At 43.1% G+C, this 72089-nt stretch overlaps 2 protein-coding genes across 2 annotated transcripts; one reads left to right on the top strand and one right to left on the bottom strand.

Moving 5' to 3' along the window:
* Positions 1 to 9957: 9957 nt before the first annotated feature.
* ACSM5 (acyl-CoA synthetase medium chain family member 5) lies at positions 9958 to 17198 on the bottom strand. Its single transcript, XM_061153975.1, has 3 exons — positions 16995 to 17198; positions 13089 to 13299; positions 9958 to 10169 (listed from the first exon to the last, which is right to left on the bottom strand). The coding sequence occupies exons 1-3, from the start codon at positions 17196 to 17198 to the stop codon at positions 9958 to 9960; spliced, it is 627 nt and encodes a 208-aa protein (XP_061009958.1).
* A 13156-nt stretch (positions 17199 to 30354) lies between these two features.
* PDILT (protein disulfide isomerase like, testis expressed) lies at positions 30355 to 71474 on the top strand. The gene is made up of 11 exons (XM_061153974.1): positions 30355 to 30556; positions 41470 to 41676; positions 50219 to 50352; positions 51804 to 51941; positions 56005 to 56115; positions 56197 to 56322; positions 61324 to 61521; positions 64911 to 65031; positions 67106 to 67284; positions 70351 to 70440; positions 71247 to 71474. Exons 1-11 carry the CDS (start codon positions 30355 to 30357, stop codon positions 71472 to 71474), a joined length of 1734 nt encoding a protein of 577 aa, XP_061009957.1.
* Positions 71475 to 72089: the final 615 nt, after the last annotated feature.

Below are 72089 nucleotides of genomic sequence, written 5' to 3'. Positions count from 1 at the left end.
GGGTATAAGGGGGAATTAATTACTGGATTATCACAGAAACTTGGACTGGAAACCCAGGACACAAGCCCTGACAGAAAACCCTTATCCACACAAGATTCAAGGCAAAGAGCCCTGAAAACTTGGCTCTTCTAAGAAATTTTAATTTGACCTTTGATAAGTCCCTTCCCTTCTCTGAACCTTGATTTTATCATTATTAAAATGATTGAGTTGCCCTTATCTCATCATTAAAATGATGGAATGTGCCCTTGGACACACCACATTTAAATCCCATGTCCTGTACATATTAATACTAAGTGATCAATATTGGATAAGTCACTTCATCTTTCTATAGCAGCCTCCTTATTGATAATAACATCTTATCAATGTTAGTGCCAACTCATGCAGTTATTGCAAAAGTTAAATAAATACTCATAAAGCATAGAGCACCATGCTTGGCATAGTGCAATTGCTATGAAAATGGCCATTCCCTGTTACTTACCAAATAGCATGTGAAGAAACAGAAGGGCCTGGTGGGTCTGACACGGATAGCAACATTCCCTTCTTCTCCGGGAGGTAAGATGTTCCCCTCCTCATCTACAACCTGGCAGAGAGATCACAGGATGGTGTCTTGATGTCTGTACAGCCAGGCCAGCCTGCCGGCTGTCTGCTATTGCTAATCCAGATATGTGTGTTTGCTCTCCTCTTCAAGCCTTATCAACAGTTGGGGGAGGCTGCCTACCTGTACATCATATGGTGGGGATGCTTTCCCCATGGATCCTGACTTGATTTTCATCCCTTTTGGATTGGCACAGATTACAACCTGAAGAGAAACCAGAACCAATAAGGAGGCGGCTTATCTCCTTAGTCTCCTTCCTGGCCCATGCCTTTCCTTTCACTCTGCCTTCAAACTCTGTCTCCTTTCTTCTTCCTCTCCCCTTCCTTTCATCTTTCCTTTCTTCCTTCCCTCCCTTTCCTTCCTTTCTTCCTTCGGTTCTTTCCACAGAGAACAAACACTTATGGAACATTCAATCGGACACTCACGCATAAAGAACTTAAGCTATCACGAAGCTAAAAGACTCAATTGATGACCAAGTCTGTGCCCAGGTGGCTGCAGAGAATGCTGTTTAAGATTGGGCTCTGACCAGAGACAGGGCCGTCCTGGTGGAGACAAACACCTCAGCCACAAGCGTTGGTTTGCTGGCTATGGTGTCATTGTGAAATTAAATTACCTTTAAACAAAGGAGAAGAAAGGCCGATTGTGTTTCTAACAAAAGCTAGTGTTTCGTCACTAGCTTCTCCTTGTGAATGGGGAATGGATTTCCCTGGTGGCTCAGATGGTAAAGCGTCTGCCTGCAATGCGGGAGAGCCGGGTTCGATCCCTGGGTGGGGAAGATCCCCTGGAGCAGGAAATGGCAACCCACTCCAGTACTCTTGCCTGGAAAATCCCATGGACGGAGGAGCCTGGTGGGCTACAGTCTGTGGGGTCGCAAAGAATCGGACACGACTGAGCAACTTCACTTCTCCTCCTTGTGGACAGGGCAGTCCCTGAAGGTGTCACAGAGACGACAGCCAGAGACGCAGGAGGCTCTGCACACCAGCTATCCCTACGGACTGGCTGAGGGCTCAGATGGAGGTGACCTGGGCAGGGACTGGCCTGGCAGTACTCACGGTTTCAGACTGGCCATAGCCTTCATGCAGCTCCAGGCCCGTCTGGCTCTTCCACTTTTCCCTCACATCAGGAGTCAGAGCCTCCCCTCCGGTCACACAGTGTCTCAAGCTCTGAAACTGGTACCTTTCTCAGCCAAAAAAACAAGGCCACATATGTCAGAATCCCCATGCCCAATCCGATACTCTAGCACTGTTGGCAGATACCTCGAGGCGCTAAAGCATAGGCTCCCATACTTATAAAGATTATAAATCTGCCCCAAGTGCCCTGACCTTGCAGGCATGGACAGAGAATTTTTTAAAAAATCTTATCTGAGTTTGAAATAAAATCAGAACCTCATACAGTAGGCTTTGGCATAACACTGGTGAATTCCACATGAATTGGTCAAAATGATTTAGTTGCAAACAAACTGATAATAAGTTGGTTAGGACAACCACCTGTGAAAAAGAGAAATCAATTAACAACTAAGAAGATAGAAAAGTAGCCCTTTAGAAACCCCCAAATTCTGACAGATATTAAATATGTTGCAAAAGTATTCAACAAATTATTCAAAATGTGAAAGATAAGAGACTGTAAATAAATTTGTGATCATTTTCCCCTTTGGATTAAATTGGTTTGGCTATTACCTAATATTACCAAGTATCTTTCAATCACTTTCTGCTTGAACAAATCATTCTAAGTCTGCTTTTGATCAAATCATGCTGTGTAAATATTCACAATAGATCAATGGTTATGAAGAATTCTTACATCATAGGAGAATTAACCTTGAGAATCATGGAAGAACCCACTCTCTTAGGCACTTTATGACCAGATATATGTGATTAGGGAAGATAAGGGTGGTTGGGGCAACTTCCTTTATTTGGGAGAGAATAGACAAGGGAGACAGAGATGAGGGTCAGTAGGTTACCAGTGGGCATGGGCCTCTCTCTACCCACCCCAGCAGTGAAACTCGCCCTACCAGAAGATGTTGCTTTGGATTCACCCAAGATGGGAGCCATCTGCAGTATCTTGTTACCTTCTGTTGGGTGTCCAGTGGCATTCACTTGAGAATGGCTGGCAGGAGTTAGTATGGGACTAGGGATGGAGCTTCCATTGTGGTGGATTTGTTAGTCCCAGCAGACCTAAGGCTCTGGCCACAAACCTATTCCACAGGTGATTAGCAATTATCCATCAATTTTTCTAATCTCATTGCTGAGGGAATGGCCTATGGGTACATGGGTGTAAGCACGGAAATTTCAGACTGCTAAGTTCTACTCAGTTCAGTTCCATTTGGTTGCAAATTCTTGGGGGCCAGAAGTTCATTCCTAAGAGGTGTCTACAAAGGATATGGGTATATATGCTTGTGAGTATGTGTATACATGTGTGTGTGAGAGAGAGAAAGAGAGACACTGAGAGAAAGAAAATTGGAATAAGAGGGGGAATATAAGGGATTCCTGTGCTATATATTTAGATACTTGGGTATCTAAAAGCACCAAAGCACCAAGACAATGAGCCATACCTGGTTAGATCCTCCTGCACAAGTAGACGGAACATGGTGGGGACACAACAGAGGGTGGTGATCGGGAACCTGGACAGAGTCTAAACAAAAACAAAGTGTGTAGAGCTTCTTAGAGTTATGAGGGTGGGATTTCACGGAGGGGGAGTGGGTGAATCAGGTCTTTATATTCCCATTACCAGAGGAGAAAAGTTGAAAATGCCATGTGGTACCCAGCCTCCAAGATGGCCTGGAATGATTTCCACATACCAGTATTCAAACTCGGTCCCCTCCCACAGTGTACCGAATTTGGTCTATGTGACGAATAGCATAACACAGATGTGGCGTTTGGACTACAGCTTCCCCTTGGGCACTGTCGCTGGCTCTCTGTCTCTTGGCTCACTCACTCTGGGAAAAACAAGCTGCTATGTTGTGAATACACTCCAGTCATCCAATGGACAAGTTCATGTAGTGAGCAACTGAAGCTTCTGTCTAAGAACCGGTGAGGAATTGAAATTTTCTAAAACCTACATAAGTGCAGTTTAAAACATAATCTCCAATCCCAGTCTCAAATCTCAAGATAGCTGCAGCCCTGGCTGACATCTTTTTTCTTATTATTGTGATAAACATAACAGAAAAGTTACCATTTTAACTATTTTTAAGTACAGTCCAGCAGTATTAAGTAAATTCATGCTCTTTTGCAATCATCACCACCATTCACCTCTAGAAACTTTTGTAATCTTCCCAAACTAAAACTCTCCGTCTGTTACATGATAACTCCTTATTTCCCCTCCCCCCCATCCTCTGACCATCTACTTTGTTTCCATGAATTTGATTACCCTAGGTATTTATATATTATCTGTCCTTCTGTCTTATACATTATTTCACTTAACATAATGTTTTCAAGATGATGTAGTATGTAGCAGAATTTCCTTCTTTTTAAAGGCAGAATAATAGTCCATTGCAAGTATGTGTCACATTTTATCTGGGTTGATAGAGAACTTGGATTGCTTCCACCTTTTGACAATTATGAATAATGCCACTATCGACATGAGTATAGCTTTCTGACATCTTGACTGCAACCCTTTGAGAAACCCAGATCCAGATCCACCTGGAAGTTGATCCCAGATTCCTGATCATCAGAAACTGTGAGATAATAAATAATTATGCTTTAAATTTCTATGTTGTTTTAGTTACTAAGTCATGTCTGACTCTTCTGAAGCAAGAATTCTGGAGTGGGTTACCATTTCCTTCTCCAGGTGATCTTCCCAACTCAGGGATTGAACCTGTGTCTCCTGCATTGGAAGGTGGATTCTTTACCTCTGAGCCACTAGGAAAACCCCTTTTTAATTAATATATTTTGGAGTGATTTACTACATGGCAGCAGATGACTACCACACTACTTCAGAGTTGGGGGAAGTGGAGGGAGAAGGCACACATTGGTCTATCAAGCCCTGGATGAGTAATAATGATGGTGAGTTTGATAATGATGATAAAATAATTAATATGTGTTAAGAACCTACTACGTGCCAGGCCATATGTCTAATATTATTTAATTCTCATAACAGCTCTCTAGAACCTTTTTATCCCTTTCTTCCCTGCCAGTGAGAAACATGAGGCTCAAGGAGATTACACGACTTTCCCAAGAAAACACAGCGAGCAAATGGAAGATGTAGGATCAAAGGCCAGGTTTGACTAATGGCCCAGCCTATTCTATTAGCCACTATGTTATACAGCTTGCCTCAATGCAAAGAACATGGGCAGATGGTTCCTCTGACATTTTAAAAAATTGTGGTTAGGACGTGGAGGGCAGAAGAAAGATGCCCTATATCTTCGCTGCGGACATGGATTATGAGAAAATCCTGGAAGGATGGCCTGGAGAGTCCAGGGTTGGGTGAACTATCCATGCTATGCACCATGGACAGCAGCACACAATGTTGAGGAGGAGGTTATAATTTTCCCCCAAGGTGTTGAGAAATAACTCTGGTTTTGACAAGAGCACAAGGAAGAAAGTAGTACCAGAAAAGGCACCCCACAAAAAAACAAATAGAACGTGCAAAGGTTTGGAGATATTAAGTGGTCTTATGTCTAGGAATATAGCTAGAGGATGGGCAATGATTCAAGACAACCAGGAGGGCATGAACCAGATTATGGCAGGTCCTGGGAGACTTTTGGGTTAATGTCAACATCAAAGAAACTTTATAGTCACTGATTCATGCTTTTTATCCTGCAAACTCAAAACCTATATCCCACTCATCTAATTTATACCCAACACAGAAGAGGTGTTTTTGTCTCTTACATTTAGGATAAATTTGGCATCAACCCGGGGCAACTCGTGCACAAAAATGCAAGATCCATTAGGCCAGGCAGAGAAGAGAGTCCAGGCTGCCTTCACCCAGCCAGTGTCGGTTGTGTTCCAGAAGATGTCTGATTTGGTCAAGGCCACCCACCTCCTGCCAGAAATGGGAGAAAATCAGAACCCTCAGCAATGTTTCTACCTTTAAAAAGAAATACATCAGTCTGTTCTCCTCTTTGGAGCCTTACTCACTCACTTATACTTGTCCTATCTGTATAAGAACCATAGAGCCAAACTGCCTCCAAAGCATTTACTGAGCATCTTCTATATTCCTATCTCCTAGGCCAGAATCAAAAAGACAAATGTGCTGCTTCCAAAGACTTCACAGTCTAGAGTGATACTTAAGGGAACAAGTAATCTCAGTATAATGTGGAAGGGCACTTTATTTATTCAGTCAATATTTATTCAGTATTTATCTTGCCCTTACCATTAGGGATAGAGAAATGAATGATTAGTCTTGCTTGGAGGGGCTTATAGTTTAGTAAGTATAAGCATAAACTTGGCATCATCCTTGCGGTTTGTCTCTCACCTCTCATCAAATCTTATTAGGTCTGCATTCAAAATACTTTCAGGATCACATTTCCTCTCGCTCCTTCTGCTGCTATTCCCCCAGGCAAGCCTTTACCTTCGCCTCTCAATGCACTGGCCTCTTAAGTGGCCCTCTGTTTCACCTTTGCCTCCTACAGTTTATTCTTAACCCAGTATTCTGAGTTATCCTTTAAAAAAAAAGCAAATTATATCTTGTCACTCCTCTGCTCAGAATACTCCAGTGTTCCTCAAAAAATTACATAGGATCACCATGTTATCCAGCAATTCTACTTCTGATTATATACCCAGAAGAATTGAACAGATATTTGTCCACCCATGTTCATAGCAGCACTATTTACAACAGGTAAAAGGTGGGAGCAGTCCAAGTGTCCATCAGTGGATAAGCAATGAATAAGCAGTATTAGTATAGACACAATGGAACATTATTCATTTCAAAGAAGAAGAAGATTTCTTTCAAAAAAAGGAGGAGATTCTTACATAGGCTACAACATGAATGAACCTTGAAGGCATTATGCTTAGTAAAATAAGTAAGACACAAAAGGAAAAATATTGTATTTTTCTACTTTTATGAGGTTCCCAGAGTAGTCAAATTCATTAAGACAGAAAGTAGAATGGTTGTTTCAGAGCTGGGGGTAAGAGGCATTAGGGAGATTTTGTACAATGAGCACAGGGTTTCAGATTTGCAAGATGAAAAAGTTTTGCAGTTGAATGGTGGGGATGATTGCACAAAAATGTGAATTTATTTAATGACACTGAACTATATACTTAAAATGTTTAAAATGGTAGATTTAATGGCACATGTAGTTACCAAACTTAAAAAAAAGAAACACCTCCAGTTGCTTCTCACCTCACTCAAAGTAAAGCCTAAAGCCTTCTGGTTTTACCTGATTTGCCCCCTTGTTAGCTCCTAACTTCGACTCCTGCCACTTTCCCCCTCACCCACACTCCTCCAGCTCACCTACCTACTTTTCCGTTCTTGGACCCACCAGACAAGCTAACCCCTGGTACCTCCCACTCGCCACAAAACCCAGTCCGTAGCTGGCCTGGGTGTGCTCAACCATCTTGGGGGCCCCAGTCGTCCCACTTGTGAAGTAGACAGCCACTGGGTCTTGACTCCTGGTCCTTGCACAGTTGTGTTCTGTGGATGCCTCCCTGTAAAATATAAAAACATTACAGGGGTACTGCTAGGAGTGCCAACAGTCACAGTAATATCCGTAACAACAAGACAGGCTACATGTGATAAATACCATGTGTAAGGTACCTGCTGGAAGCTCCAGCTTAAGTTATCTCTGACCCCTACAATCACCTCATGGGGTTATAACCATTTGCACATAAGGAAACTGAGGCTCAGAATAATTAAATGACTCACTCAAAAAAACCTGTGCTTTTATCAAGGCATGAGACCTTGTGGTGGAACCAGCATTTATGAGTTCTACCTCAGTTCCTGGTAATTCAGAGTTGTTTTCTTAAGTGTTCCCTAAATTTGGATTTTTGAGATGTGGGTAATTCCTAAAAGTTTTGTGATCTGGAGAATGTTCTAACTCACTATTTCTCAATCCTGGCTGCATCTTAGGATCAACTGATAGGTTTTTTGAAATAAATATTATTCCGTGGGCTCCAAGCTGAAGAAAATGGAATCAGAATCTTTGTTGGTGGGCCTGGGCACCGTTTTCTTTTTTTTCTAAGTTCCTTATGTAATTCTAATGACAGCCAAAATTGAGAGCCTGCTGATTCAGACCAGCCTGACGCTCATCAAAATCACGTGGGCAGATCACTGAATATAAGGATTTGGGCCCTTGTTCATATATGTTTGGTTAAGTAGGTCAGCGGAGAAGGCAATGGCACCCCACTCCAGTACTCTTGCCTGGAAAATCCCATGGACAGAGGAGCCTGGTAGTCTGCAGTCCATGGGGTCACTAAGAGTCGGACATGACTGAGTGACTTCACTTTCACTTTTCACTTTCATGCATTGGAGAAGGAAATAGCAACCCACTCCAGTGTTCTTGCCTGGAGAATCCCAGGGACCCGGGAGCCTGGTGGGCTGCCGTCTATGGGGTCGCACAGAGTCGGACACAAATGAAGTGACTTAGCAACAGCAGCAAGTAGGTCAGATGTGGGAACTTAAAATCTGTATTTCAAACCTCACCCCAAAATCAAGAAATAAAATGGGGCTTCCCAGGTGGTGCTAGTGGTAAAGAACCTGCCTGCCAATGCAGGAGACATGAGAGATGAGAGTTCGATTCCTGGGTCAGGAAGATCCCCTGGAAGAGGGCATGGCAACCCACTCCAGTATTCTTGCCTGGAGAATCCCATGGACAGAAGAGCCTGGTGGGCTACAGTCCATAGGGTCACAAAGAGTCAGACACAATGGAAGTGACTAAGCACACACTCAAATAAATAAATAAATAAATAATTTCCACAATTTTATGGTAGAAAGTTTATATTCTATTGTAGGAAAGGACATTCAAAAAAGCATTTACCATGTCCTCAAACTTTTAAATATATCTTTGTATTTAACTGTCTTTCTTACATATATTGATTATTTTCTGTTCAAGTTTCAGCTGCTTATAATTATACTGGAATATAAGGAAAGTACAGACAAGGCCATATGTTGGAAATATAATATTTTGTAAAATACAGGACACATTATTTATAACCTGTGCTTGTGAGTCTTATAGTCCTAAAAATTATAATACAATTAAATGCAAGTGACACAAAGTTTTCTTTTAAGCTAGGGACAAGAGACAAATGCTGAGATTAGTCAAAAAAAAAGAAAGTAAAATAGCAGGTGAATCTGATGCCCCTGATCTATGAAGACAAGCATTTGTGACTTAACAGTGCAGGCCCGTGTGAGGGACCCATTTTAGTTCTGGCCTCCAGTCAAGACAAAATCTCAAATGCCCAGTTTGATTTCCACAAGTCCTTACTGAAAGGCAAATGGCTTTGGTTCGGTCCCAACCTTGACGTCATTACTTAGCATCATCTCAAACACGTCACTTTATCTTTCCAGATCTCAGTTTCATCATCTGGAAAATTAGGGTAAAGTGCACTTTATAGGGTTTTTCAAGGATTAAATAAGACAATGCTGATTCATTATTGTCTGAGTATCAAATACCATGCTTGTCACAAAACAGATGTTAGCTAAAATTTTTGTTGCAAGATTGAATGCAGTTGAATGCTAACCCAGCACAACACTTGGAATACATGCAGTTCAGTTCAGTTCAGTTGCTCAGTTATGTCTGACTCTTTGCGACCCCATGGACTGCAGCATGCCAGGTCTCCCTGTCCATCACCAACTCCCGGAGTTTACTCAAACTCAGGTCCATTGAGTCGGTGATGCCATCCAACCATCTCATCCTCTGTCGTCCCCTTCTCCTCCTGTCGTCAATCTTTCCCAGCATCAGGGTCTTTTCTAATGAGTCAGTTCTTTGCATCAGGTGGCCAAAGTATTGGAGTTTCAGCTTCAACATCAGTCCTTTCAATGAATATTCAGAACTGATTTCCTTTAGGTTGGACTGGTTGGATCTCCCTGCAGTCCACGGGACTCTCAAGAGTCTTCTCCAACACCACAGTTCGGAATACATTAAGCACTCAATATATGGAAGAAATTAGATTATTAATTGGCCACCTACAATGTACTAAGCGCATCATGTAAATCATCTCATTTACTCCATCTGATAATCTGTATTTATTACCACATCATAGAGACAAATGCACAAAAAAATCTAGGGACAATTCTAGTACTGACTAAATGAATACCACTGAAGGAACTTCAGGTAGTCCCCAGGAGGATTAGGTCTCAGGTCTGTCTGGCTTCCAAAGTGATTTGCCTTTCTGATTCACTCTCTCCATATGCAATGAGAAATCCATTCTTTTTATGCAGGGGGAAATGCCTTGGCCTCATTTTTAAGCTCACCTCTGGAGAGTTCCAACTTACCGGAGGAGTTCCCTGAAGTTCATCCAGCCTGGCCGATAGCTGTCTGACACAAGCAGCTTGGTCTGAAGGGAAGGGCAGTCGGAGCTAATGGCATCCACCCGTGGAGCCAAGGAGTCACTGGTGATAATGGACTTGGCTCTGGATGCCTGCAGCCGAAATTTGAGGTCTTTTTCTGTCAGCTGAGAGATGCCGGGAATCATGATGGCCCCTGATACCACACAGAGAGGGGATGTTGCCTGGGTGACAGGGAAGACCCCTGTGAACAGGTCCAGACCAGATATTCCCAGATAGAAGCAGGAAAGGGCCAGAGATACTTAAAATGCCTGAACTGGAAAAGGCACTATTAATGATAAAATATTGAAATTCAGAGAATATTTACAGAACATTTACACATGCTAAGAACTTTGCATGCATTATTTCATTTAATTTTTACAACCCTGGAAAGTAGATGTTATCATTAAACCCATTTGGCAGATTCAAAACACTAAGACCTAGACCTTTCTGCCTTAAATAAATTAACTATCCCAGGATCATACAGCTAAAATGTTGTAGAGCTGTGACTGTGAACCCAGGCAGTGGTAACCTTAAGACTCCATGATCTTGAACACTGTATTACATTGTCCTAGAAATTACCTGGAGAAAGAAATGGCAATCCACTCCATTATACTTGCCTGGAGAATCCCATGGAAAGAGGAGCCTGGCAGGCTACAGTCTATAGGGTCTCAAAGAGTTGGACAGACTGAAGCAACTTAGCAAGCACACACGCAGAGATTACCTAATTCAATGCTTTTTCAGGCCTTTCAAACAAAAGGCTATAGTGAATCTTAGCATTGGGTGTGGGTCACTTGGGACAGGGGCAAGGGTGTAGCAGTGGGGACTCCATGGCCCCATATTACTTCAAAAAAAACCACTCTAGTAGTTGAGTTCATCTACTTTTAAGGGGAAGTGATAAGGAAGCAGAAAGCAGGGGCAAATTTTAATCAGACACTTGAAAAACCACTTGAACATCTCAAAATGCAGGCTGTAAACAACTCCACACTCCACTGAGTCCAACATTCTCATTTCACAGAGGAGAAGAAAGAGATCCTAAAACAATCGGCCACCCAGTGAATGGGGACAGAAGACAGAGGAAAGGGCCAATCCCAAATAGGGTGGAGTCCAAGCAAAACCCTCATTTCCCTTCTCTCCATCTCCCAAACTTTACAGGATTTAAAGCCCAGCATGAACACTTTGGGAGCTGAGCAGTTTGGTTCTTCACTCCACCTCTCTGTTTTAGCTGTTTCTAATACAAGTCTGTTCTGTCCGGAGTTTTGGTGGCCCAGAGATGGTGGACAGCCAGAGCTGTCAGCAAGAGAAATGAGGTGAACACCATAGACTGGAAGAAAAGTGACAAGTGCTTATCAGGAGAACATGGGGATGTGAGAATGTGAGGTCATTCAGGTTGTGTTGCCTTGGGAATGAACAGGATACTAGACTTGATGTGGCGATGGAGAACATGGTCTTGAGCTACTTGGACAGCAAAGAAATAGGGTATGTGTATAACTGGGGAAACTGGAGACCATTTTCCAGTTATAATTCCAGAAAAAAATGATAATAATACTGCAAAGAGAAGTTTTGATCATGCAAGGTGCCTAACTCAGTGCTTGGAGCAGAGCAGATCCTCAGGAGCTCCCTTACCTCAGTCCTCATTTAAATGGATTTTATATTCATGGCAGAATATGGAGAAGTCCCCAAACCTGTGTGCCTGTTTCTTTTCTTCAGAGCTGGATACACTGTAATGGTGCTCACTTTTATTTGTTGTCCAAAAATAGGTAAAAATAAAATTTTGGGGAGAACAACCTATTCACAAAATGGTTGGATTAAGCTTGATCATACAGAAAGGTTAATTTTCTGATATGAGTTTGTACTGATTTGCAAACATTTGTGACAACAGATTTCAGGTAGATTGTTCCACAGATATGACTGGAAGGGAGTGGACGACATTCTAAGTGGTAGAAAGTTCCTAGGGGATGGAGAAACTAGCACTCCACCAAAAGTCGATGTCTTGCTTTTGAAAAATCTGCCTAAAAACTCCAGCCCTTTCAACATGTGCATAGGACAGAGCCAGCAGAGGCTCTTGGGGCACTGAGGGCTATATCCTTTGGCCTCCCATCCTTCGAGGAAGGAACCGTCTGAAGATCAATATGTTCAAGACAGCAGTCATCCTGTGAGCTCTGGTTCACCACAGTCCTCAGCACTCCCTGCTGCCTCACATTGTTAGGGAAATTAAATGAATAGTCTTGTTTAGGCTTCAGAGACAAAGCTGAGCAGTCTTCTGACCTTGCTTCTAACCTTCAGGGACACTGCCCTGACTGGGAGTGACTGCCTGTTGTGAATGCAAGACTTGCAGCACCAAAGATAAGACGGGAGAGAAATCTTGAGATTGTTGAGCCCCTAGAGGGGGCCTGGCCAACCAAGCCCCAGGCTTAGCAACATTCTAAGTTTTACAAGACAGAACAAACAGCATTAACATGAAACCAGGCTTGCGATTTGGTCGCAGATTGATGATGAGATCAGTTTTTGTAGTCCCGGGATTATAAACAGAACACTGAACTGCAATCTTTGAAGTCTCACCCATGCCTGGGACCCTTTCCCAATCGGGACTCCAAATGTGCTGTGACATGGGGCTTCCCAGTGCTGTTTAAGTCTGGATGTTGGTCAAAACCCAATTTGGTGATGTAGTCTCTGCTTTTTCTATTTCTCTTTTCTTTTAATGTTGGTATGTTGAAAGTAAGCTAGATAATTCTCTAATACCTAATTCTCTAATTTTAATTAATACCTAATACCTAATTCTCTCTAATAATTCTCTAATATCCGTATTCTCTATTTGCATAAAACGAGTGGTTTCTTTGTTAACAAATCCTTTGAACCTGAGACGAAAGTGGCAACGTTTGACGAAACACATACTGACCTGCTTTGATCAATTACAGTGCTCTCTGGCCCTTGCACGCAATCATGATGTGATTGGAAAGTAAACAAAATTCCACATGAGGTTCAACTTGCTCCATCTCCCAGACCTTGTGGATGCTGCCCAAACTCGGGCAGGTTGTGTCAGCCCCCCCTGGGAGTCTCAACCCGGCTCACTGACCTGTCCGCATACAAGCCACGCTGACCAGCCACCACTCCGGGAGCCGTGGGAGCACCAGCATCATTCTGTCTCCAGGCTGTAGGCCACAGGCACGCTCCAGCACGTTAGCCGCCTTCCTGGACTGCTCCCCCAGCTCTTCAAAGCTCCACTTGACCTCTGCTCCTGTACCATCAACCCACCAGAAGGCAGGGATTGGGGGCCGGTGGCCAGCCTAGAGAATTGTATAGGCAAAAAAGAAATGGAAGACATGGGTGAGGATTTTTGTTTGCTTGCTCTTCTTTTTTTTTTTAACTTTTTTTTACAATAGTTATTAAAGTCACAGGGTTAAAAAATCAAAATGATATGAAAAAACATGCATTGAGAAGGCTTCTTCCACACTGTGCCTATCCTGTTCCCCACTTCACCTGTCTCAATGAGCAACCAATATTATTAGTTTCCTGCAAATCCTTCCAGTGCATCTTTAGGCAAACATAAGTATATTCTTTTTTTCCATCCCATCTTTTTAACGCAAAAGATAGCCTAAGATTCACACTATTCTGTGTCCTCCCTTTTTTTAAAAATTGAGATGCAATTCTCCTACCATAAAATTTACCATTTTGAAGCACACAATTCAAGGGTGTTTGGTATATTCACAAAGTTATGTAACCATCACTACTATCTAACTCCAGAAAATTTTCATTATCCTAAAAAAATGTTTTACACATTAATAGTCACACCCTATTCTTTCCTTATCCAGCCGCTGGCAACCACTAACCTATTTTCTGTATGGATTTGTCTATTCTGGTTATTTGACATGAATGAAATTATGCAATATGTGGTCTTTTGTGTCTGGTTTCTTTCACTTAGCATGTTTTCAAGGTTTATCCATGTTGTAGCATGTACTGCTGTTACGTTCCTTTTAATGGCCGAATAGTATTCTACTGCATGGATAGACCATATTTTGTTTATCCATTCATCAGCTGATGGACATTAGGGTTGCTTCCACTTCCATAAAGTTGTTATGAACATTTATGCATAAGTTTTTGTATGAACATGTGCTTTCTCTTCTCTGGGATACACACCTATGAGAGTAGTGCTAGGTTATATGATAACTCTATGAGGAATTGCCAAACTGTCTTCCACAGCATCTGTACCATTTTACTTTTCCACCAGTAATGTATGAGGTTTCTAATTTCTCTATATCTTTGTTAACACTTCTTAGCAAACACTTTGGTCTTTCCCTATTTTTTCTGTTTATTTCTTCTTGCCCAACACTTTTTTGTTTGTCTGTTTTTGCTTTTAGCCATGTGACTCTGTATGAAATTGTACCTCTTTGTGGTTGGGATTGCATTCCCCTAATGAATAAAGATGTTGAGCATTTTGCCATGTGTCTGTTGGCAATTTGTTTATATTCTTTAGAGAAATGCCTATCTGAATACTTAGCCAATATTTTAATTGGGTTCTTCATACATTGCAGATATGTGCTATATATATATATATATATATATATATATATGTATATGCACACACACACACATATATACATAAATTATATATCTCAGATATGTGATTTTGTGGGTTGTCTTTTCATTTTGACCTACAAATGCTAGAAATTTTCATGAAATTCAATTTATCTACTTTCTTCCATTGCTTATACTTTAGAAACCATTACCTAATCCAGGATATGCACCTATATTTTCTTCTAAGAATTTTATAGTTGTTTTCTCCTTTATTTAGGTCTTTGATCCATTTTTGAGTTAATTCTTGTATGTGGTGTGAGGTTGGGATCACATTCTTTTTTTGCATGTGAATAACCAGTTGTGCCAGCACCATTAATTGGAAGGGCAATTCTTTCCTCATTTAATTTTCTTGGCACCTTTGTTGAAAGGTGAAATATACCCATAGATTTATGGGTATATTTCTGATTCTTGGGTTTATCCCATTCATCTATGCCTATCCTTATGCCAGCACCAAATTGTCTTCTTCTTTTTTTCCCACACAGTCTTGATTATTGTAACTTTGTAGTAGGCATTGAAATAAGAAAGTGTGTGTCTACCAGGTTGTGCTTCTTTTTCAAGATTGTTTTGGTTATTATGGGTGCCTTGCATTTCCACATGACTGTTTGGACAAGACTGTATATTTTTGCAAAGAAGTCTACTGGAATTTTGATAAAGCTTACGTTGAGTATGTAAATCAGTTTGGTATATATTGTCATTTTTTTGCAACTTCATAATTTCTGCCTTAATAACAATTCAGTTTTTAAAACATACAGATCAACTTATTCATACTATTCCTTTATAGAAGAGACTTCAGGTAAGCTTTTAAAAGTATGCATAACATAATACATAATTATTTTCTGGTAGTTCCTGGCTGCTGAAAGTTAAATTTCATCAGATGTGTTTTAACATTTTCAAAATAGTCACGAAGGATATGTAATTTTTGCATAATGAGATAATATCTCTGGGGCATTCTCATTGAGGTACACCCAGATGTTAACCAGAGTGTCTTTAGTATACGTTCCCTGGATTACTCTAATCTTTAATTAGTTTCTAGACTTCTGAAAAGTTGATTATGACTAAGTTTTTTGTTTTGCTTTTATGGGGAATGAAATTTCAAAAAGTCCTTATTCCATCATTTTTGCTGACTTAACCCTCTTTGTTTGATTTTTCTCATGAGGAGAAGTCTTCTAAGAATGAGCTTGTGCGCATGCATGCTAAGTTGCTTTAGTCCCATCTGACTCTTTGTGACCCCACGGACTATAGCCTGCCAGGCTCCTCTGTCCACGGGATTTTCCAAGCAAGAATACTGGAGTGGGTTGCCATTGCCTTCTCCAAGGCAGGAGGGAGCTGCTGTCATCCCCACTCTACAGGCAAGGAGCTGGGGCCACTTCAGGCCCACATAGCCTGTGGGCTTATGAAATCCAGGGGACTACAGAGCCTGGCAGGAAGGTCATTTCAGGGAAGCACTGGATAAGCTTAACGTGGTTTTGTTTTTTTTTTTAAAAATCTTACACTTTATAGATAGTAAAGGAGCACCCTGTCCCCAGTCTCTTACCTCTCATCGAATTCTCACAGCTCCAGTTGGCATACTGTATGACTCCATTTTTATAGATGAGGTAACTGTGATACAAGGAGCCTAGCGATTTGCTCAAGGTCATGTTTCAAGCAGATAAAGCACATCTGACAGCAAAACTGACTTTTACATCTCAGTCATTCTCATACCACCTCCATACATTTAACCATATCCACTAACAGTAGACTATTACTACGTCTACTTACAATATTACTTAGCTCATCTTTTTTCTTTAAACAAGCTCTTCTTAAAATTAACATAAATAAATTTCTTTGAGATAAAGTTTATATTCTTCTACTATAAACAAAAGGTATCTTTAACATACAGTACAAAGAGAGGCACAACAGACAGACAAGGAAGGGAAGATAAAGAAGGGAGCAAATGCACTGAGACATACAAAGAAATCAAGATCATCTGAACTCAATCCTATGTATTTGCTGTGATCTGTGAAAAGTTTGAGCCTGAGCCAAGCTCTCCCCGTATTTAAAAAGGGATGGAGCCAATGTGAGGAAGATACTAAAACCAGATTAGTAGTAGTACAAAACTTTCCCCTTCACTTGCTCAGAATGATTCAAAGAAAATCAAATCGTTGATTTAATTGGGGCATAACTCTCCCCCTGGGTAATTTGGGTTTAGGAATGTGAGAATACTAGGGATTAGGTAGGGGTGTCTAAGGCTCCAAAGACTTAGTCATAATAGCTTTTTTAAGGCTTAAATGCTCATAGTTTAAATTTTAAGACTTGCAAAACTCTCAAGCCACGATGTACATGTGTCCTACAGCCTCGAGACTCACTGGGGTTTTGTGAAGGCGGAATCTGATGCCCAAGTTGGACCCTAGGACACTGTGAGCTTCACCTTTTCCAGCTGACTCCACACGTCCAGCACATCATGGGCAAAGTTGAAATACTCAGGCACTGGCTGCCTGCCCAGGCTGATGGCTTCCCATGTGGCCACAATCTTCTCCGGGACAGGAAGAGGCAGTGGCTGCCCATGAGACCCACAGATACCCCGAGCGTTTCTCAGTGCATGGAGGACCAGTTCTCTTAGCCATAGCCTCATGTTGCTTCCTGCCTGTCATCAAAGAAAAGAGAGAATGTCATCACGAATTTGCGGCCTTAGGGAGACTGAGGTTGGAGAGAAACCTGTGGTCAGCCCTAGGGTGACCACAGCACATATCAGCTTGTAGAGCAGAGTCTTGGGCTTTAATCTGAGTTCCATGGTGTGATTTTGATCATTTCTCCTCCCTGGGCCTGACGTTCATTTCTTCCACCTTTCACGGCCTGTTGGATCTCTTGGAGGGCAGGAACTCAGAGCCCACCTCGCAAGGCTCAGTCCTTCAAACTGAATCCCTCAAAAAGCCTTTGGCAAATCCTGAACTGGCCTGATAAGTCTGAAGAAAGCTCCAGGGCAGCACCTTCCAAAAGACACGTGATATGAACCACACCTTCTCCCGTAATGCACAATTCTCTGGTAGTTTCATTCAAAAAAATTAAAAAGAAACAGGTGAATACATTTTATTTAACTATTGTGGAATGGAATGGAATGAAGTGAAGTGAGTCGCTCAGTCGTGTCCGACTCTTTACGACCCCATGGACTATACAGTTCATGGAATTCTCCAGGCCAGAATACTGGAGTGGGTAGCCGTTCCCTTTTCCAAGGGATCTTCCCAACCCAGGGATTGAAACCAGGTCTTCCGCATTGCAGGTGGATTCTTTACCGCCTGAGCCACAAGGGAAGCCCTTGTGGAATTGAATACTTCCTGCCATATCAGTGGGCAAGAAATGCCACAGCCATCAGTAATCTGGGGCCTCCAAATGTGAATGCAGGCTCCCCAAAGGGAATGCAAAGCCTGCTATCCATCTGATGTGATGCTCCCTATGGTGATTGCTGAAGAGATGGGGAAGGGGTGGGAAATGCAAGAAGCAACCATTCACTACTTCTGCCATGCCTTGTGGTGAACAAAGAATTAAGGATGTAAACAATCAAGAAACAGGGTTTGGCCCCAGATAGCTGAGGGGCATATGAGTGAGTGAGTGTTGCTCAGTCATGCCTGACTCTGTATGAACTGTAGCCTGCCAGGTTCCTCTGTCCATGGAATTCTTCAGGCAAGATTACTGGAGTGGGTTGTCATTTCCTTCTCCAGAGGGACATATGAAAGGAATGAATTCAGTGAGCCCAGAGGCTAGCATCCTCCTACAGACTGAAGCTAAATTCCTTAATATCTGATTTTCCATACTTAATAATCTTTGATGTTCATACTGCCTGCCCACTTTGTTCCAAACTTGTATATCGCCTGACACCCTTTTCTGCCTCCTCAGAGCAATTTTCTCAGGGCTCCTGAGATGCTGCCTCTTGGGCTGGAAGTCCTTAACATCCCCACCAAATAAAATAATTCTCTACTTTCAAGTTGTGACTAATTTTTCAGTTGACACTAGCTGTATCCTATAATTTCAAACATGTAATCAATATCAGAAGACATTATTAGAGCGATATTTTATGTTCTGTTGTTCTTAAGTCTTTGAAGTCCAATATGCATTTTCCATTTACAGGCACACTTCGGTTTAGACCAGCCACATTCAAATGCTCCAAAAGCTACACGTGGCTAGTCTCTACTGTATTGGATCAGAATAGTTTTAGTATCTGGATATTCAGAGTGTGGTCTATGGACCAGTGGCATCAGCATTACTTGGGAACAGGTTACAAATGCAGAATCTTAGACCTCACCCAAGACCTGTGGAATTAGAATCTGCATTTCAACATGAACCCCAGGCCAGCTGAGCACATTAAAGTTTAAGAAGTGAAGCAGTGGCCACAGGACTATATCCCCAGATTCATTTCCTTTCTGCCAAGTTCCTGTTAGTAATAATAATAATAGAATGCAGTAATAATAACTGCCATAGACTAAATGTTTGTGCTCTCCCCCAATCCATATGTAATTTATTCCTAACCTCCAATGTAATGGTGTGAGGAGGTGAGGCTGCTGATTGGTGATAAAGTCATGAGGGTGGAACCCTTATAAAAGAGACCCCAGAGAACTCCCACCTTCTTTCTGCTTGTTGAGGCTAGAACTATGAACCAGGAAACAGGCCCTCACCAGACACCAATCTGCCCATGGTGCCTTGATCTTGCACTTTCCAGCCTCTGGAACTATGACAAACTATGACAAACTTGTTTAAACCACCTAGTATGTGGTATTTTTGTATAGCAGCCAGAACGACTAAGACAACAATAATAATGTGCCAGGATAACAAGAAAAGCAATAACAACTCTCATCTCAAGCATTTGAAAAGGGCTTTATAAATGTTACTTCCTTAAATCCTCATAACTGTGTAATGTGTTATGTTCTCTATTTTACAGATAAAGAAAGCAAGGCTTGGAGAGAAAAAGTGACTTCCAGGTCTCACCTCCCAGAAAGCTAGACCTCAGCCCCTGTGTGGCCACCAGCCCCACTGTGGGCCGGGCTGGGGGTGGTGGCTGCAGCTTCAGGACTCCCTTTCCTTCACCTCCCTCCCTTAATCCTTACCTCTCCAGAACTCTGCCCCAAGCCCTTTCCTCTGCCTTTCTCTCCTGGATTCCTGGGGTCCCTTGACAGCAGATGTTTAGAACCTCAGGCTTCCTTCCTAAGTGTACAAAGCCCCATTCCCGGCCCTACCCTCTTTAGGCTTAATCAGTAAAGTCTTGGGGCAAGTGACACCTCCTGCCGAGCATTTCTCGTCACTGTACCTTTTTCTTGAACCCAGGAAATGCGAAGACTTCCAGGTTTTGCTTCAGTGGAATGCAGGCCTTTGTGCCTGTAAGCATTCAGGCTCCCAGGAACGCTGGTAAAGGCAATCTGCTAACTCAGCCTCCCGTGGGAACCTTGGCCCCAAATGCAGCCAAGAGAGGGCAGAGTCTGAAGCCAGCAGAGGACACATGGCGTCAGCTGGTCAGCACACTTGAGCCAGTGAGAGTCGCCCTGCAACCTTTTTTCACAGCTGGGAGATGCAATTCCAACCCCAGGGCCTGGAGGGGATCCCTCCTTTAGGGGATGTTTTCCCTGAAAATTCAGGTCACCATCTAATCCAGAAAGGGAACAGGAACTTTATTATATTCTGGCAGAAAGGAGGCAATAGTGATAATAATATAAATCAAATCATGTCCCTTTTCTGTGCAAAACCCTCCAGAGACAGGAAACAGACAAGAAGTAGATGGGCAATTGCCTAGAGCAACAGGACACAAGGGATCTCTTTGTTGGAAATGTTCTAAACTGGGAGCGTGGCCATGACTGCACATCTCTATAAACTTCAGTTCAGTTCAGTTGTCGCTCAGTGGTGTCCGACTCTTTGTGACCCCATGGACTTTGCGACCCCATGGGCTCTATAAACTTACCAAAGGAAATTAACAGTAATACAAATAATTGTACACTTGAAATGAGTGAATTTTTTGGTGTGTGAATTATACCTAAATAAAGCTACTAAAAATAACTAAACCTCCTCTGTTGCCTTGTGTCTCTTAGCGTCAAAGGCAAAGTCTCAAAAATAGTTCTCACTGGGCTTATTGGGCTGCAGCCACTGTAGTCTCCTTATGGGATTGAAGTTCTGGCTTGGGGTGGGGCTGCTGGTAAACTGGTTCTCTGAGAACAAAAACCGCACAGTTGACTTACAGTGTTTGCCAGTACCTGCAGTTAAAAATTCCCACCGTGGCCAGTTTCGATTCCCACAAGTTTCAACCGACCAGAGTTGCAAAACTTCTAAATATTAGCAAGCTCTCAGGCTGGCTCCGGCCAGTGCTGCTTCAGGTCTTCTTGCAGATCCTCTGCCAGGAAGCTCCATCCACATGGCTCAGTTCATGGTGCCTTCAACCCACTCCCTCATCGAAAGTGGAATCCTCTCCCATCTGATGCTTCCTACCCATGGTTCTCTGCTCGACCTTCCTCCCCAAGATTAATCACTTTCTAACAGTCGATATATGTTAAAATATGTTTTTATTTTTATTTTTCTCCAACTTCACTGAGGTATTGATTCCGGACATGTGCAGTAGTAAGTGGCAGCTGGAAGCAGGGTCTTAGTTTCCCAGACTGGAGTCCTAACCACTGGACCACAGGGGCCAGCAGTTAGGGCTAAGTTCCCTAGTCCTGCCTGCCTAGTCAAGAATGAATTCAGGTGAGGAGGCAGAAGGTAAAGAGTAAAGTAAAAAGTTTATTGAAAGGAAAAGTACAGGCGGAAAGGCGCATGGGCGAGCTCAGAGAGACAGTCAAGCCTCTGGAAGTTTAAATCCTTTATAAGGGGCATTTCTCCAGTCTGTCTTCCCTCAGGTCAATCACCTTGCTTTGCTCCACACTGGTTAATTTGTCTCAGGACCCTCCCCTGAGGTGCACATGTACACTTTAGCTATTAAGGTGTGGCTAATCTCATGCACACCATTTGAATCTCAAAGTGAAGTCTTCTGGGAGGAGCAAGACTCATTATGGCCTGGAATCACCCTCCAACTTTTGACTCCAAGGAGTCTTTCTGTACCTGTATCAGTTTAGTTCAGTACTGTTCCTCAGTTGTGTCCAACTCTTTTCGACCCCATGGACTGTAGCACTCCAGGCTTCCCTGTCCATCATCAACTCCTGGAGCTGGCTCAAACTCATGTCCACTGAGTCCGTGATGCCATCCAACCATCTCATCCTCTGTCATCCCCTTCTCCTGCCTTCAATCTTTCCCAGCATCAGGGTCTTTTCAAATGAGTCAGCTCTTTGCAACAGGTGGGCAAAGTATTGGAGTTTCAGCTTCAGCCTCAGCCCTTTCAATGAAAATTCAGGACTGATTTCCTTTAAGGATAGACTGGTTGGATCTCCTTGAAGTCCAAGGAATTCTTAAGAGTCTTCTTCAACACCACAGTTCAAAAGCATCAATTCTTCAGTGCTCAGCTTTCTTTATCATCCAACTCTCATATCCATACACTGGAAAAACCATAGCTTTGACTAGATGGAACTTAGTTGGCAAATAATATCTCTGCTTTTTAATATAGCTCTACAAGGCATGTTGGATGTTAGCTCCCTGTATGTTAGTTGCTCAGTTGTGTCAACTTTTTGCAATGCCACGGACTGTAGCCCACCAGACTCCTCTGTCTGTGGGATTCTCCCAGCAAGAATATTGGAGTGGATTGCCATTCCCTTTGCCAGAGGATCTTCTTGACCCAGGGAAGAAACCCTGGTCTCCTGCATTGCAGGCAGACTCTTTACCATTTGAGCTACAGGGAAGTCTCTTGTTACAAGAGACTATGACTGGCTATTTACCAGTCAACAGGGGGCTGGTTATAAATTCCTCAGCTGGACCCCACCTGTCTCTTATCTCAGGAGACTGACTGACTGTAAATGTCCAGCCTGGAGCTTTCAGTATGACTGACAAATGAAAGTGTATATACTTAGGCATACAATGTGATGACTTGATACACATGTACGTGATTACCAGGGCAGGGTTTCTAGCCTTCCAGGTACTATCTGCAGGTATCATCTTGTCTAACACTTACAACCTTTCTAGGTGTTGTATGTCATTTTAAAAACAAGAAGAAAGGGGGCAGGGCACAACTTTTGAAAGAATGGCATAGCCCATGGATATAACGTAAATCAATTAGAATCAAATGGGCCCACGATGGCAGGCAAGTCAACTTCGACTAGACTTTGATCCTCAATCAGCAAGCTAAATGACACACCCAGAGGTGGCATGACAGTTCCAAGGTACCATCAAAACCAAAAAGTGGTCAGTGGCCCAATTCCTGGAAATCTCCACCCCCTCCCCAAAGTAGTTAGAATAATCCTCCCACTCATTAGCCTATGAAATTGCCCAGCCCATAAAAGCTAACCACACCACATTTTGGGGCCCCTGTTTTCACCCTCTGCAATGCCCCCGCACTTTGTCTATGGAGCATGTTTCTCTCTGAATAAAACCACTTCTTAACTATCACTTTGTCTCTCACTGAATTCTTTCTGTGATGAGATATCAAGAACCTGAGCTTCATTACTGTGGGTTTTGGCTGGGTTCGAGTGCTGGTCACGTGAGTTCAAGTCCCAATCTAAGGTAAATGGTTTCAATTTTACTGGTGATGAAACTGAGCCTCAGAAAGCCTAAGTGACACTCCTGAGATCACACAGATGCTTAGGAATGGAGCTGGGATCCAAATTCCAATCTGTAGGCACCTTTGATGGGGACACCCAGTACCCCACAGTGTGTTTTGTTTCTGGCCCTTCTTGTGACCTTCAGCCCCACTCCTCCAGCTCAGCATGGGTAGAGGAGGGCCCCCTCTTACTCAACAATGGCCTATTCTTCTCCCAGGCCACCCCTGGTCCTCCAGAACCCCAGAACTCAGAACACTGTGGCTACGGCTGCTGTGGCCTCAGTGTGTCCAGGAAGGGACTCCATTTCTGCCTCTGGATTTCTTTAGAGCACTCAGCTGCTTTTGGGTCCTGCTCTGGTCACAAAGAAAAGTCAGGAGCCTACTCTTCAGCCCACGACTGCTCTCCTCAAGGGCAGAAGAGTTCGTTGCCCCAGCCCTGGCTCAGCCCCAGTGGGCCTGAGAGAAACCAGGCATCTTTCAGGTATGAACTTGAGTGAAAATGGCAGTTCTGACTGAAGGGCCCTGCCCTGACAGCCTTCCTTCTGCCAAGGTGGTTATAATTTTAAGTGTGAGTTTTAACATAAATGGTTACACACTAAGATGACCAAGAGGGCTTAAAAAGAAAAGATGCCCAGACTCACCCCACCCCAGATCAATGAAATCGAATCCAATGTGTTTGCGTTAAAGCATCAGTATTCTTTTTAAGCGCTCTGGGAGATTGAAATGCACAGTCATGGCTGAGAACCACTGAAACAGACTTGTGGGGTTTGCTTGAGAATTAAATTAGCTTATTTATTCATTCATTAATTCAAATTCCTTGAGCTCCAAATCTTGGCCGGACACCATTCTAGGAGGAGGGGAAACAGCCACAGCCGTGAACAATGGCACTTACATTAAAAAGTTAGAAATATAGACAAGATGCAGTGGGATGTAAAAATAGAAAATTTAAAGCAAACTGTTGTGATGTGACCAAGAGTGCTCAAAGTTGGGATTTGGGGAGACAGAGTGGCCTGTGGAGACCCTTCTGAGTTGCTGGTGCTTGCACCCGGACCCTTCAGAAAAGGCTGAATGAAGATCAGGTTGAGGGATTTCAGGCCAAGGCAAAGGCCCAGAAGCAGGGTGTGTTTGAGGAGAGGAAAGGAAAGCAACGTGGCTGGTGCCCTGTGAATGGGAGTGGAGAATGGAGGGCTGGTGTCAGAGGGAAAAAGAGCTACAGAGGCTGGAGTTGGCCTGAGGGGCCTGAAGGGAGAGATGTGATGGGATTGTCCAGGACAGCCAGCTGAGGACCTTTCAGTAAGAGAGCAATGTGATCCACATTATATTTAAAAAGAAAATCGATAACTGCTGTGAGGGAACTGGATGAGGGGAAGTAAAGAGAATAAGTAGAAGGATCAGACAGGAGGATACTGCTCCAACTGGACGAGGACCGACAGTACGGGGATGAGGGGCCTCTCTGGGAATGCTGGTGGAGACAACACACGGCGCTCAGTGCACCAGCCGCGGGGTAGCAAGCCCCTCCGTGGTAGTTATTCTTGTTCTTATTGATAAAAATTTCCTATCACGGCACTCTCCTCGAGTCGGGTACAGGGGAGGGATGCTGGAATCTGTGGGGCTTGGGCAGATGGTGCCTGAGGGGATACAGAGCAGGCAACAGGGATGCCTGATCAGAAGGGCAGGCGCTGGGAGAACTGAGGTCCACAGGCCCAGAGAACAGAGGGACCTCAGCACACAGGGGGGACTAGTGCCTGGGGTTGAGCCAGAATGGGGTCCAGAGTTTGAGGGAAGCCCTGTGATGAGGTAGGACAGAGCCACGGCCACAGTGAGTCTCAAGAGAGAGCACAAGAGGGAGACAGAGAGAGAGACTCCTCTCCCTGCCACCCCACAGCCTGCTCCCAGAGATGCAAATAGTTCACTTCTTTGCTTCTTTCAGTAAAATGTCAACTTCTGAGTGATGCTTTCCATGTGACCCTATTTGAAATGTCAACACCCCACACACCTTTATCCCTTTCAGATCTTCTCTGACTTTTCTCCTTAGTGCTTTATGAGCATGTGATATACTTCATATTCTGTCTCATTCGCTTTTTCCCTCTTCTAGAATATAAGCTCCATGAACCCAGGAGTTTTGTTCACTTCTCTACCTAGAACAGTACTCAGCACACATGAAGGCCTTAAAAAATATCTGGTGAATGAACAAAACAAATGAATGAGTGAGTGGGTGGATGAATGAATGAACAGGGGTTGTGGCTGGTTCTGCGAGGCCGGAGGGAAGGAAGACTGAAGTGGGCAAAGTCTGACTGTGAAAGGCTTTCCACACAGCTCAAGGGGCTTGAGCTCCATCCTGTGAGACCTGGTGCACTGGAAGCCTTCGGGGGCTCCTGTTTCAACCTGTCCAGGTTAGCAGGAAACCTGACTCCTCCCTCTCGGGGCCTCCCACTTCTCCTTCCCCATGAATTGTTCAGGAGTCCCCGGGAATCCTGTGTCCAAGCCCTGTGAGGGGAGAAAGCGCAGGGCAGCCCCTACAGTCCCCACTGTCTTGGCTGCTGGGTCACCCACGGGCTTGAGAAGGGCCAGCACAGTTCTCCTGAGTCCTGGAGCTGAGGTGAGACCACTGGCCCAGGCTTCCCTTCCCTCTGACAAGAGCCATCTGGATATCTCAGAGAGAGTCTAGCAACCTCCAATCTTGAGATTTCTTTCCTGAAGACCCCCTGGTACTTTGGCAAATCCCTCCCACCGCTGCCAAACAAGAGATTTTGGGTGCCAAGGGGTTTGGAAGGGGTCACCAATGGGCAGTCACAGAAAGGCTCTGGGTGGCTCTCACTGTCTTCTGTTTACATAATAGATAAGGGGTTATTCTGGTGATTGCCTGTAAAATAAAAGTTAACTCTCTAGCACTTTACTGTCTTCATCTAGACAGAGAAATTTAGATGAGAGTTTCTCTTGCAAGTAAATTAATCAATGAACAAACAAATAAGCAAACAGGTGCCAATGAAAGAATAGAGCTCACCATCTGGTTCCATAAGAATTAAGTCATTAGTCATTGCAGTCACTGACCTTCAATACATTCTGAAAGGAGTTCAGGGCAAAGATGAAGAATGAAGTACTCTGTGCTCTGGGAAAACTGGCAGACTAGGTCTTCAAAATAGTTAAATATTTTTAGGAGAAATTTTTATGAACCCAATTTCTTGCATTTTCTCATACTTAGAAAAGCACTAAAACCAATAACTAAGACATTGGTTCCTTGTGACCAATAGCAACCTTCTACCAGGTTGTGTGTTTGATTACATGTACTCCTTCACCAAAATTATATATATTCTGACCTCCTCCCTTAAATCTTTTGAGCAGTTTCTCAGAGCCATCTGAGAGACTGTCTCCCCAGGCTATAGTCTTCAAAAAGATGCTAAGTTCAACCCACAGCTCTTATGTAGTGTGTTTTTTTCCCAAGTCGACAAAGGTGAATTAATACTAAGAACAAAAGCTCCATCTAATAGTCATCACCCTGTACCAGACTTCCCCAGGACTAACAAGTGGCATGTTATCTGTGGGTCCTGGGATTCTGGGGATCATTAAGCACCCTTCAGGCTGGGTGGCAGTAATGAGCCCTTTGGCTGAAGTGTAGATTTGAATAATATGCATCACTCAGCTTTCCAGAAAACCAGGCTCTCCACTCTGCCTTCATCCTTATCTCAACTCTCCCTTATTGATTTTATTTTATTTTTATTTTAGTTCTCAACCTACAGGCTGCACGGTAGAATTACCTGGAAGGCTTAAGAGACCCAACAGTAAATGACAATACATGGATCTCAGTTGGATTCTGATTCAAACAAACCTAAAACTTAGGGAATAATCAGAATAGTTTATTGCCTAGATATTTGATGATATGCGGGATTAGAGTGAATTTTGTTAAGTGTGATAATGGTGTTGTAGTCATGTTTTATTATCAGATTTTCATCTTTTAGAGATTCTTGATGAAATATATATGGATGGAATAGTACGATGCATGGGACTGGCTTCAAAATAATCCAGGGCAGGGAGCTGACAGGAGTATAAACGATATGATTGGGGGTGACAACTGAGGTTGAGTGGTGAGTTACCGTGGGGGTATGTTGTACCATACCATTCTGTTTTTATGTTCAAAATTTTCCAAATAGAAAGTTAAAATAATCACCTGGAGAGCTTTCTAAACATATAGATATCTGGACCCCACCTTGAGCAATTTTGAATAATAAAGGGTCAGAGGAGCATCAGTATCACCTTAAAAACTCCCTAGAGAATTTTAATGTGAATCCAGGTTCTTAGTTCATGTTAGTTGTTCAGTCCTGTCCAACTTGTTGCGGTCCTATGGACTGTAGCCTGCCAGGTTCCTCTGGGATTCTCTGGAATTCTTCCCTGGGATTCTCTAGGCAAGAATACTGGAGTAGGGATGCCATTTCCACCTCCAAGGAATTTTCTCAGCCCAGGGATCGAAACCAGGTCTCCTGCATTGTGCTAATCAAGCACAAGTTCTTTATGAATCTTCACAACTACTCTGGGATGAAAGGCCACTCACCCATTCTGCAGAGGGAGGTGTTGTGCTCTGATAGTGGACTTTGCAAATCTGAGAATCTGTGACCACTTCCCAAGTACAAAATCTGAGGTGTGGCCATGAGGGCAGGGTGGTATGGTGATTTAGACCCGAAGTTAGCAAACTTTTCCTGAAGAGGGCCAGATAATAAATATTTTTGGCTTTGCTGGCCACATAGGGTCTCTATTACAACTACTTAACTGAATAGTTGTGGTAAAGGCAACCATAGGCAATAGTGATGGAATGGATGTAGCTGTGAATCCTCTAACACGGTATTTACAAGGAAGGCAGCGGGCTGTAGATTGTGAGCCCTGGTTTAGACCCATATGCATTAGGCTTAGATATACCTGAGCTTAAGTCTTGCTCCTTCTTCTAGGATGGGTCTCCACCTTTGTAAGTTGGGCATCATAATTGCACCTACCTCACAGACATGCTGTGAGGGTTAATGAGATGATATGTGTAAAGCTCAAATGCTAGTTTAATACACAGTGATTGATTTATTACTATGACCAGAGTGCGACTGGGGATAGGGACTGCAGTGGTGAGCCAAAAGAGAAGGGACAGAGGGTCAGAACCCTTTCTCAGGGCCCTAGAAGCATCAAAGCTCTTGCCATTCCTTCCTGCTCTCCTCCCTCTTGATAAAAAGGCACACTTTTATCTCCTTTGGGGAAGGTAAATGTTCCTTCTGTCAACGTGTTCTTCCTTACCTAGAGTTTATAACATAAACCTTTGAGTAGTCAAAAACCCTTTTTTATTTTCCTGAAAAGCCTAGTTCTTGCAATTAGAACCCTGATTTGCAAGCCCCTCCTGAGTTTTAAAGGCCTGTTTTGTCACTCCAAACCAAAAATTTGATTCTGTTCTGTTGCCAGCCTCAGTCCTCCGCTTCTGAGACAGAGCACGATTAGATGGTGGATACCAGAGATGGCGGTTGGAATCAGGGAGCCTCAGTTACTGTCTAAAGACACTGTTCACTGCACCAGTTTCACAGGGGCCACTAGAGAGACAGTACATCATTCTGGTTAAGGACACGGATTCTGTAGTTAGATTGCCTTGTTTGAAATCCTGTCTCTGTCACATGTTAGCTGTATGGCCTTGGACAAATCACTTAACCTCTATGTGCCTCATTTTATACTCACTAAATGGGGGTTATAATATTACTATCTTATAGAATTGTCATAGGAGAGATGATGGTGGGGAATGCATAGAACAGCCATACATGCCAAGTATATTTAGCTACAGGTATTTATAAAATTTAACACTGTGACCAATTATCTAATACCAATTATTTTAGTATTAGACCAAAAAAATTACATTAGAATATTTACTTTTAAAAAATCCTCAGATAGTGTGCCAAACATATTTACCAGGTACGTATCAAATATCTACTCATTCATTCATGTTTATTTGCCTATCATAAATACCAGGTGCTAGGAATACAGCTCTCAAAGAAATTGAGGTCCTTATAAATTTAATCTGGACTAGCTATTTGCCGTGTTCAAAACACTTGAGTAGTCTGTACGCCACATAGGAAAATGGCTCTGTGCTTAAGCACAACATGCAAAGATCTGTGACAGTGATCCTATCTTCTAAATTATCAGGGAAAACGTTATTGGGGAGAGTGGCATTTAAAGAGAGACAACTGCTGACCCAAACCATCTGAACAGATAAGAACTGTAAAAGAAAAGATAAAAAGGAAAAGAAAAAAAAAAAAAAGAGGGGAAAAAAAGAGGAAAGGAAATCATGTTATAGACCTAATATGTACTCTTATCAGAAAGGTATCTGGATATATTTTACATCATTGAGTAAGACAGTTGGACAATGAACAGTATTGCCTATCTAATTCCATTTATTAATATGTTTCATATGTACATTTAAATATACATTCATACTGGCATTTTCAACATTGGTAAAGATTCATTCCAAATTGAGCCACTTTCTCAGGGGTGGGGTTATGGGAGAAATTTTTGTTTTCTACTTGACATTTTTTTATTGTGTTGCTTGGAATTTTTACATGTGTACATTATGGTGATTACTTTTGAAAGAAATATTTACACTTGAGAAAATTTGCTCAAAAGTCAAATGGAGTACACTGCCAGTAGTAAGCTTCCCATCAAAAGAGGTATTCAAGTGGGAGTCGGGGGAGCCTGAAGCAGAGGCTGTGATAGGGATTGGATTAGTCATCTCTGAGACCCAGAGGCTCACCTTGGGATTCTGGACTGAGTTTCACATCTAAAAATATTCTTACCTAGTGTCTGGGGAGCCAGTGGGCTTGAGTGTTGGTTTGTGATTTGGCTTTCTGTTGCTCTGAGTGGGACCCTGCTGCTCTGAGCTAATCTCATGCAGTTTCAATGGGCCCCAAGGTTAACCTCACTGGCAAAGTTTGCCTCTCCTTTTCCAGCTTGCTTTGCTGAGCTCTGGGCACTGCTAGGAAGCCAGTGGGGCATACCCAGGCCATGTTCTCCACATCAGGACTGACCTTTTAGGAAAGGAGATGGGGAGGGAGTGATGACGTGGGTCCCCACCACCCATGGTGATAAGAGTCCTTGTTCTTTCTCCTGCCCTTGAAGGACAGCCATGGAGGTGCTCTGGGTGTCTCTCCTGCTGGTAGTCTCTTGTGTCGGCACTGTCCAGGGCTCACCAAAGATGAATGGCAAGAATGAGAGCATTGACATGTCCCAGCCCTTGCATATCCTTGTGGAGGAAAACTTGATGGTGCTAACACCTCCTGGCCTGACTCAGATGCTGAACGAGACGCGCTTCCTGATGGTGCTCTTCCGTGAGTGTCCCCCACTCCTGGGCAAAGGGTGATGGGTGGGCTGAGACCTGCCCCCCTTTCTTCTGGCAGCCAGAGGAATTTTAATTATTGCTAAACAGATGGCGCTAGTGGAAAAGAACCTGCCTGCCTGTGCAGGAGACGTAAGTGACGTGGGTTCAATCCCTGGGTTGGGAAGATCCCCTGGAGAAGGAAATGGCAACCCACTCCAGTATTCTTGCCTGAAAAATCCCATGGGCAGAGGAGCCTGGCAGGCTACCGTCCATGGGGTCCACAAAGAGGTGGACACAACAGAAGCAACTTAGCACAAATACATGAGAACACATTTCAATAATAATTTTAAAAATAGCATCATCCTTAATTTCCAGATGAGAGTACTGAGGTCCAGAGAAATTGTCATTTGTAAGACACTATTTCGCCTCTTCGGTCTTGATTTGTATCTGGCTCCTCTGTTCCACTGAAGGCAAGAAGCCAGGATTTACCTTTAGGTGTCTTTACCATTCTGAACCTTAGTTTTCTCCTCTGTAAAATAGGTATAAACACAAGCGCCACATTGGATTATTGTAAAGACAAAATAAGTTGTTAAGTTGCTAAATAATATTGTAAGTTGCTGGGACACAGTTATGGGCACGGTCTCAAGGAAAATTTTTAGATCATCAGCTTTTTCATCTGAATTTTGCATGCCTACTTTTATTCTTCAGATTTTGCATCAGCAGGCATTTTGATGGAGGAAACAGACTTCTTTTTCCTGAGACATTGACACAGACCCATGTCTGTGCTTTGAGATAGGATGGAAGGGATGTTCATAACAACTTTCACATAGCAAGCACTTAGAGTGTGGCAGGAACTGTCCTTAGAGCCCCACTAAATGTTCTCACATACTCCTTATAATCACCCGGTGTACTGCCACTATTTGCCTCCCTATTTGGGGACATTTCATAATTGAAATTCAATTTACATCTGCTCTTGAAAAACCAAAAGATCTGGAAGCCCTGGCTTACATTCCTATAATGTGACAGTTGGCTGGAGCTGAGTGACAATTTCCCCCTTGTGATCAGAAAAAACACACTTGTCAGTTTGCCACATTCCTAGTCAGCCAGCCCCACATAGTCACACCCCTGCCTCACCCCTCTAGCATCTGAGTTTGTGTCTTCTGCTTGAAATTCAGGCCTCCCAGCCCCTTCCTCAATTCTTGTCTCTTCTCATTTGATACATTCTCTGAGTTACACCACTTCAGTGGGGTGGTCTTTGCATCAGCAGGCATTTTGTGCCAGTGACAGTATCAGTAGCTTAGTTACCCTGGATCCCATTGCTTCCTCAGATGACTTGTGCAGCCACTTCATAGCAACATACAACAAAAACATTCTTTTTGTGCCCTTAACCTTCATAGTTCCCAGGAGAGAAAATCTAATTGGGTCATTTTGCCTCCTTCCAACTTTCACCCTTATGGCAGAAAGTGAAGAAGAACTAAAGAGCCTCTTGATGAAAGTGAAAGAGGAGAGTGAAAAAGTTGGCTTAAAGCTCAACATTCAGAAAACTAAGATCATGGCATCAGGTCCCATCACTTCATGGCAAATAGATGGGGAAACAGTGGAAACAGTGACAGACTTTATTTTCTTGGGCTCCAAAATCACTGCAGATGGTGATTGCAGCCATGAAATTAAAAGACGCTTACTCCTTTGAAGGAAAGTTATGACCAACCTAGACAGCACATTAAAAAGCAGAGACATTAGTTTGTCAACAAAGGTCCGTCTAGTCAAGGCTATGGTTTTTCCAGTAGTCATGTATGGATGTGAGAGTTGGACTATAAAGAAAGCTGAGTGCAGAAGAATTGATGCTTTTGAACTGTGGTGTTGGAGAAGACTCTTGAGAGTCCCTTGGACTGCAAGGAGATCCAACCAGTCCATCCTAAAGGAGATCAGTCCTGGGTGTTCATTGGAAAGACTGATGTTGAAGCTGAAACTCCAGTATTTTGGCCACCTGATGCAAAGGGCTGATTCATTTGAAAAGACCCTGATGTTGGGAAAGATTGAAGGCAGGAGGAGAAGGGGACAACAGAGGATGAGATGGCTGGATGGCATCACTGACTAAATGGACATGAGTTTGGGTAAACTCCGGGAGTTGGTGATGGACAGGGAGGCCTGGTGTGCTGCGGTTCATGGTGTCGCAGAGAGTCGGACACGACTGAGCAACTGAACTGAACTGAACATGAAGTGTGCCTATTGTGTAAAGTTCTATCAAAATAATTCTAAGCCTCTGACCTCCATCCAGTTCAGGCTGTTAATGGTTTGTTTCCTTCAAAGTGTCAGAATGCACACCTGATTTTGCTTCAAGCCCATGGAGCAAGACCTAGGTGAGATCTAGTTTGGACCATTTTCTTTACAGGAGCTTATGAGCAGGACATAATTTCCACCTTACTGAACTACTCCTCCAGCTGGTTCCCTACCTCCCTCATCCACATCAAGACTTGGGTCACCACTTGGACATTTGGTTCATGGTTCTTTTCCCAGGGAAGAATTGAGAACTCTACGGCTGCTCTACCTGCTGTGGCTTGTGAGTTAATGGTTTGCACAGGTCAGCCGTCTAAGCCGTCTTCTCTTTTTTGCTGCAAACTTAATCCCTGAATCCTGGACCACCAGTGGAGATATTGAAGGATTTAGAGCCACACACTTTGCATGCACACACCACAACACTCATTTATGCTTCCAAAATGACACAGCAGGTGGACAAGCCTGGATAACCTATCCTATCTGTGTGAGAACGCAGGACTCTGTCCATGACCACTCTGCTTTAATCAGGGCAGAAGGGCAAGTTCATGGTTCTTTGGGATGTTGACGTTTTATAACTTAGGGATTGACATTGCGCCTGGGGCTATGAAGGGAGCCAATCCATTTTATATTCTTTAATTTTACCTAATAACAACCAATTTGAATACTTTAAAGTCTTCCCACCAGCAGATATTTCAATTCGGTGAACACCGGCAGAGATGCTATCTAAAAGACACTCAAACTCATTTCATTTGAAAATTTGATTCCTTCAAATACGCAGTTTAAATAAAAATGAATTCTCAAAAGCTGGCAGACCCTTTAAAATGACCTTTGGAAAAACGAATCTCTTAGGACGAGCGTTATAAAAGTGGTTTTTTGTTTTGTTTTGTTTTGTTTTTTTTCCAGGAGTAAATGACTCTTTACAAAAAGGTCTTTCCAATATTGTCCCAGGGAAATACTGTCCTGGTAACTATCAAATCCTTAGCTGCTGCCCAGCTTCTCATTTCTCCAAGGACTTCAGGTTCAAGAACCAACACTCAGAGGCATCTTTTCTCTTGGATATCTCATACATCTCAATGTCACATGTGTCCAAAATAGACCTCAGCATTTTTACTTGATTTGCTTTTTCTCACATCCTGTCTTGATTGACAGCATGGCTATCTTTATAAAGTCAAAGTCAGAAATCCTAGATCATTCTTGACTCCTTTCTAGTCTAACTTCTAATCTCTCACTGAGTCCTATTGAAACTACCTCCCGAAGCCCTCTACAATCTCCAGTCCTCCCCATTCCCCCCGCCAACTGCTGTAGTTATGACCCCATCATTCTCTCCCTGAACCACTGTGGCATCTTCTAGATCAGCGGTAGGAACTGGGCCACACAGCAGGAGGTGAGTGGTGGGTGAGCAAGCAAAGCTTCATCTGTATTTACAGCCATTCCTCATTATTCACGTTACTGCCTGAGCTCTACCTTCTGTCATGTCACTGACGGCATTAGATTCTCATAGGAGCACAAACCCTACTGTGAATTGCACATGCAAGGGGTCTAGGTTGTGTGTTCTTTCTGAGAATCTAATGCCTGATGAGCTGAGGCAGAGATCCTAATAAATCAATTGCTTGCAGACTCATCAAAACCCTATCAGTGAGTGGCAAGAGACAATTAAGCTGCATCTGGGGGCAGACTTCATAGTGGCAAGTGAGGTGAATTTCTTCAATTGTACAATTGCACCTTGGTGGCAGGCTTTAAGTCAGAATCCGACACTTATTTTAGTCCATGCATGGCCTGCCCGTGTTTTATTTACCACTTCTGTCTCTGCCTCTTTTCCACACTGTGAGTTTATCTCAGTCACTGTTTTGGCAAACTCACAAGCTAACTCTAGCCAAAATGAGCAAAAAAAAGAGTGTCACTGGGGAGCTTCTTTGAAAAGAGGGAAAGACTAAATTATGAGATAGCAGAATATTCTAAGACTGCCAACAAAAAGAAAGCCGCATTTACAAGAAAATATCAAGAGACTTATGTTACAGGCTCATTGCAACAGGTGATTTATATTCTCTAAGCTCACTTTATATGGCGACCAGCTATCCAACAAAGCCATGAAATCTTCAAAACTGCTTTGCCACATGAAGACCTAGCACGCTGCATTAAAAGACAAGCCTTTGGAGCTTTTCAAAAGAAAAAATGTGAACAGGAAGAACAGAAGTGACTATTGAGGGCCACCACGCCTTCAAACATGTCTGCACTGAGAGCATCGTTCTTGGAGGCTAAAATGCACATCTGATTGGATCACTCCCTAACTGAAAATCCCAAAGTCTCCAAACTCCTTAACATAGCTACAGTGTCCTTTGCTTGATTTAACCCAGGCCTACTTTTCCATTCCACTTGAAGTCTGTGCTCTATACCCTGAGTGTGGCTACCAGGTTGGTCACACTGGCCCTGGCCTCCTGGCCTTTACACTTGAGAGTCCCTTTGCCTATAGTGTCCTTCCTGACCTTCTTCAGTTGGATTGTGAGGTTTAAGTTCATGAAGTTGCCTTGTCAAGAGGCTGTGTTCACCTCCCTCCCACCTAGGCTCTGGCATGCTCACTCAGGGTTATGAAAACCCTGCTATTCATAACATTTGCCACACTGCTTTGAAACTGCTTTTAAACTTGTGAGTTTCACAGGGGACAAGGGTCAAAACTGATTCATCTCTTGATTGCTAACATCTAGGATTGTGCCTGGAGCACAGTAGGAGTTTGGAGATGTTGATAAATAAATGAGCTTTCCTTTGGCCCACAGTGTTCTCCATAAAGGAGACAAGAGAAAAGGAAAAGCTACATTTAGTGGAGGAGGCCAAAATGAAACTTAATAGGAGCTGTTTCTAGGTTCATTGATTAGTCTTCCCTAAGGCAGAGGTGGCAAGAGTCTGCCTTGGGAGCAGATTAAATGATGTAGATGGTACAGAAATGAGGATGGTGAAGAGGATGGCAATGATGGTGATAATGGGGCAATCATCATGATGAAAATGAGGAAGACCATTTACTCAGACCTGTAGTCCAGGCACTGGGCTTGTTCTCATTGTCCCTGTCTTATATTATGAAGTAAATAAAGTCTCAGAAAGGTTTAGGATTTGCCCAAAATTATACAACTGGTAAGTGATGAGGCCTGGATTTCAGACCAGGTCTAACACTCAATTGTTCTTAAACAGTGCTGATAATTGAAACATTCATTCATTAAACATTTATTGAATATTTATTATATGCCAGATCTATTCTAGGCACTGAGTGGTAAGCCAGACAGACAGACATCCTTGATTTACGGATCTTTTATCCTGGAGAAGGGAGTGAAAATGAAAGTGAAAGTTGCTCAGTTGTGTCCGACTCTCCATGGACTATACGGTTCATGGAATTCTCCAGGCCAGAACACTGGAGTGGGTAGCCTTTCCCTTCTCCAGGGGATCCTTCCAACCCAGGTTTCGAACCCGAGTCTCCCGCATTGCAAGCGGATTCTTCACCAGCTGAGCCACCAGGGAAGTCCAAGAATACTGGAGTGGGTAGCCCATCCCTTCACCAGTGGATCTTCCCAACCTAGGAATCAAACCAGGGTCTCCTGCATTGCAAGCGGATTCTTCACCAGCTGAGCCACCAGGGAAGCTCAGAGAGAGGAGACTCAAGATAAAATGATGCAGAAATGAAAAATGTAGCATATCTTAAGGGTAGAAGTACTATGGAGAAAAACAGAGCAGAGCCCTTAGGAAGTACAAAGAGTGGTGCAAGTGGGGCTGTGGTTATGTACAGGGTAGCCAGAGAAGGCTTTCCTGTGAAGACGGAAATTGAACAAAGACCTGAAGGCAGTAAAACAGCAACCTGAGAAAATTTCAGGCAGAAGGAACAGCAAGTGCAAAGGCCCTGAGGTGGGAATGGAGAGAGTGGCTAAGCTGAGTTGCTGAAGAGAAAAGTAGTGGGAAATAACATCAGAAGGGTAAGGAGCAGATCTGTAGAGTTTTGTAGGCCTTTTCAATGGTCAAAGAAACTTGCTGGCTGGACCCTGAGGAGCTGGGAGTTGGAGACCATCCTGAAGTCCTTATCACCTGTGAGCACTGTAAAGCATCCTATGGAATGGGGAGAGTATTGTACTCATGATCCTTTTCCATGCTTGATCTTGAACTCGGTCTAAAGTGGGGTTTCTCATCCTTAGCACTGTTGACATTTCTGCTGGCTAATTCTTAGCACTGTCTCTCTATGTATGTGTGTGTGCGTGTGTGTGTGTGAGATGGGGGAGGAGGGTGTCTTGTGCACTGTGGGATATTTAGATGTGACAACCAATAATGTCTCCAGATAGCGCCCAGTGTGCCCTGTTGAGAACCACAGTCTAAAGAAAGGCAGACTCCAGCTCCCTGTGCTGGGAGCTAATCTCCAGTCCCTACACTCACACCTCCCCCAACCATCAGACCCTCCCCTGACCCACATCCTCTGCTCCAAAAAGGGAGCATGGGTTACCTAGTAAAGACCCAGGCAAACACTGATTCTAGGTCCATTAGCCATTAATACATTCACACACTAGGCACACTGTTGAGAGCTATTGCCGACTCTAATGGGACCCTGGGTACAATTTGCTCAACCCCAAAACCCACGAGAGAGCCACAGAATAGGCCTCAGCCTTGTTTTGGATGGCTTGTCACCCTTGTCTTCCTTTCCCCAGGAACCAGATTTGCTGAAGATCCTGAAAACTACATAGGATCCTTCCTCCCCAGAGAACATCTGGTCAGAGCAAGACCATGAATTTCCCCCATGTTATCATAAGGCTTAATGTTTATTGGGCACTTCTGTATCAGAGCTTTGCATACCTTGGCTTACTATGTAGGCTTATTCTAAGGTATCAAAACTATCACTATCCCCATTCTATAGTGGATTCTATATCCCCATTCTATATCCCCATTCTGAGGAAGCTAAGGTTCAGAGATGTTTGAAAAACACCTTTCCTGGACTACAGGTACTGTAAGCCACCATAACTGTCTCTCATTTATGAAACCCAATGAAATAATGTTCATTGAGTATCTAGTATATGCCAGACAATGGACCCTAGTTAGAACCTGAAGAGGGCTAAAACTGAAGGAGCTCCCAGCAAAGGGCTCCCTGCCCATCCACAGTCCTCTAGGCACTGCTTTGCCCAGGTTCCAATGTACAGCTGAATTGACTCCATGCCCCATGAGACATAGTCACCAAAACCTGAGGATGTATGCATTCATTTTACCTTTACACGCTTGGCATTCAAGGATTCAGAGGTAAACACTGATTTGCAAATTTTAAAAAGATAGAAACTAGTGAACAGGACTGGACATAAAAAGTATATTTGTTTCTCCAGAGTCTATCTGCTCTGATATGAACCACCCAGGGCAGGGGAGATTGGAAACTCACCCCTCCAGGGAAAAAGAGTATTTTTTCCAGTCTGGCTTGCCTACAAGGTCAGTTAGAGCATGGAGTTTGGAGTCAGCCAGCCTTGGAGCTGAGTCTTGGCCTAATGCTTACTAGCTGTGAGACTTCTGGGTTTCTGTTTCCTCATCTAACATTCCTCACCTGTAATAGTAGATGACTCCTAGGCTTATTCTGAGGACTAATCAAGATAATGCACATAACACTTAGCAACATACTTGGCATAGTAAGTGACCAATAAATGCTGTTATCTTGTTATCAATACTACCATCATCATCACAATCATTACCATCATCATCACTGTCATCATCCTTCTGGTTGCTCGGGTCAAAATGTCAGAGTCATCCTTGATTTCTTTAATTTACAATATTCCACCTCCAATCCATCAATAAATTAACCTTGTCAATTCCTCCTTCAAGACCCCTCAAGGCTCTGACCACTTCTCACCCCTCCATTGCTACTCCCCTGACTCAAGCCATTAAACTTTCTTACCTGTGTTATTACAGTGGTCTCTAGCTGGCCTCCTTTTTTCCTCTGTGGTCCAATCTCCATGTAACATTCAAAACAATCCAGTAAAAATGTAAGTCATCACATCTAACACTGCTCCAAACCCTCTAGTACATTTCCACAAGCTTCAGAGGAAAGACCAAAGTCTATTCAGTGATCTACAAGGCCTGTGTCATCTGATCTCATCCCAGCTCATTCGGTTCCAGACCCAATGGACTTCTTGTCATCCCTCAGACATGTTGATGTTCTCTTACTTCAAGGCCTTTGCTCATATGTCTCCTTTGCCTGGAACTCTCTCTCTCCTGTGAGCACACAGCTTGCTCCCTCATCTTCTTCAGTATTTATTAAAATGTTCCATCCTCTTCTCAGTGAGACCTCCTTTTACCTCCCGACTTAAACTCCATTCCCAGACACTCCCAACTTCCATATCTGTTTGTTTTTTCTCCATAGCACTTAGCATCTAACATAGAATACAGCCTGTTTCTTTACTGTCTACCTTTTTCAATGAGAGCAGTGATTTTTACCAGTCTGTTCACTGTTAAGTCCCCAATACCTAAAATACTTCCTGGCACATGGGAGATTCTAAAAAAGATTTGTCAGATGAGTGAATGAATGAATCCCATTACTGCAACTAGTAGGTCCCATCCATCCAACTCTCACGCCCCAGTGGTCACAGTCTCTTTCTCTCACTCCCATGCTAGACACCAAAAAGCACTGGGCTATGGGTGGAACCTCAAAAACTCCACTGTTTGGGCAATCATTCCAAGTGTTTCTCTTGTCCCAAGCTTAGAAACTCAGATTTGGATGTTATGTCAATCAGCAGCCCTGAGCCAGGCATGGCCAAATCCGTGAGGAAGCCAGAGGAGAGGCCTGCAGGCCAGAGCTGCTGGCAACAGGCCCAACCCCTGCTGGTGGTGAGGGATGGGGTGTTGAAGGCAATGCGGGTGACAAAGCAGGCAGTGGACAGGCACTCCACAAGGGAGGCGAAAAGTCACACTTTCTGTCCATTGATTGAATTTAATGAAAGTGATCATTCTCATTTGGGTTCCATCATCGGAGCAGTGTGCTGACTGGCAATGGGGCATGTGCCAGTTGTCCCAGGCCTGGCTTTCTGGGTTTTGCTTTACAAAAGCGCTCTCTCTTGTACTTGGAACTTGCCCATGGCAGTGGAAGTGACTTGCACTGGTTTTAAGTGCTCCAGATGGACAAAGGAGTTTGAGGAACATAAAGCATTCTGGCTTAAAAGGGAATCAATGACCCCCTGCCCTGGCTCAACCCACCTGCTGCAGACACTGGGCTGTGAGAGCCAGCGAGGGGCCTACAGTCTCATGACACTGTCAGGAGGAAGGGAGATAAATGTGATTGCCTTTCAGCCCCTCCCACTTAGGCCAGGAAGTCTTCTACTGCTGCTGGGATCGCATGCTAGGCCCCCAGGGCTCTTTCCAGAAAAGGGCCCCTCACGTCTACTTCCAGCCCACCGCCTGGCAATGTGAGAGGCCAAGGAATCCTGATCAATAGTGTCAGATCTCTTCAACACGCTGGACCAAGGAGATGAGCTGGGTGGGTAGGGGGCCATCATAACCTCCCCCCATCCCCTTACCCTTCTCACATCTGGCCTCCTTTTCACAACCATGTCCCCTGCCATATTACATGCAGATACAGGGCAAACGAAGGGGCAGAACCTGTCCTGTTAATTCCAGGAACTTCCACCAGATGGTGCTCATTCTCCCTCTCTCTCCAGGCCCCACCCACCCGCTTCTCTCTCTTTTTCTCTCCTCTCACCTCCCTCCTTCTCACTCTCTCTCTCCCTCTACTATGATTTCTGACAGAATTTTTACCCTAATAACAGTATTAATAAGAAGGCATTATATACTGACCAAGGGCCAGGCCTGATGCTAAGGACAGGCCCAGTGGAGGTTAGAGAGCAAGCCCCCAAGCCAGAGCGAGTGAGTCCCATCCTGCTACTCCTCCTATTGCCATGCAGCTTTGGGCAAATAAGTAATTTCAATTATGCAACAGTTTCCTCCTCTATCACAGTGAGATAATAATAGCCATACCTACCACCATAGAAGCTTCTCTGGTGGCTCAGATGTAAAGAATCTGCCTGGAATGTGAGAGACCCAGGTTCGATCCCTGGGTTGGGAAGATCGCCTGGAGAAGGAAATGGCAACCCACCCCAGTATTCTTGCCTGGAGAATTACGTGGACAGGGGTGGGCTACAGTCCATGGGGTTTCAAAGAGTCAGACATGACTGAGTGCATCTAACACACACACACACACACACACACACACACACACACCCCATAGGGGTACTAGGAGGATTCAGTGGCTTAATCCCCATAAACCTCTTAGAAAGTAATAAGCACTATATAATTGATTGTTAAATCTTTTGACTCAGCTTCACAAAGCAACCACTATTTCCCCACTTTATTGATGAGGCATGTGGGTCTTTAAGAAATTAAATTGCCCAAAGTTGTATTGTTTCCAGTGTTGCTGAACCCAAAAAAAACCTGATTCATATCTCCCAAACTGATCAGTTTCATGAACTGTGATATCCTGTCACATTTCTGAATCTACCCATTAGCAGTGGAGCATGAGAAAAACCCAGGAGTTAAGCAGGGCTTAACTTTAAAAAAAAGTCTTAACAAAGGCTTAAACTTAACAAAGCCTCCTCCTTGGGAGATGGGATGGAGGAGAGGTTCTAGTGAGTTCTGTCTTCTTATTGGCTCTTTCAGATAACCCATCCTCAAAGCAATCCAGGAGCTTAGCTGAGGAGCTGGGCAAAGCCGTGGAGATCATGGGCAAAGGCAAGAATGGGATTGGCTTTGGCAAAGTGGACATCACAGTTGAGAAGGAACTTCGGAAGGAGTTTGATGTCAAGAAGGCCCCAGAGTTGAAGCTATTTTTTGAGGGCAACAGATCACAGCCCATCAGCTGCCAAGGTAATGGTATTTGTGTGTCAATCAAAGGAATGCTAACTATGGAAACACAAAAATCTATGTTTCAGTGGTTTAACAGAATTACAAGTTTATGTCTTGCTTGCACCGAACCCAGTTGTAGCAAGGTTGGCTGTGGGGCTTCTGGTCCACACAATCTTTCAAGGACCCAAGTCCCTTTCAGCCTGTGGCACTATCCTCCCCTAGGACCTCCGATTCTCTGACTGTTTCCTCTGTGTCTGGCCAGAAGTTGGTGCTGGGAGGCAGAGGAGTGCCACCAGTGGGGTCCATAGCGCAGACCTGGAGGTGGTGAATATCACTTCTATTCTCATCCCATTGACCTGAATTCTGTTATGTGGCTCCACCCAACTGAAAGGCTGAAATATAGCCCTGCTCTATGACCATAAGGAAAAAAATAGATTTTGGTAGACATGTACTTACTTCCACCATATCTGAGCTGGTGGGCCCTGGAGGCACATGAGATGGCGCAGTGAGGTACATGGTTTCTAAACTAAAAAGACCAGAGTGAGTTCCTAGCTTACCTAACTCCCACTCCCACTGCACTCTTCTACTTTAGAATGATCTTGATGCAGTCTCAGCCAAGGAAGCAATGACTGATCAAAAGGGAGACTGGGAGGTGCTAGAACAAGATGAGTATGGGACAGGGTGACTACTAAAGTAGAAGCTAAAGCTTCTGTCACCATCTATTTCATTAACTCATTCGCCCACTTATTCCATGCATTTTTATTAAGAACCTAACATGTACCAAGCCCCACCTTTTAAAAATATTCATTTATTTTTATTTGGCTGCACTGGATTTTAGTTGTGGCATGTGTAATCTAGTTCTCTGACCAGGGATTGAACCCAGGCTCCCTGCATTAGGAGCATAGAGTCTTAGCCCCTGGACCATCTGGGAAATCCCTCAAGCCCTATCTTAATGTCGGGGAATTTTGAAGAATTTTGTGCCTCAGTGTGACACATAGTAGCTCTTAATTTTTAAAAAGTGTTAAATACATGGAGAAGCTAAAGGTAAAGGGGAGAAAGGAAAGATATATCCATTTGAATGCAGAGTTCCAAAGAATAGCTAGGAGAAACAAGAAAGCCTTCCTAAATGAACAAAGCAAAGAAACAGAGGGAAAAAATAGAATGGGAAAGACTAGAAATCTCTTCAAGAAAATTAGAGACACCAAGGGAACATTTCATGCAAAGATGGGCACAATAAAGGAGAGAAACTATATGGCTTTAACAGAAGCAGAAGATAGTAAGAAGTGGCAAGAATACACAGAAGAACTATACAAAAAAGAACTTCATGACCCAGAAAACCACTATGGAGTGATCACTCACCTAGAGCCAGACATCCTGGAGTGTGAAGTCAAGTGGGCTTTAAGAAGCATTACTATGAACAAAGCTAGTGGAAGTGATGGAATTCCAGTTGAGCCATTTCAAATCCTAAAAGATGATGCTGTCAAAGTGCTGCACTCAACATGCCAGCAAATTTGGAAAACTCAGCAGTGGCCACAGGACTGGAAAAGTCAGTTTTCATCCCAATCCCAAAGAAAGGGCAATGCAAAAGAATGCTCAAACTACCGCACAGCTGCACTCATCTCACACGCTAACAAAGTAATGCTCAAAATTCTCCAAGCCAGGTTTCAACAGTACGTGAACTGTGAACTTCCAGATGTTCAAGTCGGATTTAGAAAAGGCAGAGGAACCAGAGATCAAATTGCCAACATTTGTTGGATCATCAAAAAAGTAAGAGAGTTCCAGAAAAACATCTACTTTGACTGTGTGGATCACAACAAACTGTGGAAAATTCTTAAAGAGATGGGAGTAGCAGACCACCTTACTCGCCTGCTTAGAAATCTGTATGCAGGTCAAGAAGCAACACTTAGAACTGGACATGGAACAACAGACTGGTTCCAAATTGGGAGAAGAGTACATCAAGACTGTATATAGTCATCCTGCTTGTTCAACTTATATGCAGAGTACATCATGCGAAATGCCAGGCTGGATGAGGCACAAGCTGGAATCAATATTGCCACGAGAAATATCGATAACCTCAGATACGCAGATGACACCACCATAATGGCAGAAAATGAAGAAGAGCTAAAGAGCCTCTTGATGAAAGTGAAAGAGGAGAGTGAAATAGTTGACTTAAAACTCAACATTCAACAAACTAAGATCATGGCTTCCGGTCCCATCATTTCATGGCAAATAGATGGGGAAACAATGGAAATAGTGACAGACTTTATTTTGTTGGACTCCAAAATCACTGCAGATCGTGACTGCAGCCATGAAATTAAAAGATTCTTGCTCCTTGGAAGGAAAGTTATGACCAACCTAGACAACATATTAAAAAGCAGACATTACTTTGTCAACAAAGGTCCATATAGTCAAGGCTATGGTTTTTCCAGTGGTCATGTACGGATGTGAGAGTTGGACTATAAAGAAAGCTGAGTGCAGAAGAATTGATGCTTTTGAACTGTGGTGTTGGAGAAGACTCTTGAGAGTCACTTGGACTGCAAGGAGATCCAACCAGTCCATCCTAAGGGAAATCAGTCCTGGGTATTCATTGGAAGGACTGCTGTTGAAGCTGAAACTCCAATATTTTGGCCACCTGATGCGAAGGGCTAATTCATTTGAAAAGACCCTGATGCTGGGAAAGATTGAGGGCAGGAGGAGAAGGGGACGACAGAAGATGAGATGGCTGAATGGCATCACCAACTCGATGGACATGAGTTTGGGTAGATTCTGGGAGTTGGTGATGGACAGGGAGACCTCGTGTGCTGTTGTTTATGGGATCGCAAAGAGTCGGACATGACTGAGCAAGTGAACTAAACTGAATGTGTAGATAAATTGATAGATGGATGGAATAAAACTGATGAACACAGAAATGCCCAACACAACCCTTCCTATATTAGTAGAATGTTCCCATTGTGTATGTTGAATGATTGAATCACAGAAAACTGAATCTGTCTTTTGCAGGGCTCAGCATTCAGCATGTTTTCAAAAATCCTATTTGAGAGTGGTTGCAAGAACCAAAGGGGAGGAGTGGAGAGGGCCACCATGTGCAGGGGCTGCAGGCTGCCTTGCGGCTCTCAGAACAGACATAGAGTATGAGATGCCTCAGGGCAGATTGCATAAAAGACTTGGAGCCTCCTCCCAGCTGGTTTGTAGGAGGGTGGTGTGTGAGGGAGTAAGAAGAGAAAGAGATGAGGAGAGAGGAAAGGAGTGAGAAAAAGGATAAAGACTGCTGCTTCCTATGCATTGATAACCCTCCATGGCTACCCACTGACCTAAGTGAGGAGCCCTTTGTGATGTGTTGGTTCAGAGGAGGGCTGTGAAAAAAATAAAAGCCCGAAGTTACTTTGTCAAAGTACATATCTGCTCATGGAGTTACTCAGCCTCTTGGGATGCCCTCACATCCTAAAGGACAGGTGAGGTCCAACTCCACTTAAGGGTAAAAAGGTTATAGCATAGCCACTTCCAGACTGTCTGAGCCCTCTTTGTGCTGGGAGCCAGTGCCTGGAACCTCCTCGTCATTCAGGAAGTGTCACCATCACCTCCTCCAGGAAGTCTCCCCTGATTGCCTGGGTCATGGTGCCTGCCCTGTTTCTGTGGTCCCACAGTAACTGTCCTTCCTTCTCAAAGATCTTACCTCTCACCTGAGAGCACAGGACGGAATCCAATCTCACTTCCTTTCCTGGGGTCTCTGAAAAGGCTACCAGAGCTGGTTGACACTGTGACTTCAAATCCTCACTATGTACCTGAGGAGCAGCCACTCCCATCGAATTCTGATTTCTTCATCTGTGAACTGTGGATAGCAAAGATATCTACCTCGGAGGGTTCCTGGGAAGAAAGATAAGTGCACATGTCTGAAGCATTTGCTGTGTTACAGATACTGTTCTAGGCCCCTCTCAGATGTCATGACACAGTGTAGGAGGTGCTTGTACAGGTGGGGAAACTAAGGTGCAGAGAGTGGAATAACCCTCAAGGCTCCCCAGCTAATAAGCAGTGAGATTCACAAACATTTTCTCTAAAGGACCAGAAAGTAAATATTTCAGGCTTTACAGGCCAGTCTCTGTTGAAACAATTTAACTCTGCTGATGCTCTGAAAAAGGAGCCATACACAAACAAACAGATGTGGCTCTGTCCCAATAAAAATAACTTATAAAATTAGATGGCTGGTCAGATTTGGCCCATGGGCTATAGTTGACAGATCCTTCCTGCACATTGTTCTGTCCTCTAAGTAAATTGCAGATGTGGTTATTATTGTTCAATCACTCAGTCGTGTCCAACTCTGTGACCCCATGGACTGCACTACACCAGGCTTCCCTGCCCATCACCAACTCCCGGAGCTTGCTCAAACTCATGACCATTGAGTCAGCGATGCCATCCAATCACTTCATCCTTGGTCATCTCCTTCTCCTCCTGCCTTCAATCTTTACCCGCATCAGGGTCTTTTCTAATAACTTCTCTCTTCGCATCAGGTGGCCAAGGTAATGGAGCTTCAACTTCAGCATCAGTCCTCCCAATGAATATTCGGGGTTGATTTCTTTTAGGATTGACTGGTTTGATCTCCTTGCAGTCCAACGGACTCTCAAGAGTCTTCTCCAAAACCACAGTTTAAAGAATGTGGTTATTATTATCCTCAGACTACTACTTTTCTGACCCTAGTCCAGGGCCTGGAATGCTTAGGTTTTTAATGCATATTTTGTGTTTGAATGGGGTGGTATTAGAAGGTCCCCACCACAGCAGGCTTGGAGTAAAGAAGCCAGCTCTCATTTGTACTAGGCTTACCCATCTCCTTCTTTCTCAGTATGACCCTCAGCCATGGAAAGAGGCAATGGGATACTGGGATGCAGTCAGGGCCCGGATTTTAGGATGAGTACTAGCTGTGAAAACTCGAGGCAGCCTTGATCTGTCACTTCCTATAAAGAATGATTTGTGCCAATTCTGCCACTTGACAGGATTCCTGAGCCAAGCGGGTGATGGTACTTTACCGGCCTCCTCCACTGTGACTTCTATGAAAACTTCCCTCAGATGTAGGTTGGGTTTAGTCCTTGTTGGGTCAAATTCAGGTTCTCCTCTGGTCTCCAAGGACTGATGGTGGGAGACTTGGCTTTGACCATCTCCTTTGAGGGAGGGAGACTCAGGCTGCCTCCAGGCCCTCAATTAATGATGCATTCACAGCTTGTGCCTGGAAATATGCAGCAGTGTGACGGCCCCAGTTAATTATTGACACGACATTCACACCTCAGTTGTCACTGTGTACTCTGGCTCAGAGCCGAGCAACAGGAGAGGCACCCGCATAGCAGGGACAGTGCCCGACACTCAAAAACAAACTGTTTGCCAGGTTCAGAGCTATCTCAGTCCCATGGGGCCCAGGGGGCCAAGTGGAGTTCATCCATCCTAGAGAAGAGGGTTCAAGATCAAGTTCCCTCAAACAGAGTTGTCTAATGATTCATTCACCTCATTCATTCATCCCATGATTTCCTGAGCACCTACTATGAACCAGACATCACAAGATGTAGGGGGAGGAAAACTTTTCCTTTCTTCCCTTTCAGGTTCTTTGGGTGGTCTAATAATTAAATTGACATAAGAGAGATTAATTAAAGAAAAATTAATTTCATATGTACAGGAGTCCCAAAGATTTGAGGCTAAAAAGAAGTGATCAAAGTAGCTAGATTTTATATCTTTTAGACAAAGAAACAATAAAGTTGTGAAGAATTGACAAGAAAAAAGGGGTTGGGGCTTGGGGTAGAAAATTAGTGAGGAAGTAACCAGGTTTGTTTATATAGCCTTCTTGACCTTAAATCCCTATGAGTGGTAATAAGGACGTCATCTATCCTGCTAGTATTGGGATAGTACTGCCACATGGGAGATTTATTTCCTGCTTTCAGAGGGATAAAGAAGAGTCAGAACATCTTTTTTGCACAGGCTGTTTCTCAAGTACCTTTAATTCAAAATAGTATGCCAAAGTAGTAGAATTTGAGGTGGCATATTCTGTTATCCCTAAGGAGCTACTGAGAAAGTTAGCAAAAACTCATAACCTCAGAAACAGATTCAATGAAGAAAATACAACAGGTCATAATACAGAGAATGATTGAAAGGAGAGTAGGAAAAGACCAAACTGAGGATTAAATAGGTAGGATGAGATGCACTTGAGAGCTGAGAGGAAAGGACAGCCCAGGCAGAGGGACTGGTGGATGCCAAGCCTGGTGTGCTGGAAGACAAGGGTACAACTGGAGTGTGGACGCAGGGAGAGGGTAGCACAGAGGGAAATCAGAGCGAGGGTTCTGATGACCTGAAATGCAAACTCGTTTGGAGGGATTTTATTCACCTTTTTTGGTATTTTCAGAATTTCTAAGATAATTTCTTTCAGGTCACTTAAAAAAAATAACTTTTTCAGGCAAAGCCTTTAGGAGAAAGTTTTTTTTTTTTTTTTTTCATGATGTGAGGCTCTTTCTTCCTAAAAGATGGCTTGGACCACTGTGAAAATAGAATCTTAACCTTGGGCTGGTATCTGGGTTGTGGGGGGGATGACTGCTGTGAGTCTAACCATGGTCTGAGGACGACATAATGCCTCCCCACCCACTCTGTCCCTTGAGACCACCACATCATCCTCTTATGAACTTTCAGAGGCCTGACTCACCATGACTTTTTTAATGGCCTAATCTGTATCTACTGAAGCTGGACATTGTGTCCCCATGACCAGAAATTTTTCTCTTGGGCATGTACCCAACAGAAGTGCATATAATGTGCCCCTAGAGACATGCCCAAGAATTGATTCTTAATAGCCCCAACCTGTAAACAAACCAAGTGCCCATTAATAAGGAATGGATAAATAAGTCCTTCACACAACAGAGTGCTACACAGCGGTGGGAATGAATCTCAAAGTACAACATGGAGGAATCTCACATGTGCAATGAAGCCAGATCCTCAAACACATACTGTGTGACTCTGTTTATATGCAGTTCAAGAACAAGCTGTTAGAAGCTAGGATAATTAATTGTTACTTCTAGTTACCTCTAGGTGACAGTAGGGTAGAGGCTGGGAGGGGGCACATGGGGACTTCTAAGGGGCTGATAATTTTCTATTTCTTTATCTGGGTGGTATTTGCACATGTCTGTTCATTTTATGAATGGTCAAACTGTATATTATAATTTGTGTACCTTTCTCCATGTAAACATACTTCATTAGAAATTTTTTAAAGGCCTGATGTTCTTAGGAAAGGTAAATAATGACACTTAGTGCCCTTTTCAGTCAATTTAACAATAATGTCTTTTTCAGACAATTTAGCAACTCAGTGTGCATTCCTCAAGCCCCAGGCTGCAATTCCTCCTGCCACAGGACCGTTGCATAGCCTGTTTTCTCTGCCTTTCCTTCTCTAGCTGCTTCCTGTTAACTCCTATGTATCCTTCAGTTTTCAGCTCATAAGTGGTTTCCTCCAGGATTTCCTCCTCAACTTCACAGTGTAGGTCATGTATCTTTTCTACTGGTCCACAGAATTTTGCTTTTTAATGCTAACTTTGGGTGTGATTACATACTTTTTAATGCAGTTATTTGACAATTATCTTCCTCAACAGAATGAGAGCTGCATAGCAGAGGCAAGGTCTTATTTCTGTTCACCATTTTATCCCCAGGATCAAACACAGCACTCTAACACGGCTCTCCAATGCATATTTATCAAATGAATGAATGAGTGAGGGAATGAATCATGAGAGAAGGAATAAAGGCCTTTTTATGTCATACAAAGCAACTCACAACTAACATTGCTCTAGCTGATAAATTCATTTTAAATGATCCATTCTATTCTATAACAGTCTTTGACAGAAAATATTTTAATTACCTGCCATCATATAACATCGATGATCCTAGCAAGCACAGTCCATTTGTAGCCTTGTGTACATTTTGGCACACTATTATGTCTCCCAGATCTGGTAGATGTGTCTCAATTTTAGAAGCTTTCTGTATGCTTGGCATTTCCTATATGATAGCTGAGAAATGGAAGTCAGGATCGATGACCTTAGAGGACATCCATGTCTCAGCTAAGGAATGGGAGATACAGGGAGATAATGGAATTTTCCTAAGGGTGCAGAACTAGCTGGTCTTTCTATTTACCTTTAAAATTTTTATGTTTTAAAAAATAAATCCATCTTCCTTTCACTTTAAACGGTGAATAAGAAAACACGGCTGGGCATGCTTCCTCCTGGGTTCCTTCCTTCCCAGGTTCACTAGTGGGGTGGCCAATAGCAAGTTGAAACCTCAATATGTATCCCATAGGGTTACTATGGTAACCCTAATACATGCAAAATGCTCAGCACAGTGCCTGGTCCTTGGTAAGTGTTCGGTAAAGTTTAGTTGTTATTAAAGTTTATATCCTTGGGCCTCAGGTTGAGGAAGAGAGGAAAAATTGACCTTGGCTTTCAAGGGGTGGGAATCTAAGGCAAGAGGTTGCTACTCATTTAACTTGGGGAAGATAGGCCTTGCTCCAGTTCAAGGGGAAACTTCTGTGGGATCCGTTTAATTGTACCTCTCTCTCCAGGAGTGGTTGAATCTACTGCCTTGGTTGTTTGGTTGAGAAGACAAATTAGCCAAAAAGCATTTCTGTTCTCTGACAGCAGTGAGATAGCAGAGTTTGTGAATTCCAGGCCCTTGGTCATCGTTGGTTTCTTCCAGGTACTGCATTCAAGAGGTGGGAGGGGGCTTCTCAGTTGCTAAGGATTCCTGTGTATGGGAGGGTGGGTGGGGTGAAGAAAGGTCTTCCATTTGGGTTAAATCCATGCCCATTCTTCCTTTTTCAATGAGTGGTTTCCTGGGAAAACTGGAAAGATAAAAAATAAAGAAAAAGTGGAAGCTGAACAAGTGAAAGGCAGGAGGAGCTAACTACAAAGGCAGACAGTAATGGGAAGAGAAAAGAGGCGATTAATATATTTTGAACTGGTTTTGATAGTATAACTTATCTTTTTGAGGTCCACTTAGAACATCAACGAATAATAAATGATTTTCAAATTGCCCTTGCTTTTGGAGAATGAGTTTCTTATACATCTTTGCTCATTTCCTATAACTTTGATGACTCCTCCCTTTTTCTGAGTAGAAATCAGAACTTTGGGGTTATATTTATACACAGGAAGAATTTGTACTTTTTTCTCTTCCATTTTACATTTTGACATTGTTTTTGGCTGCAATTTTCTTTCAAGCTAAAGAATGAAGGCTGAAACTACAGTCATATCTTAATATGAAGTTCATATTTGCTACTACACATGATTAAATCAATGGCTTCTTCTGAAGGCAATTAAGGACTGTGTGTGCATGTATGCTTAGTCGCTCAGTTGTGTCCAACTCTTTGCAACCCCACTGACTATAGTCTGCCAGGCTCCTCTGTCCATGGGGTTTCTCCAGGCAAGAATATTGGAGTAGGTTGCCATACCCTCCTCCAGGGGATCTTCCCAACCCAGGGATTGAAACCAGGTCTCCCACCTTGCAGGCAGATTCTTTACCATCTGAGCCACCAGGGAAGCCCATTTAAGGACTAAATGTTATTAATAAAAAGTCTCAACAACTGTGTTAGTACAGCCTTCACCCTCATACTTGGAAAAGGTCAAGTTTATCAATTCTCTCTGTTTATCTCTGTGGATTTGACTATTTTGGCCTTAGTCATAGCCATAGAGGAGAAGGCAATGACAACCCACTCCAGTACTCTTGCCTGGAGAATCCCATGGATGGAGGAGCCTGGTAGGCTGCAGTCTATGGGGTCACAAAGCATTGGACAAGACTGAGCGACTTCACTTTCACTTTTCACTTTCATGCATTGGAAAAGGAAATGGCAACCCACTCCAGTATTCTTGCCTGGAGAATCCCAGGGACAGAGGAGCCTGGTGGGCTGCCGTCTATGGGGTCGCACAGAGTCGGACACAACTGACGTGACTTAGCAGCAGCAGCGGCAGCAGTGTAGCCATAGAAGTATTCTGGGTATGAAACATCCATGAAGGTGGATTTAGGTAGCCTACCAAAACCATAGAACTTGGAAAGGTGAAGAGATGAGTTAGTCACCATTTTCACCCTGTCCTTAAAATTGCCAGACATTCTGCTTTCTGTTGAAGCCTCATCAAACATCTCTCCCCAAATAGGACTTAGAGGAAGAAGTAGCGGAGTTGTTCTATGATATGATCAAAGACTTTCCAGAGCTAACGTTTGGAGCGATATTGATTAGACATGCCATTGGGCGTTACCATGTCACCCTTGACAGTGTTATAGTGTTCAAAAAGGTAAGACTTGAGTTTTATTGCTAGTGAGGGGTCTCTAGTTCAAAATAATGAACCATGCATGGGCTTTGGGTGTAAATTCTGGTTCTGCACTTGTGAACTAAGTGGCATTGACCAGTTGGTTTCTGGGAAATCAGTCTCTAGATGTCTCTCTGACCTTTCCAGCCATTTCCCATTGGGAGCTCCTCCTTTCCTTAACCAGTAAATGCCATTAATTAAGGCTCAGTCTTCTGCCCTGCATTTTCTTCTGGTTCATCCTAGCTTCCCCATCAATCCATATACCCATGATTTACAAATCTCCGTCTCCAGCCAGACTTCTCTGATCTCCAGGCTTTTAAATCCACCACCAGATGTCTCAACATGGTCAAGCCTAAAGTCATGATCTCCCTTCTAAATCCTCTTCTGGTATTCTCTCTCCCTTTTTGTGAATAGCAGAAACATTTATTCCACCCAGCAGTCACTGAAGAAAAGTGAAGTTCAAAAAAATTATAGTTATAAATAAAAATAGGCATTTTTATCAAAGAAGACATACACATGGCACATGAACACAATACAAATGTTCAACATCATGAATCCTAGGGAAATGTGATCATCTCATAGTGAGATGTCACCATCACTCCCAACTCCTCTGTAAACAAAATCAGAACACCTAGGCATCATTCTAACACCTCCCTCTTTTCCATCCCTCCTAACCAATCCATCAGCTCAATCCCACTAATTTTTAAATTTAAAATATTCCATGAATCTGTCCACTTCTTTCTACTGCTACCATCATAGATCAAGTGACCATTCATATCCCACAGCCTAGTGCCACATACATTCAACTGGTCTACCACATTTTATCTCATCCTCTAAAGAGATATCTTTTCAAAATTAAAATCTGATTGTTATTTTTCTCCTTCTAATTGAAAGCCCTTTAACAGCTTCCTATAATTTTTAGGATAAATATGAGTCTTTGTTGCGGCCCACAAGGCTTTCCACAGTCTAACCTCTATTACAAACTTTCCTCCTCTCCCTCTCTGGGATCTAGATCTGAGCTGTTCAATGCAGCAACCACTAGTCACACGTGACTATTTACTTTAACATTAAAATTTTAGTTCTTCAATCAAACTAGCTATTAGTAGATAGTGGCTACTATATTTAATATCATTGATTTACGGAGCAAATCCATCATCTCAGAAAATTCTACTGAAGTGTCACTTTAGACTCTGTAGTTTGGTTCCTGGAATATGCATTATTCCCTCCCTACACAACACTAAATCCTTACAATAACCATATAACTTAGACATGGCTCAGAGAGGTTAGGTTGCTTGCTCAAGGCCACACAGGAAGTAGATGAAATGATCCAGATGCTGGCTGACTTCTCATAAGGAAGACTGTGAGCCACTGTGTTTTACTTAGGCCCATGGAAGTCACTGAAAGATTCCAAGCTAGAGAATAAAATAACCTGATTTGTGTTTTTGAATGGAGAGTCCAGACTCTTCCAACATAGAGTCCAGAAGTAGATCCAAATGCATACTGAAATTTAGTATTTAATAAAGATGATATTTTAGACTAGTAGGCAGACTATGTTATTCAGTGAGTAGCATTGAGAGAATTGGGTAGCCATTTGAAAAAAGAAAGCTAAAGCTAAATCCATGTCATTCCTGCCACCAAATTAAATTTCAGATTGACCCCTAATTTAAAAATATAACAATGAAACTAGTTGAAAGACTAGAAATGCCATAGGAGAATTTGCTTTGTAACCTTGGAGGGAGGGGAAGAGTCTCTTTATGAAGCATGACAGAAACCCTAGAAAATACGAAAAGAAACCACTGATAAATTTCGACCATACAAAAAAATGTTAAATTCTGAAGAATAAGTGAGGGTCACTCAATCATGTCCAACTCTTTGCAACCCCATGGACTACAGAGTCCATGGAATTCTCCAGGTTAGAATAGTGGAGTGGGTAGTTGTTCCCTTCTTCAGGGGATCTTCCCAACCCAGGGGTCAAACCCAGGTCTCCTGCCTTGCAGGTAGATTCTTTACAAGCTGAGCTACCAGGGAAGCCCTCTGTAGAACAAACCCAGTCACAAAATCAAAAACAAAACAGCAAACTTGGCATTGCATTTAGGAGAGATTTGGTCTATATTAATGGTTAAGGACATGGGCACTAGAGTCAGATTGCCTGAACTGGAATTTTGGCTCCACGTCTTACTTAGCTCCACATCTAGCCTAACAACCCTGGGCAAGTCACTTCACTCCTCTGTGCCTCAATTTTCTCAACTATAAAATGGGCAAAATAATAGTATATGGCTCAATGAGATGAGGATTAAATGAGTTAATACATACAACATGTTTAGAACTGTGGCTGGTACAACTTGAGCTCTCCGTAAGTTTAACTAGTATTATTAAACTACTATTATGACCAGACAGGAGTGTAGGCTGTATCTAGAGGACAACAGGGCTTATGTTTAAGAAAGAGTCATGTTAATTTTATATCCTGCAACTTTACTATATTCATTGATTAGCTCTAGTAATTTTCTGGTAGAGTCTTTAGGGTTTTCTATGTAGAGGATCATGTCATCTGCAAACAGGGAGAGTTTCACTTCTTCTTTTCCTATCTGGATTCCTTTTACTTCTTTTTCTGCTCTGATTGCTGTGGCCAAAACTTCCAAAACTATGTTGAATAGTAGTGGTGAGAGTGGGCACCCTTGTCTTGTTCCTGATTTTAGGGGAAATGCTTTCAATTTTTCACCGTTGAGGGTAATGCTTGCTGTGGGTTTGTCATATACAGCTTTTATTATGTTGAGGTATGTTCCTTCTGTAAGCCAGAATGATAAAGACCAATACAGTATACTAATGCATATATATGGAATTTAGAAAGATGGTAACGATAACCCTATATGCAAAACAGAAAAAGAGACACAGATGTACAGAACAGACTTTTGGACTCTGTGGGAGAAGGCGAGGGTGGGATGTTCTGAGAGAACAGCATTGAAACAAGCATACTATCAAGGGTGAAACAGATCACCAGCCCAGGCTGGATGCATGAGACAAGTGCTCGGGGCTGGTGCACTGGGAAGACCCAGAGGGATGGGGTGGGGAGGGAGGTGGGAGGGGGGGCGGATCAGGATGGGGAATACGTGTAAATCCATGGCTGATTCATGTCAATGTATGGCAAAAACCACTACAATATTGTAAAGTAATTAGCCTCCAACTAATAAAAATAAATGGGGGAAAAAAAAAAGAAAGAGTCGCATTTTAACAACATCACTCTGGCTGAACTTTAGGAGACAGATTGAAGGGAAGCAGGGGAATAAGTGGGAAGACTATTAGGAAACTATTGTAGGAGCCCAGGAAATATGTATGGACTAGAGGTTGGAATTGGTATAGGTGTAGAGAAGGAGATGGAGTAGAGAGAAATTAGGAGATGGCTACTTTTTTCTCCTTCCTCCACAGACTTTGATCTTGTGCTACAGAGAATTTATATAATTTCCTGTGTTAATCCAGGTCCTTCTGAGAAGCAGTCATCAATCAGGATTAGTCATGCAAAAATTAGGGGAAATGCCTGTGAAGGAAAACAGAGAGGGAGCTGGGGAAACTTATCAGACCATGATGGAGATCTGACCCTTGGAAGGAAGGAAGGTGAAATGGAAGTCTTTGATTGCAGTGTAATCCTAAGAAAGTTCATCAAAGTCCTCCATAAGAAAAGTCCTGCATCTCCCAGAAATGGGCTTGCCTTGGTATCCTTGAAAAATTCATTGGTTAGGAGCAGTGTGTGAAAAACTCCTCAGCACCAGCACAAATACATTGACAAGATTTCAGAGAAAGGCAGATGGGGCTGTCAGTCATCTATACTCCCTGCTCTGTAGACCAGAGGTTTTTATGGCTTCCCCATACCCATATTCCACCCTCAGGTTAGTCTGCTTGGACGTCTATATTTATTAAGTATCTAGATTATATGTCACACCTGTTACCATGGTGTTTCCCTTTTATCCAAGGTGAAAATTGTGCTATTTACATTTACTAAGTGGTTATGTCATGGATGCTACTGCCCTCTAATGTTTTTCTTCTTTTGTCCAAGGGAAGAATTGTGAACCGTCAGGAGCTTATTAATGACAATGTCAACAAACAAATCCTCAATAAACTCATAAAAGAACAACTCACAGATTTTGTCATTGAATACAACACTGAGGTCCGTCAGCAAAGGGTCTCAGGAGGAGGGTAGCTGCAGTAGCTGTGTGCACAGAATGACTTGTTTTTTTTTTAATTTCAGAATAGGGATCTGATTTACGAATTGAACATCCTGAATCACATGTTGCTCTTTGTCTCCAAAAGCTCCGAGTCATTTCGTATGATAATGCAGCATTACAAGTTGGCATCGAAGATATTCCAAAACAAGGTTTGTGGAAGTTGCCACTGCTTTTTAGGGTTCTTTGGATAGGAATCAAAGTCCTGTAGACCCTGATGCCATCCATCTGCTTTGCTGATTGTAAATGAATCTAAGAAGAATTGGCATATTCATTTGCAGTCTTCTTCTTGCCCAGTGTCTCTTTCTCACCAAAGCTTTGCTTTTTCTTAAGAAGTCTACTATGGTAACACGATTGTTTCGGCTGCTTCTTTGATGGACCAGGCTCTGCTAAGAGTGGGTGACTGCACTGCGGATAGAATTTGGCCTGGAGGAGAGGGGAAGTCAAGACCTGAGGTCAGGGACTGTGAAAAGCCTGAAGATGTGAAACAGTACAGACAGCAGTTGCTGGGGTTCTAGGATTCAGCATCAACAGGCTTTGGTGCAAATTCTCTTCCTCTTACAAGTGATTTTGTCTTAGATGAGTTTAATGTCTCAGGCTCAATCACTTTCAGTGAAAAACGGGGAATTAGAGCAAGAATTAGAAGTGTTTTATGTAAAGTAGTGAGCAAATGTACAATAAACAGTGCTTACTTTTATTATCATTAGAAACACATCAGTGTTTCCTAAGAATTATATCCATATTTATGTAGTTGCCACCATCTGGATTATGGAGGCTATTTACTTCCTTTTTCTCTTTATTTTTATAAAGAAGTAAGGTAAGAAAATTATTCTGAAATTTAAACAAAACAATTAAAAACTTTGAAGACTCAAATGAACACATAATAAAGCCACTATGCACGCACATATTTAAAGTCCATGCTACATCTCACCTCATTATGCTCCAGGAAAGTTGCTCTAATTACAGAAACATCTGTTGTAAATACATTCCTCTGTGTGTGTGTGTGTGTGTGTGTGTGTGTATGCATGCACACATACACATGTGCTTAGTCGTGTCCTACTCATTGTGACCCATGAACTGCAGCCCTCCAGGCTACTCTGTCCATGGGATTTCCCAGGCAAGAATACTGGAGTGGCTTGCCAGTTCCTTCTCCAGGGAATCTTTCCAACCCAGGGATCCAACCTCCCCATCTTATGTCTCCTGCATTGGCAGGTGGGTTCTTTATCCCTAGCACAACCTGAGAAGCAGTACATTCCTGGTTTATTCAATTTTAACCTAGATTTTTTATGTAATTAAATTGATTACAATCTGATTGCTTTCCCACTATTTTTGTTATAATGGTCAATTTGTTGTTGCTTAGTCACTAAGAGAAGTGAAAGACAAAGCAGAAAAAGAAAACATACCTATCTGAATGCAGAGTTTCAGAGAATAGCAAGGAGAGAGAAGAAAGCTTTCTTAAGTGAACAATGCAAAAAAAAAAAAAAAATAGAAGAAAACAATAGAATGGGAAAGACTAGAGATCTCTTCAAAAAAATTATAGATACCAAAGGAACATTTCATGCAAAGATAGACACAATAAAGGACAGAAATGATATGGACCTAACAGAAGCAGAAGACGGTAAGAAGAAGTGGCAAGAATACACAAGATCTACGCAAAAGAGATCTTAATGACCCAGATAACCACGATGGTGTGATCACTCACCTAGAGCCAGACATGCTGGAGTGTGAAGTCAAGTGGGCCTTAGGAAGCATCACTGCAAACAAAGCTAGAGGAGGTGATGGAATTCCAGTTGAGCTATTTCCAATCCTAAAAGATGATGCTGTTAAAGTGCTGCACTCAACATGCCAGCAAATTTGGAAAACTCAGCAGTGGCCACAGGACTGGAAAAGGTCAGTTTTCATCCCAATCCCAAAGAAGGGCAATGCCAAAGAATGTTGAAGCTGTTGCATAATGGCACTCATTTCACACACTAGCAAAGTAATGCTCAAAATCCTTCAAGGTAGGCTTCAACAATATGTGAACTGAGAACTTCCAGATGTTCAAGCTGGATTTAGAAAAGGCAGGTTTTCCAGAGATCAAACTGCCAACATCCTCTGGATCATAGAAAAAGCAAGAGAGTTCCAGAAAAACATCTATTCCTGTTTAATTAACTGTGCTAAAGCTCTTGACTGTGTAGATCTCAACAAACAGTGGGAAATTCTTAAAAAGATGGGAATACCAGACCACCTGACCTACCTAGTGAGATACTTGTACGTAGGTCAAGGAGCAACAGTTAGACCTGTACATGGAACAACTGACTAGTTCAAAATTGAGAAAGGAGTACGTCAAGGCTGTATATTGTCACCCTGCTTATTTAACTTATATGCAGAGAGAGTGCATCATGAGAAATGCCAGGCTAGATGAAGCACAAGCCGGAATCAAGATTGCCAGGATAAATATCAACAACCTCAGATACACAGATGACACCACCCTTATGGAAGAAAGTGAAGAGGAAATAAAGAGCCTCTTGATGAAGGTGAAAGAGGAGAGTGGAAAAGCTAGCTTTCAACTCAACATTCAGAAAACTAAGATCATGGCATCTGGTCCCATCACTTCATGGCAAATAGATGGGGGAAACAATGGAAACAGTGACAGACTTTATTTTCTGGGCTCCAAAATCGCTGTGGATGGTGACTGCAGCCATGAAACTAAAAGACACTTGCTCCTTGGGAAGAAAGCAATGACAAACCTAGACAGTGTATTAAAAAGTAGAGACATCACTTTGCTGATAAGGTCCGTATAGTCAAAGCTATGGTTTTTCCTGTAGTCATGTATGGATGTGAGAGCTGGACAATAAAAAAGGCTGAGTACCAACGAATTGATACTTTTGACCTGTGGTGTTGGAGAAGACTCTTGAGAGGCCCCTGAACAGCGAGGAGATCAAACCAGTCATTTCTAAAGGAACTCAACCCTAAATATTCATTGGAAGGACTGATGCTGAAACTGAAGCTGCAATACTCTGGCCACCTGATGTGAAGAGCTGATTCATAGATTCATTGAAAAGACCCTGATGCTGGGAAAGATTGAAGGCAGGAGGAGAAGGCAATGACAGATGAGATGGTTGAATGGCATGACTGATTAAATGGATATAAGTTTGAGCAAACTCCAGGAGATGGTGAAAGACAGGAAAGTCTGGTGTGCTGCAGTCCATGGGGTGGCAAAGAGTTGTGCATGACTGAGCTACCGTACAATAAGAAGTTGCTAAGTCATGTCCGACTCTCTTTTGACCCCATGGACTGTAGCCCCCCAGGCTTTTCTGTCCATGAGCTCTCCCAGCAAGAATACTGAAGTAGGTTGCCATTTTCTTCTCCAGGGGAATCTTCCTGACCCAGGGATTGAATGCCCATCTCTTGAATCATCAGGCGGATTCTTTACCACTGAGCCACCAGGGAAGCATAATTGTTTAGCCATAATTCTTCTAGATTAATTTTTTCATTTATCTCTTTAATCTAGATGGAATTTATTTTGGCATGTATCAAAAGATTGAGGTTGTTGATTGCCTTTATCCCATTTAGCAAGCTTGTTGAATGTCATTCATCGATTGTGCTCCATTTTCGAGGCAAAGAGATGCAGTTGCATACATATTATTCCAGGTCATGCCCCTTATCTTGTTCTCCTCTAACAAATGTCTATTGAAAATATACATGGTTTTAATGTGTCCACTTTGTTTTTCACTCTCTCCCCAGCACCTGGAAGACAGTCTGACACACAGTAGGACTCTTAATATTTTGAATCATGAATGACCTGAGAATGTCCAAATCCAGGGTCTTCAAGAGCCTTTAAATGGTCTCCTTCTTCCACACTTTCTTCTTATCTACAACCAGAGAGGTCTTTTAAAATTATCACCATGTCACACTCTGGCTTATTATCCTCAGCAACTTCTCATCTCTTTCATATCAATCCCCGGCTCCTCACTGTAGATCTGACCTCATCTCTCACCATCTCCCATGACTCTCTCCCTCATGGTGCTGTAGCCACACTGGGCTGCCTATCTGTTCTAGAACACTCTAAGCATTCCCCATTCCCCCCCACCCCAGGCCTTTTCAGTGACAGTTTTCACTGCTTAAATAAGTGCTCCCCTGACTCATCACTCAGATCCAAGCTCAGATGTCACCCCCTCAGATATGCTTCCTGACCTTCTTACAAAATATTGAGCCCTATGTCACCTTATCTATGCAGTCACTCTCTCACTGTGCCCTGTCTCATTATCCAGTTGGCACTCACTCATTGCTATCTAATCGACTAATTTCTTTACTCATTTCTTGCCTGTCTTCTCCACTAGAACGTGAGCTCCATGAAGACATGAGTTTTGTCTACCTTGTATCCCCAGTACTTAGTAAAATTCCTAGTAGCCACTCCGCAAATAGGTGTAGAATGCATGGTTGAATGAGTTATGAGTTTCCTAGATGGAAGAATAATTTACAATAATAATGAGTTGACATGTACTGAGCAATTTCTACCTCCCAGTCACTGAACTAAGCCTTTTATAAACAGTGTCCTACTTCATTCTCACAGCAACCCTATAATGCGGATACTATTATAATGATCACTTCACAGATTAGAAAAACTCTAGCACATAGAGGGGAAGTTACTGTTTTGCCCAAGGAATTGAGATGAAAGCTCAGGATCTCCTGACTTCCTGCAGTTGTATGAATGCTGTCTTGCACAAGGATGGTGAAACCAGGATGACAGCTCATGCCTGTCTATGCAGCGATGTTCAGGACTGCACCTGATGGAAAGGAGCCTTTATAGAGGTGCTCCATAGACACTGCTCTCTGCATTTCATTAAGTGCCTTTCCAGGCTTCCCTGGTGGCCCAGACAGTCAAGAATCTGCCTGCAATGCAGGGGACTCGGATTCTGTCTCTGGGTCAGGAAGATTCCCCCGGAGAAGGGAGTGGCTACCCACACCAGTATTCTTGCCTGGAGAATTCCACGGACAGAAGAACCTGATGGGCTATAGTCCATGGGTTTACAAAGAGTCGGACACGACTGAGCAACTCAACTCAAACTGCTACTACTACAAGTGCCCTCCCGTAGCTCCCCACAGTTTCTCCCCCTCACCCTTTTCATACCTCCAGTCCAGACAGACATGGGTTTCATTTGATTTGGCAGATCCTTTTCATCCTTGTGGATACAGATGTGCCCAGAAATAGACGTGTCTTCAAATACTTCCAGATCTCAGATGTCGATGTCCCATGTATCCAAATCCTAAACTTAAGCTCCGATGCAAGGTACAAAATGCCTTTTGAGGAAATAACCTACGAAAACCTCCAGCGTTTCGGCCAGAGCTTCCTGAGTAGAAAGGCTAAGGTAAGCCTGTCCTTGGATAACATTTATTCAGAACCTCAAAATAATTCTTTTTTGGCCGTGCTGGGTCTTCATTGTTTCACTTAGGCTTTCTCTAGTTGGCAGTGAGCGGTGCCGACTCTTCATTGTGATGCTCAGGCTTCTCATTGTGTTGGCTTCTCTTACTTCCCAATATAGGTTCTTAGGCAAGCTTGGCTTCAGTAGTTGTGGTGCACAACCTTAGCTGCCCTGAAGCATGTGTAATCTTCCTTGACCAGTGATCGAACCCATGACCCCTGCATTGGCAGGCATATTCTTATCTACTGTGCCACCAGGGAGGTCCTCAAAATAATCCTTTTTCTGTCAGTCTGCTGGCTTTGGTCATCTGAATGGAAAGGTCAATCTTACGGTTCTTGTGACGAAATACCTGCATCTCCCCATCTCAAATCTATTCAAATTTTCATGTGTCCTGACCTTATAATTCCACCATTAATTTGTTATTCTTAAAATTAAGATATTTTCTCTATAGGAATCTCCAGTTGAAATAAGCACTCCCAGCCTGGCATCCTCTCAAAGTAGGTTCTTATTCTTCTTTCAGACTCTAAAGTGAAAGATTTACTTGGGCACAGGGTAGATGCTTGCTTGGGGGAGAAGATGGGGTGGCATATATGGAGCAAACAGGACTTAACCTCAAAGAACTTCAGGGACTAAGGAGGAGAGGCTTCAAAAAGAGGGCTACAAACACTATGTTGCCCCATTACATAACCACCTGCTATTTATTTAGCTCTTGCTATATCCTCAACCGCCCTTCTGAGTTACTTCCTGCTGAGTTAGGTGATCATATTATTTATTTTTCCAAATACAGACACTTTTGAGAGTAACGGGAGCATTCTTTGAAAGTATTCTAAATGGCAGAAATAAATTGGGACACTGCAGGCAAACAGGAACGTATGATCACTGTGTTTTGGAGGGCTCCCTCTACTTCTGTCCATCCCCCACAAACACTGCTTCCTCTGTAGCCTTCTCAAATGAAAGCTGTCTTTTCTTTTATGTACAGCATTGTCACACACCAGTTGGTAAGACTGGTGTCCTCCATGCCACTTCTAAACCATTTCTCCTCCTTCTGCCTTTAAAAACTCCAAATTCTTTAGATTCCATGCCTTTGGACTTTAGACCATCAGCTCCTGCCTCCCGCGGCTGTTCTGATCACTTCCCTTTCACTCTCTGAGGATGCAGGCGTGCCCCTATTCTGTCTTCATTTACAGAACTGTCAATATCCAAAACCCTCATCTCTTCTCCAGTTATGGTGTGTCCATACTCTCTCAGCCACCTGCTCTTATGGCCATACTCTAGAGATGGCAGCCCCTCTGAAAGCCTGATTTCACCCTTCCTGTCCTCTCAGTTCCCATCTCTAGTAGCCACATGGCTACAACCCCTTACCCTTTTCGTGGTTCCAGTCTCCTGATCTCACTTCTTAATCTCTTTAGTGCCCTCCTTTGTTAACTTGGATTCCATGTCCATCGCTCTGATGATGATTCCCTTAACTCCTCCATCCCTTCCACCTTCTACCTCCTCTACATCCTGTAGCATTTCCCAGGCAAAATCACAACTCCAGTTGAACCCACTTAACTTTCCTACTGTTTCCCGGCCAATCCTGGAGAAAAAGAACATCACCCTGAGGCAGGCTGGCTTCATGGAGTCACAAACCAAACCTCCTGTGGGCTCTTAGAAATGTTCTGACATTTATATAAATTTCACTTAATGTGTTCATTCTCTTAATCTTGGAGTCTATTTCTCCTCAACCTCATTCCTACTTTCAGTCTGAGCTGAGTGTTCTAACATATCATTAAGAAAATAGAAGTTTTCAGACAGGGGCCCCTCATTTTCTATCACCACATCTGCAGATCTACTTGGAGCTCTGCCTGTCCTCTTTTTCTCATGCTGGTTATATCTCAGGAGGTGTTTGTCTTCCTCTCAAGGACCAGCACATCCTCTTGTGTTCTTGGAACAAAGAGTAGCATCTTTCATCTGACCTATAAGATGTCATGAGTCTGATCTGGCCCATTGCTAATTCTCCATCATTTTCTCTATTTCCCATCCCTCACATCCAGTCCCAATTCTTTTTATGCTCCCTCACAAGGAATCTTCAGGTCCTTTCCAGAGGTGGGGGTAGGGATGAGGGAAGCACATCCAGTCCCCATTCTTTTTATGCTCCCTCACAAGGAATCTTCAGGTGCTTTCCAGAGGTGGGGGTAGGGATGAGGGAAGCTATTGTAGGTGACAAGGCTGGTGAGTTGGGCAAAGACCACCCAGCAAGGACTTGTAAGCATATTAAGGATTTGGTATTCTAAGAGCAACGGGAAGCCACATGCGCCTGGTGAAAGTAGAACCTGCTTTTAGGAGAACAAAGGTGTGAAGAGGATTAGGAGGAGATAAAGAGAGGACACTGTAATAACAGTGACCTAGAGGAGAGATGAAAGCTACCTGGCCACAGCAGTAGCAGTGCAGACAGAAAGGTGTGAATTCAAGAGCTGTTCAGAAAACAATGGTTGCAAAGAAAAATATATGTTCTGGGATTTTTCATCGCCTCCTTCAAAGAGAAGCAAGAACTGAGTTCGTTTTTTCATTTGTTCACAATATTGACTGAGGTCTCATGATGTCCAGTACTCAGTGGTGACAAGGGAAGAAAAGTCCTTTGTGACATTCCATCCACTGAGATAGGGACACATTAATCACATAACCATAAAATAAATATAAATGGTAAATAAGTGATACAGGAAAAGTACCAAGTATTATGAGAATTTATGAAAGCAGGGCTGTGACCTAGCCTGGGAGAGAGTCAGGGAAATCTTCCTTTGATGTCATTCTGAAAGACAAATCTGAGTTAGGGATAATTCTGATAGAGAAGGGAGCATGGGAATAAGAAAGTGGGAAGAAGGCTAGCCCTTTGAGTGAATAGACCAGTGTGGCTGAAGAAAGCAAGGGAAGAATGATGAGCATGGAGAAGGGGGCAGGATGCAAAGTATAATATATATTTTATAGGTGACATAAATGATCTTAGTTTGATTCTTGGGATAATTGAGGACAGCTATATTTTTGGGAGAAGGGACATAGACTAGTTTAAATGTTAATGATGTGAAATCCACTCTCATCTAAGAATTCTAAGAATCATGTATTCGGAATTCTGGAATCCACCCTGGTTTGGAACTCTGCTGCCTCCTCAGCCCTCTGACTCCAGTGCCCTGGACAATCCAGGTTGCACATTTAGCTCATGACCTTTCTTAGCATTTCAAACTCTTTCCCAAGGCTGCTGTAAAAACAAGAGAGAATTTTCTATTGTTTCCAGCCAGGGTGGGGACCCCAATTGCCAACCTGTTTCTGGAGACTGTTAAAATGTCTCGTCTATTTCCTAGAAACATCTATCCAGTGAAGAAATTCCAAATTACTGGGACCAGGGGCCGGTTAAGCAGCTTGTTGGGAAGAACTTCAACGTTGTGGTGTTTGACAAGGAAAGGGACGTGTTTGTGATGTTCTGTGAGTATCTCTGCAGAGGCCACGAGGCACTGGCTCCAACGTTACTTTTTCAAGTGTAGGTTCCTGAATTCTTGGGTGCCCAAATCTCCAAATCCTATCAAAGCATCATGCCAAGAATGGTCTTCAGACATCCTTCAAGATGTTATCAGCTACAAAGCAACGCTCCCCCCAGATCAAATTCTTGAAGTGTGTGGAATACCTTTCACACAATGGAAGCCTGTGGCTATTTGTAACAACAGTAACCCTGAAGGCTGACGCTGATTGAATGCTAGATCCACCAGGCCTGCACCGTCAGTCTCTATGCTATCTCACTCAATCCTCACACCTTACTTTTGAAAGTAGCTACTTTATTGCTCCCACCTTACAGGTGAGTAAACAGAGTCCCAGGGAAGTGAAACTTTACTAAAGTTTTGCAGCTAGTGGGTGACCTTAAGTAAGTAAGGGATTGAAACCTAGTCAGCCTGAATCCAGTGGCTACATGGGTAACTACTGTACCAGTATAAGTTAAGTAACATCAAATAGCCCATATTTAACATATCTGAGTTGGAGCAACCAAAATGAAGACTCACGTCATGCATGTAAAAGACCTGGAACAGTGTCTGGCATCTTGTAAGCACATGATAAAAGTCAGGTACTAAAAAAAAAAAAAAAAGTCAGGTACTATTGCCATTATTTTCCCTGTTACAATTATTTCCATAATCATATTATTGATTATTTTCATAATAATCATAATCATAATTTTGATTATTTTCATAATCAAGAGGACTGTTGCTCTTCCTCCATTGTTTCTGATTTGCATGTGAAAGCCAAAGCCAAGGGATCTTCTCTTTCATCCTGAGACACAGAGAAGGGTGGTAATGCAGCGACTTCAGATCCCTCTTTTACTTAACAGGAGGAGTTAATATTTATTGAGCACTGATGAGTTTGCTGTTTATATACCTGTTCTCATTCCTCCTCTAACCAAGCCTCTTGGGAAGGTACAGTGGATTTCCCCATGATACAGATCAGAGAACCTAGCCTCAGAGAAATGAATTACTTTACCCCAAATCACATAGCAAGTAAGCTGCAAGACAAAAAGTTCAAATCCAGGTCTGATGCCATCATTTCCTAGAGGGTGAAACAAGGATCAGGTTACATTATGCAGGCCTTTAAAACTCTCATTGAAATGGACATTCATCCACAGAGTCAGGTGTTTATAGTCTGCAGGAAGTCTTCACTTCCTGGGTGCACTCTCCTCCATGGGACTGAAAGGGGTGTGATACAATGGTCACAAGTCAAAGCAGCCTGTCTGCTAATCCCACTTCCTCTGCTTAAATCATTAAGTGACCTTGAGCTGTAAGCTTAACTGCTGTTGGAAAACTCTTGTGCTCTCTCTCACATACACAAATACACACACTTTTTGGCAGAACACAAATATTTTTTTCTTGGTTTGGTTTTCCTCTTCAGCTGGATGGAAGGAAATGTTAAAGGGAAATTAGAGAATGGAAGAAAATGTCCCAACATGTTAATGTCTGAGTGGAAGGGGACTAGGTTATTATTTTTTTTCTAGTTTATATAGTGATGATCAGATACTATAGCTGAAATGTAAGATAACCTAAATGAAGTAAGTGAAAGTGAATGTTGCTCAGTTGTGTCTGACTCTTTGTGACCCCATGGACTATATTCTTTGTGACCCCATTCTCCAGGCCAGCATACTGGAGTGGGTAGCCATTCCCTTCTCCAGGGGATCGTCCCAACCCAGGGATCGAACCCTGGTATCCCACATTGCAGGTGGATTCTTTACCAGCTGAGCCACAAGGGAAGTCCAAGAATACTGGCGTGGGTAGCCTATCCCTTCTCCAGGGGATCTTCCCAACCCAGGAATCAAATCAGGGTCTTCTGCATTGCAGGTGGTTTCTTTATCAACTGAGCTACCAGGGAAGCCCAAGATAACCTAACATACTTTAAAAGAGACAGGGAGTGCAATTTGCATGGCAGCAGACCATTAGTGGAGCACAGTGATGGTGTCTATGGGGGAGTGTGGCTTTCAGGGTCTTTATGAGTGTGAGCTTGAGTGATGGCCCTTCTTTTTCAGATGCACCCTGGTCCCAGAAGTGCATGGTGCTATTCCCAGTGTTGGAAGAGTTGGGCAGAAAGTATCAAAACCACTCCACAGTCACCATCGCCAAGATCGACATCACGGCAAATGATATTCAGCTGACGTACCAGGACCGGTACCCCTTCTTCAGACTCTTCCCCGCTGACTCTCAAAAAGTGAGGGGCTCTTGGGATTCACATAACTGGAAATGTTATATTATTGTCAAGGACTCAGTGTCTTTCAGTCTCCATCTCTACCTTTTACCAAATCAACTTCATTCTTAGCTCCAACTACTATTAACTTTTCATATTCAAGTTAGAGAATAATTTCCACTAGCTTTCAGAAAATTCCCAACTCAGTCTGATTGGGTTCTCCTAACCCAATTATTGGGGCAAAGAGGATGTGGGTGTTTTGATGGTCAGGCCTAGGTCAAATGGTTCCCTCTGGTATTAGAGCTGAGCTTGACTCAGACTATATGGAATAAGGCAGGAGGAGTCACCATGTGAATATTGGGGGTGGGGTGGTACCAGAAGAAGGAAGACTGCATGATGGAGACAATTAAGTACTTTACACTTTGGCTTTAGAGCCATTGAATATCACCAGTGTTCATGGAACACATACTTCATGCTACTTTGGTATGTGGGGAAGAACATCAAAGAATCACAAGCCAAGGTCTCTGGTCCCAAGAAGAGTATGATTAAGTGTTGGGTAAAGTCATGGAATGTGAAGTCAAGTGGGCCTTAGGAAGTATCACTGTGAATGATACTTAACAGTGGTGGTGATGGAATTCCAGTTGAGCTATTTCAAATCCTAAAAGACGATGCTGGGAAAGTGCTGCACACAATATGTCAGCAAACTTGGAAAACTCAGCAGTGGCCACAGGACTGGAAAAGGTCAGTTTTCATTCCAATCCCAAAGAAAGGCAATCCCAAGAATGCTCAAACTACCGCACAATTGCACTCATCTCACACGTTAGCTAAGTAATGCTCAAAATTCTCCAAGCCAGGCTTCAGCAATACGTGAACTATGAACTTCCAGATGTTCAAACTGGTTTTAGAAAAGGCAGAGGAACCAGAGATCAAATTGCCAACATTCGCTGGATCATCATAAAAGCAGAAGAGTTCCAGAAAAACATCTATTTCTGCTTTATTGGCTATGCCAAAACTTTTGACTGAGTGGATCACAATAAACTGTGGAAAATTCTTAAAGAGATGGGAATACCAGACCACCTGACTTGCTTCTTGAGAAACCTGTATGCAGGTCAGGAAGCAACAGTTAGAACTGGACATGGAACAACAGACTGGTTCCAAATAGAAAAAGGAGTATGTCAAGGCTGCATATTGTCACCCTGATTATTTAACTTATATGCAGAGTACATCATGAGAAACGCTGGGCTGGAGGAAGCACAAGCTGGAATCAAGATCACCAGGAGAAATATCAATAACCTCAGATATACAGATGACACCACCCTTATGGCAGAAAGTGAAGAAGAACTAAAGAGCCTCTTGATGAAAGCGAAAGAGGAGAGTGAAAGAGTTGGCTTAAAGCTCAACATTCAGAAAACGAAGATCATGGCATCACTTCATGGCAAATAGATGGGGAAACAGTGTAAACAATGGCTGACTTTATTTTTGGGGGCTCCAAAATCACTGCAGATGGTGATTGCAGCCATGAAATTAAAAGACAGTTTACTCCTTGGAAGGACAGTTATGACCAATATAGATAGCATATTAAAAAGTAGAGACATTACTTTGTCAACAAAGATCCATCTAGTCAAGGCTATGGTTTTTCCTGTGGTCATGTATGGATGTGAGAGTTGGACTATAAAGAAAGCTGAGTGTAGAATTGATGCTTTTGAACTGTGGTGTTGGAGAAGACTCTTGAGAGTCCCTTGGACTGCAAAGAGATCCAACCAATCCATCCTGGAGGAAATCAGTCCTGGGTGTTCATTGGAAGGACTGATGTTGAAGCTGAAACTCCAATATTTTGGTCACCTGATGCGAAGAGCTGACTCATTTGAAAAGACCCTGATGCTGGGAAAGATTGAAGGCGGGAGGAGAGGGGGACGACAGAGGATGTGATGGTTAGATGGCATCACCGACTCAATGGACATGAGTTTGGGTAAACTCCGGGAGTTGGTGATGGACAGGGAGGCCTGGCGTGCTGTGGTTCATGGAGTCGCAAAGAGTTGGACACGACTGAGTGACTGAACTGAACTGAACTGAAAGTCGTGGTATAGCCTCATCTCCAAATGCAACTGGCATTAAATAGGGCAGATTCGGGAGGGCAGATATGGCTGGAAGTCTTCATGAAAATATGACACTTTAAAGAATGGTAAGGATTTAAATCAGAAGTGTGTGAATTATAAGTAGGGAGCATATATAAACAAGGGGGCAGGCAGAAGGCCCACCACAGAACTTTGAAAGAGATGTCATGGTCCTGGTGTAGAAGATACACACGAAAAATGAGGCTAGATTGAAAGGTGGATGAAACTGGTTCAGATCTTCAGTTGTCTGAAAAGGAGTTTAGACAGCCAGAGGGCAGTAAGCAGTTTCCTAATCTTCTTAAAGACTGAAAAAGGAAAGGAAGCTAGTGATAGCTGAGCAAGAACATATGCCAGACACTTTGTAAAACAAATATTCTTAATCTTTAATAATAAAATAGCATATAGATATATATAGTGCTCCTATGAGTCAGGCACTATTTTAAGTGCCTTTTGCATGTTGTTTGCGACCCCATGGACTGTAAGCCCACCAGGCTTCTCTGTCCATGAGATTTCCCAAACAAGAGTACTGGAGTGGATTGCCATTTTTTTTTCTCCAGGGGCTCTTCCCAGCCCAGGAATAGAACCCAGGTCTCCTGCATTGCAGGCAGATTTACCTCTGAGCCACCAGGGAAGCCTCCTATTCACATAGTAACTTGTTAAATCCATATAACAACACCGTGAGAGAGGGACTTCATGTTACAGTTAAGGAAACTGAGTCACAGAGTGTTTAAGCTTCCAGACAACACTGCAAAGTGATGAAGCCAGGGTGTGAGCCCCAACACTGTGGCCCCATAGTTCTTGCTCTGAACAACTACATCACAGCCTTATGATGGAGGATGTTTCATTATTCTTATGGTACTGAAAGCTCAGAGAAGTTAAGAAACTTGCTCACTGCGCTCAGGTTGTTAAGAATTTGACTCCGGATTTGTCTGTGGGAAGGGGCTACCATTTCAACTCTGCTCCATTTTCTTCCTAGGATGTACAGTATAACGGTGAATATACCCTGAAGGGCTTTTCTGACTTCCTGGAAAGTCAAATCAAGATCCAGATTGAGGTTGAAGATGAGGTAAGGTGAAGCAGCAGTACCCTAGACCATTCTCTCCCACACAGAACCATCAAGAGCTCAATAGATTAGGAAAGAGGGTGCCAAGAGTTCTATAATCTTATGGGAGAGAGTGGAGGCTGGATCCAGGTTGGATGGCTTTATTTCAAGGACACATGCTACTAGAAAGGCAGAAATGAGAAACACAGAAGGACAAGGTCTCACACAGCTCCTAGGCTGCTTCCCTAGGTCCACTATTCTCGAGTGCTTAACCACACGTCCTGATGGGCTACAGTGCCCTGACATCGTTCTACAATCTTCATTCCCTCCTAATTCTGGCCATGCCTCAGTAAGGCCGTCTGCTGCAAGGGGTCATCTGTATTAGTTAGGACCCTTTCAGTTGCAAATGTCAGAAACTACAGCACTGTTTGGCTTAAGCAGCAATGGGAATTTATCCTCTATAACTGGGAGAACATCAAATGTGGGTGGATTCTGAAGCTCAGAGTCATTTTCTGTCTCCCCATCTCTCTTTTCCTGTTTGCTTCATTCCCAAGCAGGCACTTCCCCACGGAGGGGCAGTGACTGCTCCACAGCTCTCAGCTAACACCTTCTCAGCTTGCAAAGAGAGTATTATTAATAATACCAGGTCTTTAGTAGTCCTAGCACATGTCTTGGGACAAATCTCAGTAGCCAGGCCTGGGGCAGCGGCATCTCTGGGCTTAGAGCAGCGAAAGGCTGCTTGGCAGTACAATGACAATTAATGCATAATTCTTGCCTCTATTTTTCCTCCTCCAACCCTTTCTCCCTCCCACTCTTCTTTTCTTAAATAGCTACTCTCTATTGAGGAAAGTGAAGAGACAGAAAAGGAGGTATTAGCGGAGGAAAAGGAGGAAGCTTTTATGAAGAAAGAGCTACCAGAACAGAATTTGCCTGAGTTGGAGAATGTGACCAAACTCGAAGGGCCAGCTGAGCAGAAAGAAAAGGCTGAGGAGAAGGCAGCTGAGCCAAAGGAACCTCCATCACAGGGGAAGGAACCAAGAGTGAAGGAAGAACTGTAAGGCTCTCCAGAGCCAGGAAGAGAGGGTGCCCATTTTCCAGACCCTGGCATCATTTTCTGAGTGGATCTACTTCAAATAAAATTCTATATCATTGTGGTAGGTGAATGGAGGCTGAATAATAAAAGCCCCTGAATGTCTTTGGCCCCGTGTCACTCATTATCTCTTTTTTTCTGCTTGGTGTTGCCTTAGAAGAGCTGTTTTTCCTCGAATTCAGATAGGGCTGCAAGGGAAGCCATAATAGTAGCATTTAATGAGTGTTTACAACATGCTGGGCATTTGCTTAGTTCTCACAGCCTCACTGAGAGCTAGGTTTCATCATCCCCATTTTTCAGATGAGGAAACTGAGGCAAAGAGAGGTTGAACAACCAGGCCGGATCACAAGGCTAGAAAGCCCTTGAAAAATGATTCTGGGCAATCTCACTCCACAGGTGGTGCATACATCACCATCACCACTACCACATTGGGATCCCCAGAGATGGTGGCTGATGCTTTCAAAGAGGTGGAATGATCTTTTTATGCTTCACTGTAGCACAGTAGGAAAGAGATTCGATCCAAAATCTCTCCCTAGTTTCACATCTCAAAATGACCCATTCTCGTAAGCAACCACATGCTAGG

The sequence above is a fragment of the Dama dama genome, chromosome 10 (assembly GCF_033118175.1).
Source record: "Dama dama isolate Ldn47 chromosome 10, ASM3311817v1, whole genome shotgun sequence".
In the NCBI taxonomy this organism is placed as follows: Eukaryota; Metazoa; Chordata; class Mammalia; order Artiodactyla; family Cervidae; genus Dama; species Dama dama.
This window is presented reverse-complemented; position numbering and strand designations above follow the sequence as displayed.

Excerpts from the sequence above, each read along its gene's own strand:
- ACSM5 (XM_061153975.1), bottom strand. The coding sequence starts at position 17,198 with ATGAGGCTATGGCTAAGAGAACTGGTCCTCCATGCACTGAGAAACGCT. Across the intron at positions 13,300-16,994 it reads TGTGGAGTCAGCTGGAAAAG|GCTGGCCACCGGCCCCCAAT; the intron begins GTGAAGCTCACA and ends ACAATTCTCTAG. Across the intron at positions 10,170-13,088 it reads CGTGGCTTGTATGCGGACAG|GGGCCATCATGATTCCCGGC; the intron begins GTCAGTGAGCCG and ends GTGTGGTATCAG.
- PDILT (XM_061153974.1), top strand. The coding sequence starts at position 30,355 with ATGGAGGTGCTCTGGGTGTCTCTCCTGCTGGTAGTCTCTTGTGTCGGC. Across the intron at positions 41,677-50,218 it reads ACAGCCCATCAGCTGCCAAG|GAGTGGTTGAATCTACTGCC; the intron begins GTAATGGTATTT and ends CTCTCTCTCCAG. Across the intron at positions 51,942-56,004 it reads GTGTTATAGTGTTCAAAAAG|GGAAGAATTGTGAACCGTCA; the intron begins GTAAGACTTGAG and ends CTTTTGTCCAAG.